Source organism: Protomyctophum parallelum, assembly GCF_964188405.1.
Source record: "Protomyctophum parallelum genome assembly, chromosome: 22".
NCBI lineage: Eukaryota > Metazoa > Chordata > Actinopteri > Myctophiformes > Myctophidae > Protomyctophum > Protomyctophum parallelum.
The window spans coordinates 17,687,230-17,759,318 of NC_139714.1; the positions used below are offsets into that span (position 1 = coordinate 17,687,230).

Here is a 72,089-nt window from a genome sequence, read left to right on the forward strand (position 1 = left end):
AAAGCAAACAAATGGAAGCGAATTAAATGGAGCGCGGCATAAAAACAAGGCCGGGTGGTTGAGGTGGCTGTTATGGGTCATTAACCATTCATGATGAGTTCATTTGGTTTTTGATTGATTGATTGAAATATTTATTAACAGTTTGTAGAATTTACAGTACATTTTAAGCACAAACTCAATACAAAGACTGTCAACTGTGAGTGGACGACCCAATTAAGCATTACACTTGTTTACAACAGGGTCCACATTGTTCAATTCATCAAAACATTTAAAGACATACAGACATTTAGAGACATACAAATAGACATTTCTATGTAGCTAAAGTACAGAACAGGAATTCATCATATGGGAAGCAAAAAAGGGAAAAGATACAATATACAGTGAGGGAAAATGGGGGGGGGGGGGGGTGGGGGGGGATTCAGATTTTACAGAGGCCAGTTTCGAATTGCAGCCATCCGTAGGTGCCCTTTGAGAGCGGTTTTGAAGGAGTCAAGGGATTCACATGTCTTAATGACTGTTGGTAGGGCGTTCCACATTTTGGTGGCATAGGAGCGAAAAGAATTTAGTCCCTTGTTTGTGCCGAATCTGGGTTGTACATGGTTTGTTGCACTCCCTCTGGTGTTGTGGGTGTGGACTTCGTTTACATTAAGGAAGTATTTAGACAGGTACATGGGTATCTTGGTGGTGTATCGAATCTTGTGGACCAGACCCATTGCAAGATGCTGTACTCTGTCGTCGACCCTAAGCCATCCCAGCCTGTCAAAGTGGGCAGGGGTGAGGTGGGTTCGGGGGGTGAGGCCAAGTAGGAGCCTGACCAGTTTGTTTTGGGAGGTCTGGAGCCTTGTTTTAAGGGCCTTTGAGGTGCTGTGGTACCAAGAGGTGGATGCATAGTCAAAGAAACCTTGTACGAGGGCTCCTGTTAAGGTCTTCAAGGTGTTTTTGCTGACCAGTGAGGAGATCCTGTAAAGGAATCTTGTTCTTTGATTGACTTTTTTGATTACGTTGGTGGCCATTTTATCACCGGAAAGATTGGCCTCCAGGATGGAACCTAGGTAGGTAATTTCATCTTTTCGTGTGATAATATTGTCACCCACTCTAACCAAGAAGCCATCTGCCTTGCTGAGTTTACTATTTGATCCGAAGAGGATGGATTCAGTTTTTCCCAGGTGTAAGGATAGTTTGTTATCAGCGAGCCAGGTGCAGATTCTACCGAGTTCAGAGCTGAGGGTCTTTTCAACCTGCAGTTTGTTCCTGTCCGAGACCAGCAGTGCTGAGTCATCTGCGAACAGGAACAAGTTGCAGTCACAAGCTGAAGTCATGTCGTTAACATAAATTAGGAACAGTAAAGGCCCTAGTATGCTTCCTTGTGGGACGCCACAGCTCACTGGGAGGGGAGGGGACAGTGTTCCGTTCACCTCCACCATCTGTTCTCTCCCCTCCAGGTAGGATTGCATCCAGCTCACTGATGTGCTATCAAAACCAATAGCTTTAAGCTTGTTAACCAGTATGGAGTGGTTCACGGTGTCAAAAGCCTTTTGGAGGTCCAGCATGACCATGCCGCAGTATTTTCCAGCATCCACCTCGTGTTTGATGTGATCGCTCAAATAGAGGAGGCATGTGTCAGTGGAGTGGGATGTTCTGAAACCAGATTGGAACTCGTACAGCAATTTATTAGAGGCAAGATACTTTTCAACCTGTTCATAGACTATTTTTTCCATCACTTTCGAGATGGAGCTTAGAATAGAAATAGGGCGGTAGTTGCCGGGTTCTAATTTACTCCCTTTTTTGTACAAGGGGGTTACTTTGGCCAGTTTAAAATCTTGGGGGACCTGTCCCTGTTTGATGGAGAGGTTAACTATGTGGGTGATGACTGGAGCTATGGAAAAGGCTGAGTCTCTGAGAAATTTGGAGGGAATATTGTCATGGCCAGTGGCCTTGTGGGGTTGGAGGGCACTCAGTTTTTTAAGTACCTCCTCGGTTGTTACCATTGTCATTTTAAAATCATCTTTACAAACACCAAGGTTTTTGTAGAAGGCTTTGATGTGCTCTACACCAAAACGCCCAGAGTGGGAGGGCAGTTTGCTAACCAGCTTTGTTGCAATGTTTGTAAAGAAGATGTTCAAGTGGTTGGCTACATCGAGTTTGTCAGTGATGAGGGTGTTATTCGATTTGATGTTTATGTTAGTAAACCTGGTTTTTAGTTTCCGACCACAGCCTAGTTGATTGTTTAGTAACTTCCATAGCTCCCGAGGATTGTTTTTGATTTCCTCGGCTTTATCATTGATAAAGTTACATTTGGCTGATTTGGTCATGGCAATTACATTGTTTCTTAGCTTGTTACACTGGGCTTTTAGGTTGCACAGTTTGGTTTGGAGATCACTGTCGAAGCGCTTGCACTTGGCTAGTTTGGACTTGCATTTAAGAAGTTCAGAGCATTTGTTGTCTCTGGCTTTCATTGCAGTCAGTATGTCCGAATTCATCCATGGCTCCGAGCGGGTTTTGACCCTGACGGTTCTCAAAGGAGCCATGATGTTTAGTACTGATGTAAATTTGGTTTTAAAGCCAAGCCATGCTTCTTCGACTAGTGAGCTCCTGAGCACATCGGACCAATCCAGATTCTCCAGTTCAAGGTTAAAGGCCTCACTAGAGTAGGTTTTGAGGTCCCTAGATATGACTGTTTTGTGACAGTCAAACTTGAGTTTTTGTATTTTGCGGGTACAGAAAATCATAAAATGATCACTGAGCCCACATACAATAACCCCTTTCTTTGAGATTCTGGATTTGTCCGAGGTCAGAATGAGATCAATGACAGTTTGAGAAGAATCACACACTCTTGTGGGTTGGGTAATTAGCTGACTGATACTATGCAGATCACAAAACCGACTAAATGACTTGAACACAGGAGCTTCCTTATGACGCATATCCGTATTGTAGTCGCCAATCAGGATCTTCTCTACACATTCCTCCCCAGCTAAGCACCCCTCAAGTATATCATAGAACTCATTCTGATCAGGGGGTCTATAGACGGTGCCCACTAATACCGATTTAGCATTTTTGAAAATTAATTCAACCCACACAGTTTCAATTTCATCATGCTGCAAGTCAGTACGAGTAATGTATTCAGTATCTTGGTGAATATACATGCACACGCCACCACCATGCCTGTTTCTGTCATTTCTAATGACTGAGTAATTTTCTATTTCAATCTCTGGGTCTTTAGTAGACTCATCAAGTTTAGTTTCAGAGAAACACAGTATGTTTGCCTTACCGTTCTGGAACAGATGTCTGATCTCAGCTAGTTTGGGACTCAAGCTATTCACATTCAAATGGAACAGGTGAAGGCCGTTGGATGCGACGATTGTGTTAATTTCGTCTGTGTTGAAGTAGTCAGAGGTGTGACCGAGGATGGGCGTGTCCGTGGCTGAGGTGTGAGTGGGGAGGGGCGGTGGAATGTGGGGGGTGGCGCCGTTGAACATGTCTGAACATGTCTGAACATGTCTGGACATGTCTGTAGGCCAGGTCAGATCCATCCTGGTGTCTGGGTCCGTGGCTGGGGTGGGAATGGGTGGTCTATTATCCTCTGTAGTCCTGGGTTGACTGTGGGTGTGGGGGAGGGGGTGGTGTTCCTCGTTCAGCTCCATGATCACTGCCGCTGGGGTGGCTTCGGCGAACAAGACGCCTGCGGTGGTATGTGGGGGTCCGCTGGCGTTGGTTGTCTGCAGTTCATGGGCTGATCTTGAAGTTGCGTCCGTGGTCCGTTCCGTGGGGGAGGCGCTTGAGGCGCTCGCGGCGCTCTGGAAGGCGTGGAAGCCGTGGTGCGTTGCGATGGGAACGGCCGTTGTTTGCGGAAGCAACAGTTGCTGCTGTGAGTGCAGTCTTGCTTGTGATCGGGTAACCGGTCCAGGATTGAAGTGAATATCTCCCGATAGTAACAAGAAAAGAATAATCACAGTTCTGCGATCCATCTTGCCAGTCGGGGGCTTGTACTTGCGATTCGGGTTTGCTGTTAACAGGCCATGAATCGCTGCTGATCCAAAAGAAATGTGTTTACATTCAACGCCAGTTAGAAGGTAAAAATCGCTGTGAAACTCCTCCGCTTCGATTCCGTGACGTTCCATCTCTTCTTGGTGGTGTAAGGTCCATGTTGGATTAGAGTATGCGTCCGTAATCCATAGCATGAAGAGGAGGAAAAAGGCGGAAAAGGTTGAAAACATAGCTAAAAATCGCTGTTGTCTGGGGAGCTCTCTGAAGTGCGACCGATCCGTTCGAGGGTCAGCTCTTGTAGGTGGTAGGTGTTTGGAAAATGAAAATGTCTTTTCAAAGTGAAATATTCTTCACAGAGTGAAATATCTTTACTGTATTTCATTACTGCTCTTGTCTTTTTAATGTTTATGCCTTGCTTTTCTTTTCTTTATTTTCTCTCCATTGCTCTGTAAAGCACTTTGAGGTGCAGTTCATCATGTCATGAAAGGTGCTATACAAATAAAGTTGTATTATTATTATTTATTATTTAATTTGCCAGTACAATAGGTATACGTTATTTAACGGACGGTATATTGTTGACATCGCAATGGCTTTGATGCTCGATTTAAAGTGTTGGGAAAAAAGCCATTTCCATGAACAGAGGCTGAAGTAACGGTGCATATTTAGTACTCACAAGTGCTTTCAATGTCTCCTGCTTTCCGGCAACATCAACAACAGCCCTGCTATTGTGTCGCCTGTTAATCCCTCAGATAGTTTTACAGCCCGAAGCCAAATGAATTTACTGCAATTTGATTGCTGCTGCAATGCTAAATCAATGCCAGCAGCTTATTATAATGTCATTTGATTAGCAGCATGATAATAATGCTATTATGCGATTCTTTGATGTTGGTCAAAAGTGCATGTGGGGGCATTGTTCCTCTCACATTTCCCCCTTTTTTCCCCTCACTGTATAAGTTTATTTTCCCTTTTTACCTCCTTTATGATGAAATCCTGTTCTGTTCTTTGACCATATAGAAGTGTCTATTTGTACGTCTCTAAATGTTTTGATGAATTGAACAAGGTGGACCCTCTTGTAAACTAGTGTAATGCTTAATTGGGTCGTCCACTCACAGTTAAAACAGTCTTTGTATTGTAGTTTGTGCTTGAAATGTACTGTAATTCTGCAAACTGTAGTTAAATATTTCAATCAATCAATCAATGCCAGCAAACACACCTTGCAAATTTCCCTTACAAAGCAATTTTTTAAATTGTCCCAGATCTAACTTTTGACCAGGAGGAGCAATTGTTTCACAACTAACCGTGTCGTAAGAAGATGGGGAAAACAAACTCATTTGGCATTAACGTGAGTGAGGGGAAATGCCCTGTTGTATAATTGCCACCCCGTTCACAAGACAAACAAAGAAGAAAATAAAACGTAGCCATTCTTTGTCAGCTCCAGTCAGTCAGTCAGTCAGTCAGTCAGTCAATGACCATAATAATGTCCATTTTGGCCCCTCTTCACCACCGTGCATGTCAGTCAGGTCTAGGAGGACGTCCTGTGTGTGTGTGTGTGTGTGTGTCCATAAGTTAATGGGCTGTAAATTAATGACAGGAGAGGAATGGACCCCCGCAAGACGAGTCCATTCCTTCCCCTCAAGACGCCCTCAAGACGTTTATAGCCTCCACTAGTTAGTTAGGGGCCAGACCATGACAGTCCTGTCCACAAGCAGGTGTTGAAGTGTCACACTGCCTAATTAACCCTTTCCTGTTTCCAATAAGACCCCCAGCAGTGGCCCTTTGTATCGCTACAATAGAGGGGGTGGGGGGGGGGGGGGGGGGCTCTAGCTGCCCCAGGAATAAAGCGTATATAGTGAGTTCCAGTAGGGAGGCTGTGTGTGGGATGGTCAGTGGTTTGGTGGTCATTGTCTCTTCGTTGAGGTCTAGTCTAGGTCCATATGAGACTATAGGAGGCTATACTTCACTGAAGTGAGCAGACACTGTTAGTCTTTTCTTCAAATGCGTATTACCAAATCCGGTGGGAACTTCTACTTCTGTTTGAACAATTGATGAATGAATGAATGAATGAATGAATGGGGCTCAATGCAGTCAGTGTATGCACACAGAATAACTATACTTCCGGGCCCCTCACATTATACTTCCTTCACAGGTGTTATCGATGATATACTAATTAACCCATTTTGACCTGACGGCAAAAAAAATAAAAAAGTCTTCTGAAAGAATATATATTCAAAGATTTGTGCCGCATTTTTATGATTTTTCAAAAATTGCAGACCTAAAGCTCGTAGCTCGCCACTCAGTGGCGCGCTATGAGCTTGTAGATCTGCTATTTTTCAATAGCTAAAGTATAACATAATGCTTAAAACACCAAAAGGGGTTCCCGCCCCGAGAATGGTTAAGGCTCTGTTCTATTTAGTGTACACAGTGGTTCTCAAAATGTTTTCATGTCAAGGACCCCCATAACCCATAACTCTGAGGTGTTCCAAAAATGGAAAGAATGTGGTTCCATTATTTGTTACAGACCCGTACAGGGCCATTTGAAACCCACTCAAGGACACTTTGAGACCCTAGTTTCTCAAACATGTTAATAAAGGATTGAATCAAACAAACGCTCCACGCGTCCCAAACTCTTCTCCCTTCTGGCTCCAAAACTATGGAATGCACTTCCCATCACAGTCAGAACTGCAGCCTCACTCCCAATCTTCCGCCGTAGTCTGAAAACCCACCTCTTCAGACTCCACCATGGCCCGTAGCACTTGCCCTAGCCTAGCCCCTTAGATAGCACTTCATGTAGACAGACTTATAGCTCGTTACGTAGACAGCACTATAATTGCATTTTATGTAGTCATAGCACTTTATAGTATACACATGTATATTGTATAATATATAATATAGTATAGTATGTATAGTTGACATAGATACTCCACTGTTACGTTCTTAGTTTATACATGATTCATGATAACTACTTTTTATATGTGATGTATGCCATGCTTTTGTTTTTGCTTAATGTAAGTCGCTCTGGATCAAGAGAGTCTGATAAATGCCTAAATTGTAAATTGCAAACAAACAAACATTATGTTAATATGTTTCAATACAGTTCAAAATGTCTTTAACGTCTACTAACTAACAATCCTGTGTATTCATCCGTTCACAGAAGAGGAAGTGGAGAGACAAAGACAACAGCGATGCAGTCAGCCTTCACAGCTTGGACCTCAAGGTGAGTGAAGAGCTGTCTGCCCCCAGTAAAGGATTTAGACTGGACGCACCTAATGTACTGTGTTCGGGGTCATCCCTATGTGTTCCCCAGGTTCTGTGTTCCCCAGGTTCTACAGTATGTTCCCCACTCACCAGGCCCCCCAAAAAAGGTTCTATGTTCCCCGCTCAACCAAAAAGAGGTTCTATGTTCCCCACTCACCAGGCCCCCCAAAAAAGGTTCTATGTTCCCCGCTCAACCAAAAAGAGGTTCTATGTTCCCCACTCACCAGGCCCCCCAAAAAAGGTTCTATGTTCCCCGCTCAACCAAAAAGAGGTTCTATGTTCCCCACTCAAAAAAGGTTCTATGTTCCCCACTGATGCGTTATTACTGTGAGGGGGTTATCTGATAGTCCAATAAACAGGCTGTACACATAAATCATAGAATCACAAGATCTGGCATTTTAATGATTGCCAGGGATACTTATCCCAAATTGAATGGTCATGTGATTATGCACATGAACAGCAAAGACATATATGAAAGCACATACGACCTGTTACATCACGAATCAGATTCTTGATGAAGCGCAGGCCAGAGACGTTGTCTGTCCTGAAGAATTCTGACGTGTCTCTCCTTTTTCAGACACTTTATAGGAATCTTTCTGTCTCTCTGTGACCTTGCTTAAGCACAGCTAGGGTGCACACTCTTAGGAGTAATGGTACCTGCTTAAAGGGTCTACTTTCCCCCATCACCGCTCAACCAAAAAGAGGTTGTTCCCCACTCAAAAAAGGTTCTATGTTCCCCACATAACTAAGAAAAGGTTCTATAAAAGGTTCTATGTTCCCCACATAAGAGGGCGAATCCCGGCTCCTCCTCTTGTCTACATGTCGAAGTGTCCTTGGTCAAGACACTGAACCCCAAATTGCTCCCGATGTGTTGGTTGGTGCCTTGCATGGCTTCCGCCGCAATCGGTGTATGAATGTGTGTGTGAATGGGTGAATGTAATGCACAATCTATGTAAAGTGCCTTGGATAAAGGCGCTATATAAAAATGCACCATTTATAACTAAGAAAAGGTTCTATAAACGGTTCTATGTTCCCCCGCTCAACCATGGAGGCTGCTGTGGACAGTTCAGAAGTTACCAAAACATAGAACCCGGGGAACATTGGGTACGCTAGTCCCCTATATGGTCATCACATAAGGACACACATGTCCCAGAGCTGCATGTCTCTCAATATTATCTGTCAATCTGTTATTATTATATCACGTTATCGTACGTTATGCAACGTCTGGAGGAGCACACACAATGATGTCGTGGCCGCTATCTGTCGCTAGCTAGCTTGTATCCACAACAACAAGGTCGGCGCTTGTCTTGTTTACGCAGCGCATAGCATCCAAATGACTCGGCCCTATATCGCTGAAACCCATCTGGGGGAGAGAGAGAGGGACATTGTTTGTTTGGAACAATTATCACAACAGGAGTTTCGTCAGAAAGTATTCTGTTTTAATTACACCGTAGTATACTGAAGAATGTGTTAGAAAGTAGTCCGTCCGGACTGTCTGGATTATAGGAGATGTCTTTGTGCTTTACTGTGGGTGTATTGCTGTGCTTTACTGTGGGTGTATTGTCTGGATATGTCTGGGTTTTATATCTGATGTATACAGTATATGTTACAGTGTTTGTCCCTATAGCAACTCACTGTTTTCACTGTCTCACAGTCACCACCAAAAACGACAGTATACACCCACAGTTTCCTAGTGTCTATGGGCGTTGAATAATGAGTCAGTGTGATAGGAATAGAGATAGATATAGAACTATTGTGACATACAGGTGTATGTCACAATATCTACAGCATTTGTCCATGATTGCCTAATATTGAACAACTCTGAGTTTCATTTTTGTGCGAATCGTTCCATTTCCAGTTTCAAAGACTTGACTGTCTCTCATTCATCATTCCATATCTTCTCTCTTTTTGTTGTTATAGGTGCCCCCCCACCCCCTCCCCCGTACAGCGTAGAGTTAACCCATTCTGGGCAGGAACCCCTTTTGGTGTTTTAACTAAGCATTATGTTATACTTTAGCTATTTAAAAACAGCAGATCTACAAGCTCATAGCGCAAGTTCATAGCGCGGCACTCGGTGCCGCGCTATGAACTTGTAGGTCTGCTATTTTTGAAGAAATCGCGAAAATGTTGCAGATGGGTGTCGGCGGGCCAATTTCATAACATTTTTGACATGACATATTGAGAACCACTGACATAGAAACATGAGGTTTTTCAGAAATTAATTTTATTTTTTTGAATAGCTTTTTATTGAATTTTTAAATATGAATCAAATGTATAGATAAAGTGAGACAAACTAGAAAGGTATACATTATAAGCACAATACAATAACAGACAAGAAAAACAAAAAGCACAGAAACAAAACAACCAAAGAAAAGAAAATGGCGAGCAGCACATACACAATACAGTCAGTTATTCATTAGGGAAACAAAAATACAACTATACACATATATACAGTATACACAACACAAATTGCAAGAGTACAGCTGGGGCTCTCCAATCCAATGAATCACTTCCTTCATAAATCACAGTAGATAGAGATCCCTGGGCAAGTAATCTATCAGCGGCTGCCATATCTTCATAAAGTTATATTTTCTCTCTCTTTTAATTTGGCACTGAGCCTTTCCATTGGAAGTACGTCACGCCTGAATGGGTTAATATAGTGGCAAGTTGTCAAATTGTCTAGTCTAGAGTTTATAAACAACTCCATTGGCTGCTGCATCCATCCATCCATCCGTCTATGTCTACGTTGTCTGTTTTTAAACTTTAACTATTGAGAAATAGCAGATCTACAAGTTCATAGCGCGGCACTCGGTGTAGGTCTGCTATTTTTGAAAAAATCGTGAAAATGTGCAGATGGGGTCGGCGGTCAATTTCATAAAATGTTTGGGGTCCTTGACATGAAATATTGAGAAACACTGACATAGAAACATGAGGTTTTTCCAGAAAAAAATACATTTTTAAATGTCACGCCTAAATGGGCAAGTTGTCAAATTGTCTAGTCAGAGTTTATAAACAACTCTATGTCTACGTTGGCTGTGTTTTTGTTGTATCTGTGCCCGCATGCGGTCGGTGGTTTACTGTAGATATCTCCAGGGATCTGACTTCACCTCCTCTGTAACGTAACCAGTCTGATCAGTGGCTCTGCCTTATAGCTAAACGTTACTGTAGATATCTCCAGGGATCAGACTTCACCTCCTCTGTAACGTAACCAGTCTGATCAGTGGCTCTGCCTTATAGCTAAACGTTACTGTAGATATCTCTAGGGATCAGACTTCACCTCCTCTGTAACATAACCAGTCTGATCAGTGGCTCTGCCTTATAGCTAAACGTTACTGTAGATATCTCTATAGGGATCAGACTTCACCTCCTCTGTAACATAACCAGTCTGATCAGTGGCTCTGCCTTAGCTAAACGTTACTGTAGATATCTCTAGGGATCAGACTTCACCTCCTCTGTAACGTAACCAGTCTGATCAGTGGCTCTGCCTTAGCTAAACGTTACTGTAGATATCTCTAGGGATCAGACTTCACCTCCTCTGTAATGTAACCAGTCTGATCAGTGGCTCTGCCTTAGCTAAACGTTACTGTAGATATCTCTAGGGATCAGACTTCACCTCCTCCGTACTGTAACCAGTTTGATCAGTGACTCTGCCTTAGCTAAACGAAGATAAAGGGGAACAAAGGGATTCTACCGACGCGCCTCGAGCCTGAAACGTCTTCACAGGTACAAGGACATAAGTTGCATAAGGTTCAAGGTTCTTTATTATTTGTCTCCCGAGGAAGAAATGTGTCATAGACAAAGGGCCCGCATGCAAGCGTAGCCCTTATGCCCATGTCGCCGCAGAGCAGCGTCGAGAAGAGACTGGAGCAACACAGACATTTAGAGCCTTTTATTAGGTGCTAAAGTATACAAAAGACTAACGTTTCGACCTTTGCATTCTTCATCAGAGTCATAGAGGGTGGCAGCATTTGGGCATGTCTTAAATACAGGCTGGGCTATCGATGAGCCAATGACAAGATGCCATGATACATGTGGAAGATAATGAGGACCTTGTGAACATTCTGTGAGCAACGCAGGCCCATCCTAAAAGCCTCTCCCTGGTTCGTATCAAGACGAGTCAAGGAGTCCATTTATTTTTGCAGATTGCAAGTGGCATAAAAGCCATAAATAACACAAACCACTCCACATACAGTATATGGTGTACGACGTGCAGTACGCAGATCCGTGTTATGTAATGCAGAGACTGAGGTTTTGTGTAGTGATATTAATGAACATGTACTACAGTACTACTAGAGCCTGGAGTAGAAGACAATCCCAGCTCTTCAAGTAGGTACATGTGTCTCCTGTCACAGGCCTAATGGTGTGTTTTATTTTATTTTATTTTATGGTATTTTATTTTATGTTGTATATCATGAAGCACTGAGAAAACTGTTTCTTCGTCCTTTTTTCAAACTTGACTATACGGTAGCGGTGGTCTCAAAAACATAAGGGAAACTTTGACAGGAAAAGACTCGCTCACCGTATAGAAACTAGAAGTAAAACTCTTAGACTGAGACTTAAGAAAACATTTTTATTTTATTTTATCATGCTCTTAAAGTGCTCTGTGCTCAAATTGCACGTTGAGCACAGAGCACTTTAACCCATTCTGACCTGAGATCAGATTCTAAAAATGTCTATTACATCCTGACAGTTTCATTATTAACCCATTCTGACCTGAGATCAGATTCTAAAAGTGTCTTCGATTTTTCAAAAATAGCAGACCTACAAGCTCGTATCGCGCCACTCGGTGGCGCGATATGAGCTTGTAGATCTGCTATTTTTCAATAGCTAAAGCATAACATGATGCCAACACCAAAATGGGTGCCCGTTCAGAATGGGTTAAGAGCATGATAAAAAAGAAATCTAGTTTAACTTTTCTATATTTTCTATATGGCGAGCGAGTCTTTTCCTGTCAAAGTTTCATTATGTTGTATATTATGTAATCTGCCTCGTAAGGATCTGGAGTGTCAGTTTGGTGTTCACTTGATCATTGTTTGCAAACCGTCATGTGGGTTTATTGTAATTGTTTATGTAAACTGTAAAAAGTGTCCTGTAAGTCCATATGGGCTGGGCTTCTTCGGAAGCATGACACTTAAATAAAGAATCAATCATGTACTTGCTAGTGTTAGTTTTGTTGACTAAAAGACTAAAGACTTAAGTCGACCATAGGGTTTTCAGAAGACTAAATAGGACTATTATAGGACTATACGACTAAATGGTGTGTTATTCAAAAGACTAAATCTAAATATTGTGAAAAAATGAACACTGATACTGGCATTTTACAGATGTCAGTGTATACATTTTACAGTAAATGTTAAACTGCTACACTGTATTTGACAAGCATACATTGTAAATGACCAACATTGGGTAATATTAGCAATGTCTTACAAGGGGGGGGGGGGGTACTTTACTACTTATATCCTTCATTATACCATCGGAGGTCATTTCTACAGGTGCCTTCAGGCCTGACTTCTACGCCCATTTCTACGGCGAACAAGAATGCTGCCACAATAAATACCTTCCTGGCTGGCTCGGCAGACAAGGCTTTGCCATAAAGATGACGCACACTGTGTTTATATTGTCACCACCTGAACTGTAACTGGAGTCAATTATCACTTGTTTTTCCCTCTTTATTTATTTTTTATTCCATTTGACTTTTTGGTCGAACCTTTTATTAAATTTTTACGGGCGAGAAAGAACAGGTATACAGGCACGGAAATTCACACTGATTGATAGTCAAAACTAATAATATACCTGTTAGCCACTCGCTATGGCACAAAAAAAGCAAAAGAATAAAACTCAATTGGACCAATCGAACACATAAACATGCATGTTGTATAGCCATCCATCCATCCATCTTCAACCGCTTATCCGTAGTCGGGTCGCGGGGGCAACAGACCAGTGAGTCGATGTGTTTCCTCCAACTGCGCCTTGGTTGTTGTATAGCCAGATAAGTCAATATTTATATCCATTCATTGTATACTATACTATACAATTCTGGATATAAATATTGACTACAACACAATACGCATAAATACATGTTTGCTATATCCCCCTGTCTCTGCCTGCCGCCCAGCTGTGTGGCTGAACCCCTCTGTGCCTCGTCTTAACCCCTTTTGGTGTTAGCATTATGTTATGCTTTAGCTATTGAAAAATAGCAGATCTACAAGCTCATAGCGCGCTACTGAGTGGCGCGCTACGAGCTTGTAGGTCTGCTATATTTGAAAAATCGAAGGACGACTGACATAGAAACATAGCTTTTTCAGAAAACTGTCAGGATGTAGAAGATCTCATTTTTAGAATCTGATCTCAGGTCAAAATGGGTTTTAAGTCCCCTAAGCCAGCAGCACCCCAGCACCCATTTTGACATGTTGATGACAGAGCACACATCGACGTGTAGGTGGGCACTGGGGGTTAGGATGTACCTGCTTTCCCCATGTGTGCCAGCTCTGTTGGGGGTTAGAATGGACCTGCTTTCCCCATGTGTGCCAGCTCTGTTGGGGGTTAGAATGGACCTGCTTTCCCCATGTGTGCCAGCTCTGTTGGGGGCATCGGGGGGTTAGAATGGACCTGCTTTCCCCATGTGTGCCAACCCTGTTGGTGGCATCGGGGGGTTAGAATGTATACCTATTACCTGCTCTCCCCATGTGTGCCAGCTCTGTTGGTGGCATCGGGGGGTTAGAATGTATACCTATTACCTGCTCTCCCCATGTGTGCCAGCTCTGTTGGTGGGCATCTGGGGTTAGAATGGACCTGCTTTCCCCATGTGTGCCAGCCCTGTTGGGGGCATCGGGGGGTTAGAATGGACCTGCTTTCCCCATGTGTGCCAGCCCTGTTGGTCTGTGTGTGTAAACCTGATCAGTTTCATTAGCCCTAGCTGTGGTTAGTTACCAGGGTGTGTTTGTTAGCAACCAGGTCTTTTAATAGGTGTGTGTGTGTGAGCGGAGCGCTGACTAAAACGATACGCTGTTAAGTAACGTGAGGACAAAAGGCCATGAGAGAGAGAGAGAGAGGGCTGTGTTGGTTTTTAACGAGGTGTTCTCCTCTGTGTTTTGCCACTGCTGGAACGGTCGACCGCCGTGCCTGCCTCTGCCCGCCGTGTCTCGAGAGTCGCTCACCGGCCTTTTCTAAGAGGACACGGACAAGGGTTGTGCTATCGAACGGCCCAAAAGCTCTCGAGTGCCCACGTTGTTTTTTCACCCTCTTCTTCTTCTTCTTACAAACCCCGGCCAGCAGGGGTCACCCCAGCCGGACGGGTTTGTTGTTGGACTCCAGAGTCCTGCAGCGCTGCTGCCTCGCCTAAATGTCTCGGCCAGAGTCGTACTTATAGCCACTGTGTGTGTGTGTGTGTGTGTGTGTGTGTGTGTGTGTGCAGGGCAGGCTGCTATGCTGCTACTGCTCATCATCATGATGATGATGATGATGAGGGTGTGAGTGCAGTGCAGTGCCTGGCCCCCGGAGGCCTCTGTCTGTCTGTCTGTCTGTCTGGGCGGCAGTGGGCTCAGGGGTATAGAGTGGCTGGATGGATGGTAACCGCAAGGTTGCCAGTTTGAACCCTGTGGGCTCCCCCAGAGTTAGTGTCGAAGTGTCCTTGAGCAAGACACTGAACCCCAAATTGCTCCTGATGTGCTGGTCGGTGCCTTGCATGGTTTCCGCTGCCATCGGTGTATGAATGTGTGTATGTAATGCACACATCTATGTAAAGCGCCTTGGATAAAGGCGCTTTTACCATTTTTACCATTTTTACCATTTTTACCATTTTTACCATTTGTCCATGGTAAATGGTGCATTTATATAGCGCCTTTATCCAAGGCGCTTTACATAGTGCATTACATTTACATTCACACACCGATTGCGGCGGAAGCCATGCAAGGCACCAACCAGCACATCAGGAGCTAATTTGGGGTTCAGTGTCTTGCCCAAGGACACTTCGACATGTGGACAGGAGGAGGAGGAGCCGGGATTTGAACCGCCGACCCACGGATCATTGGACGACCTGCTCTACCTCCTGAGCCACAGTCGCCCCGATGATGGTGTGAGGGTGTGAGGGCCCTGGCCCCCGGGCTGTGTCTGTCCGTGGCACGGGATGGGTTACGGAGCGGTGAAATGACACGGCTTGCTTGCATGACTCACTCCTCTCATTCTGCCTCTGTGTGTAAAAACCTAGACTAAGAATTATAGCCTATAGTGGTGTGTGGTGTGCACATGCACACACGCACAGACAGACACACACACACGCACGCGCGCACACGTAGGCTATCTATCGACTGTGTGTGTGCATGTGCGCGCGCGTGTGTGTGTGAGAGAGAGAGAGAGTGAGAAACGCTCATACACTGACTATATGTGTCAAATAATGTATATCTATGTTAAATTATAAGTGTACAGTTGCAGTATTCAAAAATGACGAGTAGAATACAAAACTGATAATCTGGCTACGTGTACACACCTCCTGTATATATCCATGCATGTGTGTGTATATTTGTGTGTGGGGGGGCGTGTGTGTCTGGGTGTGTGTATATGTGTGGGGGGCGTGTGTGTGCGTGTGTGTGCGATGATGACTGTACTCCAGCTGCAGTAGAGAGTGACTCGGGGCGTTGAAGCGAGGCAGGCCTAGCCACGTTGTTGAGTTGGTTTTAGCACGGCCAGCCCACCCAGCCACAACCTCAGCCTGGCCCAGAGTCCCAGACACACAGCTGATTCAGGATTCAGTGAGTAACGCGACTGGGGGAAGCCGTCGACACGCAACACCACTAATAAAAACTACATCCAGTTACTGTCCGTCTACTTTCTCCTAGTCTCGTCTCGTGTACAGTGTAGTTTTCGTCGACTAAAACTAAGACGAAAAATGTTCGTCGACTACCTTTTTCCACTGACGAAAACTAAATGGAAACTAAATGAAAACTATCTATGGTGACTAAAACTAAGACTAAATATACTGACAATTTCGTCAACAAATAAAAACTAGACTAAAATGTTAGGAAGGGACTAGTGGACAACAGATCCAGTATACGTCATTTTACACTTGGTTGCATGCTGAAAATAGCAGATCTACAAGCTCACAACGCGTCGCAGCGCGACGCGTTGTGAGCTTGTAGATCGGCTATTTTCAGCAAGTGTAAAAACACTCATTATGACGGCATCAAGGCCCGCCAAAATACATTTTAGTCGACTAAATCACCTGTAGATTTAGTCGACTACAATCTTACGACATTTAGTCGACTAAAACTAGACTAACAATAAAACATTCCGGGTGACTAAAATGTGACTAAAACTAAATGAAAACTATTCAAAAGACAAAGACTAAAACTAAAATAGAAATGTGATGCCAAAAACAACACTGCTCGTGTAGCCAGACTACTATTCCACAATCTCCGAATGCTAGAGTCTGGACCTACAGCTGAGTAACGGAAGCTGCCATTTCCGTTCACGAAAATATATGAAAAAATATATTTTAGAGCTTATTTGTTTTGTTTCCTTTTCTGTGGCAGCGGTGGCCGAACGGTTTGTGGAGCGGTCTTGATATCGGAAGGTCGCTATAGTTCGTATCCCCGGACCGGCACGTTAAAATTACCACCGCTGAAGTGCCCTTGAGCAAGGCATTGAACCCCTACCATGAAATGTTCTATGAGCAGGGCCTGGCTGTAAACAAGTTCTTGAGCTTAGTCCAGTTACCCTGGGTAAACATGGTAACTTTGCTAACTTTGCTTTGCGAGGTGGCTCCACTTCCGCTCTATAGTCTAATTCATGACAGCTCTTCCGTCGGCCCAGACTGTATGATGAAGGCAACAGTCTGGTAACGCCAGACTAAACTTTCTCCTTACAGTGAGCTGTCATATTAGCTACCGGTACTTTTACAACCATCTTAAATACCGAGACAATGAGGAACACTCGACTCAAACACCCGAACCTTTTGTGCTTGCAGACCACTGCGTGCTGGCGTCTGCACACTGACCCCACAAGGTCACAGTGACTCAACTACACGTTGCATATACACACAACACTTTGTGAGCATTATTTTCAGTGTTGCAATGCAACTATAAATATAAAACCCCCTGAACAACAAGGCCTTATTATAGCCAACCACCACAACGAGGCTACCTCAGCATCTGGCATGTGTCTCTCTCTCATAACACAAATGCTACGGAGGCCCATGTCCTGTTTCACACCTCCGTGTTGACACAGGAGAGGGGAGGAATTAGAGCCACAGCAGGTCTCGTCCATTTGCCTAAAAAACACAGACGCACGTACGCAGACACACACACACACACACACACACACACACACACACACACACACACCAACACACACAAACAGACACACACACGCATAGACACACCCACACACACACAGACACCTTCTCGCACCCCAGAGTAGCTCCCTTCAGTACTACCACTTTTGCACCATGTTTAAGCTGACCTAAAGCACACCTTTAACACCTTCACATTCTGGGGTCCATTTGTGGCGTGCAGCAGCTGTATGGGTGTGCAGAGCAGCATGGCGCACACACAGAGAGGAACACACTCGTACACACATCCTGCACACCTGTGTGTGTGTGTGTGTGTGTGTGTGTGTGTGTGTGTGTGTGTGTGTGTGTGTGTGTGTGTGTGTGTGCGTGTGCGTGTGTGTGCGTGTGTGTGTGTGTGTGTGTGTCTGGCGGAAGAACACTGTCTGGGTTGAATAGAGAACTCTGGCTGTGACTTCTGCTTCCAAATGGCCCTAGTTTAGTGTATTGGCACATTACAATTGAACCTGTTCTGTTTTAACTAAGCATTATGTTATACTTTAGCTATTGAAAAATAGCAGATCTACGAGCTTGTAGGTCTGCTATTTTTTTTTTATCGTAAAAATGCTGCACAAATCTTTCAATATATATTCTTTCAGAGCTAACTGTTTTTTTTTTAGGGCCCAAATGGGTTTTAAAATAGAAACAATGCGTATCAAAAGAAAGGTTGGTAACACTTTACAATAACGACATGTTATGAAGCATTTATAAACATTTCTAAGCAGTTTGTAGATCAGGAATAATCATGAACAATCATTGTTGACATCCATAAATGTTTATAACTATGTTTATACATCATTTATACGTTATTAGTAAGGTATTAGTAAGTATAGTGAACTATTCACATAGTTATAAATGTTTAGGTAAAACATTTACGGATGTCAACAGTCTGTTCATGATTATTACTCATCTACAAACGGCTTATAAATGTTTATAATTGCTTTATAACAGGTCGTTATTGTAATGTATTGTCAGCAGGCTTATTTGGAAACCTTTCCTTAATGGAAGAGGTCATTAAATACTAATAGCATACGTTAAAAGTTCAATAAGAACAATGCATAGGCATACAGGTTTGCAACGGGACCAGCAGTGCAATAAAGAAATAAAAATCACACCCGTGTGAAGTAAGTGGTGCAACTCCGTGTGGGGGTCCCCGGGGGGGTTGGGGGGGGGGTTCCAGACCCACAGGAACGCACCCAGGGTGCCGGCCCGATTCCGGCGAGCCGCCCCTCGTCTGAAAGGGTTGAGAAATGACAGAGTTACAACCATGCTGTTTTCGTGCTCACACACACCCAGCCAGCCAGGCAGGCAGCCAGGCACACACTTGCCCACATAAGGAAGTGGTTTGCACCACTTAAAAACACAAAACCTGCACAGAAGAAGGAAAACATTAATACAAATTACACACATCGGAACTAAATTGTATGGATGGCGAGGAAGAAATTATATATTATATATTACTTTTTTAAATTGTTTCTTAAATATTGGCAAGGATAGTGGTGACTTGTGTCTAGAGAGTTCCACAACTGAAGGCCTCTAAACTGTATGTTTTTAAGTAGGCTACAACAAAAGTGTCAAATAAAATAATGCCTTTGCCTTGTTGGGTAGGAGTGTGGGACAAATCCTCAGTGATGTATCCTAAGGTCATCTGCAACTGGGACGTATCCTCAGTGATGTATCCCAAGGTCATCTGGGTTTCGGGTCATTCAGGTGACCCAGCTGGGGGTGATCAATACGTACAGTACCAGTAGCTACCCTCGATCAGTCCCGTTAGGGAAAGACCATAGGGCCACACAATCCGTTGTTCCGGAACTATACTCTGTCGGGACTGGGAGCCGATATAGAACAATCTGGCGTGTGGAGGCCGGGACTATAGGCTCTGTGGGTTGACTCCTGTCTGGGGGCCTCCTCCCAGCGGTCAGACACTTCATTTGGGAGTGGTGGATTGAATGTATCTTGTATATTAGCCTATTTCTTACACTGAAACTGAAAACTATTATTATGCAGCAATCAACAAGTGAAGTGGGGGAACAGATCTGAATATACAGGTTTCAGTGTAGACTCCTTTGTGTGTGTGTGACAATGAGACCCGTCCATTGATATTGTAATCGAACCAATCAAACTAGCAAGGCTAATTACGACCCCCGTCGTTAGTTAAGCCACAGAACAAACAGAATGGACTTTGCACCTTCAATGCCACACAATGTCATCCACTCTCTGTTTCACCCAGCAAGGCAGAGCCAAATTCCTATTACCTACTATAGTGGTCATTTTATGTTTTAAGGTCTGCTGCAAGTTCTGAGTGTCCATTGGACTCTAGGATTCTCTGGATTTTGCAGTGTGCTTAACCCATTCTGACCTGAGATCAGATTCTGAAAATGTCTTCTACATCCTGACAGTTTTCTGAAAAAGCTATGTTTCTATGTCAGTCGTTCGATTTTTCTAAAATAGCAGACCTACAAGCTCGTAGCGCGCCACTCGGTGGCGCACTATGAGCTTGTAGATCTGCTATTTTTCAATAGCTAAAGCATAACGTATAATGCTAACACCAAAAGGGGTTCCCGCCCAAAATGGTTAACTGATCTAATGGGAGAGTCAAATCGTTTTAAACTTTTTTTTTTAGTTTTAATACTGTTTTTATCAGGCATTTTGTATATGACATAACTGCAGAATATCATTGACATAGTAATGAGTGTTCCAAATACAATACATAATAAAAAAGGGTATATAAATGTAATAAACAAGAAAAAACTAAAAACAGTTAAACGGTGACAAATGTGAACAGACAAACAAAACAAAGACAACAGGACAGACACTCTTACTCTCAAACTTTCCCAACAAGTTGTTGACCTTTGTTTTTTTCTTTCCATCGGTTTTGGTAACACTTTACTTAAAGGTCGGGTCTATAATGCATTATAATGCACTTATAAGACATTATAACACTTGTTATAAATGTTTATAAGTATGTATGACAACTGATAACAACATTTATAATTATTATGCTGGTCATATAATGCATTATAAGCTCAGTGGAACAGCACTTTATAGCCAACTAACCTAACTTAGCTGGCTATAAAGTGTCTTTGTTATAAGTTAGTTGTCATGCATAACAAGTGTTGTACCCTGAAAGAATATATATTAAAAGATTTGTGCCGCATTTTCACGATTTTTCAAAAATAGCAGACCTACAAGCTCTTAGCGCGCTACTCGGTGGCGTGCTATGAGCTTGTAGATCTGCTATTTTTCAATAGCTAAAGTACAACATAATGCTTAGTTAAAACACCAAAAGGGGTTCCCATCCAGAATGGGTTAATGCATTATAAATGTGGTTATAACGCAAAGTCTTACCCGTCTTGCCCAGTTGTTTAATTTTATAAAAATAAAAAAAAGCCTGATAAAGTTTTTTTAAAAGCCACCTTTAAAATCTGCTGCTTCTCCAGCTAATTTCCTTAATTGTCTCCATGAATGAAACATTAACTTTGAGTTTCTGTAAAACAATATTTACTGGAGACATACAGTAACATTCTGTTTAACCTTAAAACCTCCAGGTGAGGTATACCATTATTATAACCCTCCCATTATCATGTGACATTATACATGAAGCTACCCGCAGTCCTGCATCGAGTTGTTATTGTTATTATTATTATTGTTACTATTGTAATAGACTCTCTTCATGGTAAAAAAGCCTTGTATATATGTTTGTACGATCCTTACAATTCTCACTACTGTTTTCAGTGGCAACAGCGAGTGGCGCGCTACGAGCTTGTAGGTCTGCTATTTTCAGTGGAAACAGAGAACCATGCAGGGCTGTATCCTGGAGTCACCAGACAGACTTCATGCAGGCTGTAGTCTGTCTGTTCATTACACTTCTAGTAAAGCGATACCCCCCCCCCCACCTCCCCTCCCCTCCCCTCCTCCCCTCCCCTAACTTCTCAGCAATGGGAGTGCTGCTGTGTGGAGTTATAGCCCCTCCCCTTTCCCCTGTCTGGGTATAAAAGCCCTCCCTCCCCCTCGTCCACCTCAGAACAGCCAGAACAAAGTTTAGTGTGTGTGAGAGAGAGAGAGAGACGTCTCTTCAGAGAGACCCCCCACCCCCCCACCCCGTCCTGCAATTACAGGACAAAATGGAATAAAAAGAAGGGGGAACGCATCTACATTTTTTTGTTGTTTTTTACAGTAATATTTATCTATTTTTTTCCTCTCACGTGGATTATACGTCTCAGAGCCGACTACAGAACCATCAGGATTAAAAGAAGGATATTGTGTTTCTCTACTGAGTATGGTGGCTTACGATGAGCTGGGTAGCTTGGTGCCTATCAAACGGACCCTTCAAGTCATAGACTACCAGAACCAGGCCAATAAGGAGTCAGAGGTGAGGAGAGACATTAATGTTTTATATTATTAATTAATTAATTACTTTATTTACTGTAATGCGTTTAATTCAGTTTGCTGGGCAACAGTTGTGTGTTCTTCGTATAGTGATATGTGGGCACTACTTGGGACAGCTCGGCACCGCAATGTACATTGAGGTTATCTGAGAGTGTACAAATTTGGTTCCATTTGTACACTCTCAGAGTTAAAAAAAAAAGGTCTTAAGTAAACATGATGTGAACATGCATGGGTACATCTTTATCAGACTTTAATTTTACCCTTCAATGTCTTGCTTTGTAGCAATTTGTAGCAAGTTGTATATATAAATATTAGACCTTAATTATTGTCAACTGCTTAAGCGTGTTCTAATCATGTATACTAGTACTTAGTTTAGACAGTTTTTGGTTTAGACTAGTCATTGGTTAGACCAGTCATTAGTCCTACAACTACAACCTATCTCAAACCCTCACCCTAAACCTAACCTCCCACGGGGCAGCACACCTAAACCTAACCTTAACCCATGTCTAACCAATGACTAGTCTAATCTAAGTATGCACCCCGTTTACTTTACTTAAGACCATTTTTTTCAAATATTCTATTTTTTAAAAACATTTTGGACAAAATAAACAGTTTGACATCACGGTGCCCAGATGTCCCTAATACACACATATCCTGTTTAACCCTTTAGTATCGGGTTAGACCGGGGCTGGATTATTAGGTCACCTTATCAGATGTGAGTGAATCAGTGACTTAGCCCTAGTTCTTATCTCTACCTGGACACACAGGGTGTGTGTGTGTGGGTATGTGTGTGTTTATTTGCCTGCACTTTGTGCTAGAAGTCAACCTTTTATGGATGTTATGTCTGATCTAGGTTACTAGATTAGATCATCTTTATTGACCATCTCTATTGGACATTTAGTTAAGTTAATTATCGGGAGATAACTGCATGGGACTTGTTGTATAACCCGAGAAACGGGAGATTGTTTGCCTTGTTGTCCCCGTTATGCTGCATTTTGGTGAGAATGTGACCCGGCAGGTATCTCTCTCAGCCTCAGGTGGGGGATATTGACTGATTAAAGGAGGGCAGTAAAGATAAAAATCAAACAAACAAATCAAACAAAGGCTCCATCCTTTAATTTTAAAGAGGATCAGCTGTCCTCGCTGGGAGTCACAGCTGGGAGTGCTTGATGTAAAGCACAAGGACTCCCATTAACAATAGGTTGATGCTAATAACAAAAGAAGTGCAGGTTGGACTTCCCCAGGAGCCTGGGGGCAGATTGGGGCTCTTGTCTTGTCAGGTGCAAAGTGCTGCCTTTTGCACAGCAAGCCTAAGAGCATTCCTTTTAGCCTGACAATGAAAGGGACCGACCAGTCAGGGCTGCCAGAACCCAGGCCAGGTGTGCTAGTGTTTCTAGTTTAGTTTAGTTTATTCGCACAATAAAAACATTACAAAAAAGGTAACAAAAAGTGTGTGCAGGTGAGAAAATAAACCCAGGGAGGGCTTATATGTGGTTCTCACCAAAGATCAAAGATAATATACAAATAGTAATATACAAATAGTAAGACAAAGTAATCAAAACTTCCCCATCCATGATCTCAGCTGATTTTTTAAAGAACAGATATCGTTGAGTCAATTCTTTGAGCTCGGGGGGGGGGGGGGGGGGGGGGGGGGGGGAGGGCTAGCTTCGCTTCCTTCCCCTTTCAAATAATCGTGTGGTTTTCATTTCATATTTCATGAAGCAGAAGTTCTGATGTGTCAGGACAGCAGGAAAAGAGAAGTGAGAGCCGTGCCACATTTTGTGCTAAACTATAGTCCTCTCCTTTCCCCACATGAATGAAGTGAGGCCATGGTTGGTTGGTTGGTTGGTTTGCTCCACGCCTGGCCTGTATATCAGCTCAACGTTGCAGTGGTGTGATCCGTTGCGTGCGTGCAGAGCAGAGCATGGGACAGACACTGGGTATTAGCAGACAGCCAGACAGACGGACGTGCATGGTTTACATCAAAGGCTAAAACAGGGGAACAAGGGAACTTCTCTCTGGGGCCTCCCTCCCTTGACTGGAGTGGAGGGAGAGTTTATGAGAATGTAATCTTGGGGGTTTAGACTCGGGGGGTGTTTTATTGCTGCGGAGCACACATGTACAGTAACATGTGTTGTTAAAATAAAACGTGAGTATAGGTGCTTTGGTACTGTGTGTGTGGGACGGGGGGGGGGGGGGCGGGGTCGGTTGTTCCACTGTTGACGGCTAGCCCATTTTTGACCTGAGATCAGATTCTAAAAATGTCTGTTTGAAAATTGACAGTTTTCTGAAAAAGCTATGTTTCTATGTCGGCCGTTCTTCTTCGATTTTTCCAAAAATAGCAGACCTACAAGCTCATAGCGCGCCACTCGGTGGCGCGCTATGAGCTTGTCGGTCTGTTATTTTTCAATAGCTATAAAGCATGACATGATGCTAATAAACACCAAAAGGGCTTCTTCTCTCGCCCAAAATGGGCTAGACAGACAAGCAGCACACACAAATCCAGGATCTGTCTGTGGTTTCCTGAAGTGAGTTGGACTGAACAGAAACAGAAACAGAACAGCCCTTGAGGGAGGGAGGGAGGGAGTTCCCTGGACCGACCCGACACACACACACACACACACACACACACACACACACACACACACACACACACACACACACACACACACACACGGGCCTGGAATAGAACCTATTCTCTCTATCAGTCTGCCTGCAGTGTTGACACTTTCCAGGCCCGATGGGGAGTTGGTAAACGGACGGGGGAAGCCTATATACAAAGAGTGGGACTAGTGGCCCTTTTGTTGTCCCAGGGCCGGTCCCCAAATGGGACAGGAAAAAGGCTACAATGGGGGCGACACACGTTCCCAATATTGACTTTAGAAGCTTTATAACCCTCCTCTACTCACTTGAAACCAAAATTCAGGCTCCCCCACCCCCCCTCCCCCTTTTGTCCAGGGGAGTATAGTTTAGGCTCCGAAGCGGCTAAACTCACATTGATATGAGCTGCCCTCCCGTTCACTAGTCATGAGAATGTTTTTCACATGAGGGCCCTTTTTTCTCTTTTTTTTCTCCTAATGTAGATTCCTTCACTGACCACGATGGGGTCGGGGTCTGGCGGTTTGGGAAGTGGCCCCCTCTCTGTTTATTGGTCCGTCTCAGTTTAGAGAGAGGGGGGGGGGGGGGGAGGGTTGATATGATGGCTGGCTGTCTGGCTGTCTTTGACCGTAATATTCTGGTCCAGTTGTGTGGAGATACGTGGACCACAACCACACTGGTTTCTAATGCCACACCACCAGACTTAACCCATTTGGGGCGGGAACCCCTTTTTTGCATTATGTTATATACTTTAGCTATTGGAAAAATAGCAGATCTACAAGCTGCCGCGCTACGAGCTTGTAGGTCTGCTATTTTAGAAAAATCGTGAAAATGTGGCGCAAATCTTTGAATATATATTATTTCAGAGAGAACATTTTTAACTAAAGTCTTTGCTTCTGGCTGGAACAACATATTTTTCAAATTGAGGTCGGAGGCCAATTACATATAATTGTTTGGGGTCCTTGACATGAAATAGTTTGAGAACCACTGACTGATTATAGAAACATGAGAGGTTTTCAGAAAACTGTCAGGATTTAGAAGAACATTTTGTAAGAATGGTTCTCCGGTCTAAACGACTTAATGCAGATCTGTTTCACAGCTGTGTCTGCGCCAGGGCCCTGAAGAATGGACACTCTTGTTTCTCCCTTTTTTTTGCTGAGCTGAGGCAAAAGAAAAAGACAGAGAGAAAGACAGACAGACAGAAAGAAAGAAAGAAAAATCCCCATTCTCCCTGAGTCAGTAGAAAACACTAGCAACGGGGTCTGCAAAGTGCTCAAAACCCCCTAACAAGAAACACATGCACTGTCTTTTAGTCTTAGTCTTAGTCTTTTAGTCTTTAGTCTTAGTTTTAGTCTTTTAGCACGGGGTCTGCAGTGCTCAAAACCCCCCAACAAGAAACACATGCACTGTCCGTCCGTCCGTCTGTCTGTCTGTCCCACGCCACCCCCAGACGAAGATAATTACGACTCTGTGGCTGTTCGTTCTTCTACTGTCATGTTTCTTCAAGAGGGCTTTTTTCTGTGGCTTCTTGAAATCATTACCTCACATTCTGCAGCGCTTTGATTCCTCCTACGGTCTTGTTGCTGTTGGCAAAGTGCCCAAGCGTCTCTCTCTCTCTCTCTCTCTCTCTCTCTCTCTCTCTCTCTCTCTCTCTCTCTCTCCGCTCGCAGCCTGGGGGCTCGGTGAAGGGAGGAGGAGGGGTCGGGGGGGGTGGGGGGAGGGGGGTCACCTGTTCCAGGTGTGGTGTTGCTCTCACGCGAGGGCTGCTACGGAGGGCCTGCCTTGACTCGCATGTAGAAAAACACCACTGTTGTTCACCCCCCTCCACGCACACACACACACACACACACACACACGCACGCGCACACACACACACACACACACACACACACACACACACACACACACACACACACACACACACACACACACACACACACACACTCACACTCTCTCTCTCTCCCCGAATATCAACAGTCAGCAGAGCAAAGGGGGGACAGAGTCTGTTTATGGCGCAGTTTGGTTTACTTCCTGCTGCTGGTTGTGTTTGTTTAAGCTGTCCCGGGATGACACAGTGCCACACTGTCCCGTACCACACACACACACTGTCCTCATACCACACACACACACACACACACACACTGTCCCCATACCACACACACACTCACTGTCCCATACCAGAATCAGAATCAAACTTTATTGTCACATCACATTACAAGTAACATGGGTGAAATTCTTGTTTGTGCAGCAGCTCATCATTGCAGTTAAAAGAAAGAAAGTGCATAGTACATGACTAAACTACATGGTACAATATGTATGCATATACAACAATTAAATAAAGTGATGTAGCCATACAGTATGTATATATAAAGTAGTCTCTACTAACAGGAGACCAGTTCAGTCTATGCGGCGTCACCACACACACACACTGACTGTCTCATACCACACACACTCTCACACACTGTCCCATACCACACACACACTGTACCACACACACACTGGCGGTCCCATAGGTCTACTCCACACCTCTGGGGGTTAAAGGGGCCTGTTCGTTAAAGAGCGGTGCCACTCGGGAGACATTTGAGAGATAGAACTAAATCTCTCTCTTGAGTTTTGAGCTGTTGTCAGGCCTATAAAGCTGAGAGCCTGAGTACTGTGTGTGTGGGGTGTGTGTGTGTGTGTGTGTGTGTGTTGGGGGGGGGGGGGGGGGGGGGGCACACGACACTCACGACACTCTCGGACAGCTGAGAGCAGAGGGTCCCGTGCATTCCTGGCATGCCTCCTCCCCTTCCCCAGTAAGTCATATGTCAGAGAGGGGGTTCTTTGTGCTCCGTTGGGCTCAACGCCTGGCCTGGCCGGGCCTAGCCAGGACTCTCACCATGATGGAGCTGACAGCTGCTGTGGGGGGGGTGTTTAACTCCTCCTCCTCTTCATCCTCCTATAACCTCACTGAAACTCTGTCAGCTGATCCGCCTGTCTGTCTGTATGTCTGTCCGACGGTCTGTCTGTCTGTAGGGTGCAGTACTTAGTTTAGACAGTTTTGGGTTAGACCAGTCATTAGTCCTACAACTACAACCTATCTCAAACCCTCACCCTAAACCTATAACCTCCCACGGGGCAGCACACCTAAACCTAACCTTAACCCACGTCTAACCAATGATTAGTCTAAACTAAGTATGCACCCCCTGTCTGTCTGTCTGTCTGTCTGTCGGACTCAGCTCAAGAGCAGGCGGGTGGACAGGAGGCTCCGAATGCAGATTTATGACTTTGAGATGGCGATGCTTCATCACAAGGGAAGTCACAAGGGAACGCAGGCCTGCACTCTCTGCAGAGTCCTCCTCCTTGGTGGAAATTCCCCCCATGGTGGCCCGATCGAATCCTTTTAGTTCCAAGTTCACGACACGGGGACGTTTTAGTGTTAACTGTTTGTGTTAAGTGTAATGATGTGTGTGTGTGTGTGTGTGTGTCTCCTGACTGACCCCTGCTGTGTCTCTCCTCCTCTCTAAAGGAACCCAGCAACAAGCGCGTCCGTCCTCTCGGCAGAGTGACCACGCTAGCCAGCCTCATCTCTCCGGTGAAGGGTGGGGCCGTCCGGCGCTTCGGCCAGACCATCCAGGCCTCGTTCCGGGGTGGTGGTGCCGGTGGCGATGGAGGCAAGGCCTCGGCGCCGGGCGGCGGCGGCGGCGGCGGCGGCGGCGTGCCCGCCCAGAAGGCCCCGCCCTGCGCCCACATGAAGGCCACGGCGCCCACGCCGCCCAAGAGGAGGAACAGCACGCTGTGGTCCGAGACGCACGACGCCCACCAGAAGGGAACCTTCTCCACCAAGGAGATCAAGAGGCAGGAGGTGAGGAACAACTTCAGACTACACAGGTCGCCTCCCCCTGGCCAGCCGGGGCGCCTGATGGAGGGGAAAGGAACTGGTTGGAATAACGTGTTCCTTCCACGCGCTACGTCCAACCAGGGAAACTCCCCCCTGTCAGGTGTAAAGGAGCAACTTGGACACTCAGGCATGAAGGAAGCATGAGTTCAAGTCCGTTGCTCTCCCCTTGTCCCCCATATATGGGGACTAGGTTGGTGGAGGGTGTGTAGAGCCCAGGATCACATTAGATGATTGACACAGGGGTGAAAAATGGGTTACAAAATCTATTAAAAGATATATATAAAAAAAGACTACACTGGACAGATGTTGCGTGCGAGTCTGCAGCTAAAACTGCAGCCCGGGAGGAGACCAAAAAAAAAAGAACTATAACCAAATAGCATTCCAGGTCAAATTATTCCAGGCAATAATAACACAATATTCTGGCTGTCTGGGTCAGTTTTATATTAAGCCCAGAGGGCCAACAGTACAAAGGATTTAATGCACTCCATGGCTCTGACGACGCACTCAAAACATTTTCTCTCTCCCTCTTTTTCTGCTTCTCCACTCTGTGCGCCAGTAAAAGCCTTTCAGACAGTGTTAACATTCACATGTCCTCATAGTATTTGTGCTAAATGAGCTAAGTGGAGGTCAAAAACTCCTATTTTCCCCCCGTCTGTCTGTGAGCGAGCCAATGTAGACCTTATTACCAGGTCTTACGTAGTGTAGACTCTACCTCCGTACTCGACTCCTACATGGCAGACTTCTCAGCCAACTGTCAGGACCCATAAAACACTGTAGCACGCAAATGTAAGCACAGGGAGGGAGGGAGGGGAGACAGTAGAGTCAGGCCATCGCACACATTCAGTGGTTGACCTCAGTAATGTGGCATCAGCGGTGGTGACTATTTAGCCCATTTTGACCTGAGAGCAGATTCTAAAATTGTCTTCTAAATCCTGACAGTTTTCTGAAAAAGCCATTTCTTTTGTGATTTTTCAAAAAATAGCAGACCCACAAGCTCATAGCGCGCCACTCGGTGGCGCGCTATGAGCTTGTAGATCTGCTATTTTTCAATAGCTAAAGCATAACATAATGCTGACACCAAAAAAGTGTAATGGGTACTGCATGTAATAATATAACGACATCCAGCATCCAATTCTTTTTTACTTTAGTTTTCTTCGCCTAAAATGTCTTTTTTTTATCTCCTTCCTCTTCCTCCTCAGGCCATTTTCGAGTTGTCTCGCGGAGAACAGGACCTGATTGAAGACCTGCAGCTCGCACGCAAGGTTTGTATTTATTTTTGTTTTTTAAATCTTCCCCCCCTTTTTTAAACCTCCTCGTCCTCGTCGAACTCGAGGACGGAGTGAATGTTAAAGAAAACAAAGATTTAATCAGAGGCTGGCAGGCCCTCCGCACCACACACTGGAGCCAAGAGGTTATAAAAAGGAAGGAATGGTACCTCTCTTCTGTTTTTCCTCTCTCTTCTTACCATTAATGCTATTCTTAGCCTCCATGACGCTCACCACCCCTCCCCTCCTCCCCTCTGTTATCGAACCAAAGAATGTCGGTTGGAATGGATGGTTATCTGACCGATTCTCCCTCCCTCTCCTCATCCACCAGGCGTACCACGACCCGATGCTGAAGCTGTCCATCATGTCCGAGGAGGAGCTGACCGTCATCTTCGGCAACCTGGACACCTACATCCCGCTGCACGAGGACCTGCTGGCCCAGCTGGCCAAGGCCACCGGGCCCGACGGTACCGTGGGCCAGATCGGACAGATCGTCGTCAGCTGGGTGAGTTAGTTGTGAACTCTCGTAGATCCATCCATCCATCCATCTTCAACCGCTTATCCGTAGTCGGGTCGCGGGGGCAACAGCTCCACCAGAGAGCTCCAGACTTCCCTCTCCAGAGCAACATAGATCGATCTGCTATATATTCCAGAGCGCAAACCAAACAAACAAAAAATGACTTTGTCTTTTTTAGCTCCACTGGATCTCTTCTCCAGTATAGTCCCTCCCTAACATTATATAGTCTAGTTTGTATTTGTTGGGCTAAATTGTCAATATATTTTAGTCTTAGGGCCGATTCATACATACATTTTACCGCTGTTTCGGCGCTGTAGTGCCGAAATGATTTTGGCTCGTCAGAAATCTTAAGTAGCACCGAAGAGGACGGTACCCCCCCCCCCCCCCCCCCGAACCTCAAATGACGTCACTTTGTAGGCTCTACAGAGCCGAACCCATTTCTATTCGGCTCTAAAATAGGAGTCGGCCCTAAGCTTTAGCCACCATAGCTTAGTTTTTACTTAGTCTTCGTCTGTGAAAACCACTGTGCTTTCCATGCATTTCAAACAGACGGGCGTCACGTCGTGGTCTGAAGCATAACGGAGTGTTAATTCTTAACGTGTTCCTCATCATCTCTCCCCCAATCAGCTGCCCCGGCTGAACGCGTACCGCGACTACTGCAGCAACCAGCTGGCGGCCAAGGCCCTGCTGGACCAGAAGAAGCAGGACCGGCGGGTCCAGGACTTCCTGCAGCGCTGCCTGGACTCGCCCTTCAGCCGGAAGCTGGACCTGTGGAGCTTCCTGGACATCCCGCGCTCGCGCCTCTTCAAGTACCCGCTGCTGCTCAAGGAGGTCCTCAGGCACACGCCGGAGGGGCACGCCGACACCGCCAGCCTGGAGCAAGCGGTGAGTGTTGTGGGGCACGCACGCACGCGCACGTACGAGGTTCCCACTGGACACACGCTGGTCTGACAAACCCATTCTAACCTGAGATCAGATTCTAGAAATGTCAGTCGCTCTTCGATTTTTCAAAAATAGCAGACCTACAAGCTCGTATCGCGCCACTCGGTGGCGCGATATGAGCTTGTAGATCTGCTATTTTTCAATAGCTAAAGCACGACATGATGCCAACACCAAAATGGGTGCCCGGTCAGAATGGGTTAAGGATCCCCATTAGCTGGTGCCGTAGCAACCAGCTAGTCTTCCTGGGGTCGACAATACAATTACAAATACACATTTGTTAAAAAGTCAGTATTCAACTTACATTAGTTCTGATAAAATAAAAATAAAAATTGCTAAGATTACAAGTGAGAGGGTGAAAAAAAAAACACAAAAAAACACAACACAACACTTCACTGTATCAAATGGAATTTTAGATGCTTTTTAAACGTTTACTGTAAATGCAACACAGGTTCCGAGGCTGGTTATTCCAAAGTGTCAATGACCTATACATAACTGATCTCTTTAGAAAGTTATATTTTGGGGCGATGGTAACACAAGCTGTCCATTACTGGAACCTCTAGTACCATGATCATGCACAGTATTACTAAAAACAATCTGTGAATCCAAAACACTCTGTGAATGCTATTCACAGAGTCCTCTCCATGTCCTGTGGTAGCTCGTGTGGGACAAGTTAACCCATTTTGGTGTTATAGCATTATGCTATGCTTTAGCTATTGAAAAATAGCAGATCTACAAGCTCATACGAGCTTGTAGGTCTGCTATTTTTTGAAAAATCAAAGAACCACTGACATAGAAACATAGCTTTTGTCAGAAAACTGTCAGGTTGTATAGAAGACATTTTTAGAATCTGATCTCAGGTCAGAACGGGTCCCTCACCATGTCCTCCCTGTGGTGGTGTATGCGTGTCTAATATGAATGTTCCTGTCTTGTCTTCAGATCTCCATCGTGCAGGGCGTGCTGTCCGACATCAACATGAAGAAGGGAGAGTCCGAGTGCCAGTACTACATCGAGAAGCTGGAGTACCTGGACGACAGGCAGCGGGACCCGCACATCGACCACTGCAAGAGCCTGTCGTGTCACGGGGAGCTCCGCAACAAGAGTGGCACGGTAAGAGACATGCACATCATATATACGCGCACACGCAGACACACACACACACACACACACACACACACACACACACACACACACACACTGCTGCCGTCTACCATCATCTTCTACATCCTGACAGTTTTTCTGAAAAAGCCATGTTTCTATGTCAGTGGTTCTTCGATTTTTCAAAAGATAGCAGACCTACAAGCTCGTAGCGCGCCACTCGGTGGCGCGCTATGAGCTTGTAGATCTCACACACACTGCTTCTACCATCATATGCACCAAATGCAAGCTCCATATTAACATTGTGTCTCCTATACAACAACAATCTATATGTGACCAGATTTGACTGAGAGACTGCCATCGCGTAAATTCCAGCTTTTCAAAATGAGTTAATAGCACAGGCAGACTCTTCACATACTAACTTACTAGAGCATGTCTGAAATAAGTGTCAGAGCTGAAATCGACATGTAAATATGAAATAAATGCTTAAACATGTAGCTATAGGTGTAATGTTAGAGACCACAGAAGTGAACCTTTTCAAGCCCGTTTCCTCAACTCGCTGTTTCTCTGTAAGACATTTACTCTATAAGCCACATCTCCAAAACTGGTGGGTCAAACTGAACAACCAATATGTCAATTTGAAGCTATGATTCCCTGCTTTCATATGACATGAAAAAACAAAAATTAAAAAAAATCCAATGGCTTTCTCTCAGACAAATTTGGTCACATTGTTATCGCAGGAGAGTAAAGTCAGCGATGTGTAATGAATTAATAATGACTCTATACTGACTTGTCGTCCTCCTCCTCCTCTAGAAGCTGCACGTGTTCCTGTTCAACGAGCTGCTGGTCCTCACGCGGCCTGTGACCCGTAACGAGCGGCAGTGCTTCCAGGTGTACCGCCAGCCCATCCCCGTGCACCACCTGGTGCTGGAGGACCTGCAGGACGGGGACGTCCGCATGGGCGGCTCCTTCAGGGGCGCGTTCAGCAACTCAGACAAAGGTATGAGCAAAGACGACGGCCATACCCGCCGTACCGCCACCCACAGTATGGTGTTGTTTGGTGTTAGCATTATGCTATGCTTTAGCTATTGGAAAATAGCAGATCTACAAGCTCGTAGCGCGCCACTCGGTGGCGCGCTATGAGCTTGTAGATCTGCTATTTTTGAAAAATCGAAGAACGACTGACATAGAAACATAGCTTTTTCAGAAAACTGTCATGATGTAGAAGACGTTTTTTTAATCTGATCTCAGGTCAGAATGGGTTAATGCCACATTAACATCACGTTAACCCATTTTGGACTGCCGGTCAATTTAAAAAAAAGGCTTCAAAATCATTTTTTTTTCTCTTAAAAACCCATGTTTCTATGTGTCAGTGGTGCTCAACCTTTTTCATGTCAAGGACCCCCAGAATTATCTCTATTGGGCCACGGACGGACCCCCATCTCAAAATATGTAGTTCCAGGGACGCCCCCCAGAAGCCAATATTTGAGTTAAAAATGTTCGCTCTGAAATATATATTCAATGATTTGTGCCACATTATAACGATTAAAAGAAAATAGCAGATCTACAAGCTCATAGCGCGCCACCGAGTGGCGCGCTATGAGCAATGTCTATATGTTTCGTTTATTAGTTGACTATTCTTAGTTCATCAGTTTATTTTTCTTAATCTGGGAATAAAAGGTATAGAGTGAAGCCTAGGCTTATTACATCTACCCTTTTGTCCGTTAACTTAAAATAATAAAAATGAAAATATATATGTATTCTACTGAATAATGTAATATTCAAGTAGCAGAATAAAATAAAAAGTCCTTACATGCTCTCCCTTTTTTTTCTTTCTAAAAAACAAGCAAAACAATATGCTAATAATAGTCACAGTAGTAACATTTTCACACAAAAAACAAAATAAACAAATGGCACTTCATAGCACTATGGCCACTTGATTTCATGCAACAATGTCAACAATGTCTAACGAACTCTAACCCGTGTCCTTTCCTTCCTCCTCCTCCAAACAGCCAAGAACATCTTCCGCGTCCGCTTCCAGGACCCGACGCACGGCCAGTCTCACACGCTGCAGGTCAACGACGTCTTCCACAAGCAGCAGTGGCTCAACTGCCTCCGCAGCGCCATCTCCGTCCACCGGGGGCCGCTCCCCGCCCCCCTCGAGGCGCCCGCCTCGTCGCCCGCCACGCCGTCGCTCGCCGACGCCCGCTCCAAGGGGCGCCGCCCCTCCTCCATCTCCGCCATCGTCCACATGGAGGAGACGATCGACGAGAACTCGGTTCTCCTCCCGGAGGAGAAGAAGAAGTCCCAGTCGGCGCCCTGCTCGCCCGCACAGCGCCTGGACGACGAGACCTCCAACCTCCCCAGCCTCCCCCTGTCCTCCCAGTGCTCCTCGTCGTCCCTGTCCTCGTCCTCTTCGTCCCCCTCGTCCTCGCCCTCGTCCCCGCTGGCGTCGCCCGTCTTACACAAAGCCAAGAAGGAGAAGCGGAGGTTTGGGTCCTTGGGGAAGAGGAAAGAGACGATGGTATGAAGTTCTGAACCGCAGCAGAGACAGTGAGAGAAAATGGACTCTCCCACACAGAACTGACTTTTCTTTTTTGTAGATAAGAAACACACAAAAGGGACGATGATGCGCAGAAGAGAAGATAAGCAGCAGAGCGGCGGGGGGCAGTTATAAGTCTGCCTCGCTCTGCTCAACTGGGACTTGTATTTAATTTTATGTGTGTGTGTGTGTCTGTGTGTGTGTGTGTGTGTTATTTCAACAGTGTTCCGTGTTACTGTCCTCATCGGCAGCTATTTACCTTACCCCTCCACCCGTCCCCTGTCCCAGTGTGCAGGGGTACGAGCTCATATACCGCAGAAGGCCTATTCATATAGTCTTGATTTTCGGTGGTGAGCTGACCACCGCTGACCACCGCAAAATAACGTTGAGCGGTGGTGAGTAAAAACGGAGAGAAGGGCTGGAGCGGTGGCGGTGGTTTGCTCTTCACCGCGGCTCAGTGACGTCATGTTGTAGTTCGGTGGTCACCTCAGTGACGTCATGTTGTAGTTCGGTGGTCACCTCAGTGACGTCATGTTGTAGTTCGGTGGTCACCTCAGTGACGTCATGTTGTAGTTCGGTGGTCACCTCAGTGACGTCATGTTGTAGTTCGGTGGTCACCTCACCACCGAAAATCCAGACTATGTATGAGCCTAGAGTAGAGAGCAGTATTCCACAGAGACCGGCATGGCTTCTTCCCTCGGCTGTAATATTATTATAGGGAAGCAGTTCTATACGATTAAGACAACATATTATTATTATTATAGTCCTCACATTAATCTGTGCGGTCGTTTTGTTGTTGGAGAAGACAAGAGGGTCATTGTGTTTACTGTTGATTTGATATTTAAGCATTCATGTGTCATTGTTTTTGGGGGGTAATTCAAGTGTTACATTTTTAATTTTATATTATTCTAAATTTTATTGTAGCTCTTTTTTTATTCTATTTTCAAACAGCACTGGGGTTTTTTTTAAGCTTTTTTTAGCTGATTTTGGGCATTTAGAGGTGAACAGTCAAAGAGAACCCACCAAAACAAACGCAAAACAAAAAATGTCTTATTTTTCTACATTCCTATAATCCCGGCTACAGAACGGAGGCATTGATTTAAATGCAATCACTTCTTCTGGTAGAACAAAAACACATTGCTACAAGTAGCAATTTTGAAATCATTTGATGTTACAAATGGGAAATACTTTTGTTTTATTTTCATTTATAAAACAAAAACAACAACTTCTATCTGAGCCATGTTGGTTTAAAAAGAAAGCTGACTATCACAATGAAAAATGGATCACTTTTTCAATGTAGCATCTTGCATGGAAGCTTTATTAATTATAGTTGGTGACACTGCTTTGTGCCAGTATAGAATGTATACGTCTGTGAGGGGTTTGGAACTAATTGAGGATAAGAACGTTTGTTAAGATATTTAAAGGATGGTCATTGAATGGAGAAAAAAAAAGAATATTGTCAGAGAGAAAGTAGCAAAAAAAAGGTTGATAAAGCTTGTTTAATGGAACAGAGTTGGATTGTTGATGCACGGTGTTGTATTATTAGCCACGGTATTGATATTATAGCGCTGTTGGAACGTGGTACCGCAACGTGCTCAAACAAAATGGATGGTTTGAGGCACTGGTGAAAAGCCAGTGAGCTAAAAATGGATCAAGTATGTAGGGGTTAGGGAGGCAATGGAGGGTTTACCGTATGTGATGGAAGTGAAGTTAAAAAGAGTTGTGTTGTTAAAAGAAAAGAACGGAAAGAGGCCAAAGAAATGGACTGCCACGGCCTGTATGTAAAGTGGTGTAATTTGAATATTTAAAGAACAATAAAGATCTGTGTAAGATTTGCATCTGACCTTTTACGCCTTTCCTTGTGTTTTGTTGTTAATGATGTAATCATTTACTTACTGTCCTGATCGATCTGGTTCACAGGATGCAGGAAATGGGTTAACAGGTTGTCCTGCTATCTACTGTAGACCATGTGGGTTATTATGACTCATTATACAACAGGTCGTTTCGAGGAAGCAATCTGATTGGTTGAAACAGCCTTCTAGCCGTGGGTTAAACCAGCATCATTCACCACCTAATCAAAATAAAGAATTCAGCTGCTCTGTTCTCCCAGAGCGCTAACAAACTCGATAGCTAGTTTCTTGGGACATTTGTGGTCGTAGTGACTACATCTGTCATTAAAAATATATATTCTTTCAGCGATTTTCTTAGTTTTAAGGGTAACTGTTGTATAATTGCAATATTACACTTCAGTGATGCTTGCGGAACTCTACTTCGTCTCGTTCCTGACCGCATCACTGTCGTGGCAATAATCACGTTAAACCACACCCTCGTATAATATTGCTTAATTCTACCATGAAACGGAAAGAGATTGTCGTTACCCTACGACGACTACAATAACTCAATTCACAAGTCATAATAACTCATTCACAAGAAATCACATTCACAGCTAATAACACTAAAGTCAGTATTGATATGATGAGATACCTCTCTCTATCCTTTTCTTAGTTTAAAACCATCAACCTTTTCATTAGGAAGACCCAATAAAGTGGTTGATTAGAGACTTATTAACGCTAAAGACTGGAGCTTAATACTGTAACGACAGCCATAGACTCCTATAATGCAGGCTAGCGCATCGCGGGTTCAAGTCCCGTTTCTTACAACTTTGCTGTACAGGTACAGTATGTCACTCCTCGTCTCTCTCTCCATATGTTTCCTGTCTGTCTCCACTTAATCTATCAACAAAGGGCAAAAAAAGCACAAACATGTAAAACAAATTACAAAACGATACGGTAATGCTATGTAGGGTTGCATTGTTCTTCTAAAGGAGATCAAAGGTCTTTTTTAGATCAACTGTCTATTAGTATTAAAGCAATCACAGCCTTCGTAGTGATGATAATTCAACATGAGTGGACACTGCAGAGAGAGCGAACGGTTTTCATTTCAGACATTACTATAAACACATTGAAGTCAAACATAGAAGTTTATTGGACCGGCCTAGATTCTGTCTACGCAATAAGGTTTGCTTGGCAGGACGACGCTCAGTTTAAGGTTTTATTATGCAATGGCCTCATGTCTGCTTTTGAGAAGTGAAAGCATTCTCCAAACATTTGCTCATAGATTAGTGTTGCCTTATTTACTGTAATGAAAGAATGTCCGTAACCAAATACCGGCATGCCAGTAATATGTTTGGGTTTAAAAAAAGGCATGGAAAGATTACGTTATTTCTGTAGCATATTTCTTACACAAAGGCAAAGTCAAATGCTTAGTTTACATAATAAGGCATGCAAAGGCCAAAGAAGGCATTTCAAAAGGTTCTGATCAAGGATTGAACTATCGCAAACTATTATGTTTCATTGTGGTGTGGAAGAAATATCGTCGGTATCATGGCCAGTAGTATGTAAGTGGGCGGCTGTGGCTCAGGAGGTAGAGCAGGTCGTCCAATATGATCCATGGGTCGGCGGTTTGAATCCTGGCTCCTCCTGTCTACATGTCAAAGTGTCCTTGGGCAAGACACTGAACACCAAATAGCTCCCATTGTGCTGGTTGGTACCTTGCAGGACTTCTGTCGCAATCAGTGTATGAATGTGTATGTGAATGTAATGATCTATGTAAAGCGCCTTGGATAAAGGTGCTATATAAATGCACCATTTACCATTTAAGTAACTTGGTAAGTATCTTTTCACCTATTTGATTCTGATTGGAGGTTCGAAGCCAGGTCGTGGGGACCTCTAGGAGGCCGGCATCACTGGACCTGACGCGGCTTGAGTCAGAGACGAGTAATAGAGGATTAATGCCTTCATTCATACATATATAGTATTACATACAATACAATGCAATACATGTTGGTAACGGTAACGGGGAATAAAACTCATCATAGCATCATAGACAGTCCGGGTGGTGGATTGTATGTCTATGTATTGAGACTGAGACTAAACATTAAACAGTGACCGAGGTCAGTGGTTAACGTTTTGTTGAGATAAAAAAGTGAGAGATCCTCCTTTTAGTTTTGTCTGCCTCTTTCAGGGTGTTCTACAAGAATGCGCGGTGTGATCTTTAAGAGCGTTTAAGAGTTGTGTCTGTCGGCTTGAAGTGTTCCTGAGCAAGCAAGGAAACACACTACACACTACTACATACACTACATTCTAGTGCCACGCGCTCAATTAATTTGAGCAGCTGCTGTTGCGTAACGCATTTCCTTTTTTTGTACTTTCATACAAAAATGTCTGAGTTTATGCAATACCGTACGCGTGGTACATATGCAGTTATTCATCACTTAGTAGTTTGCGTATTATACAGAATTTCTCTGTCTGGACAATCTCGCATAACATAATATGCAAGGAAGTTTTTAAACAAGACAATGTATCTGAGAGGAATATCAATGCACCAGGAACCTCTTTTTCGGACCACGCAAGAAGCGGACCATTTTTTGTTTAGTTTAGTTTTTTTGCACAAAGCGGCCTCCTGGTGGCGCTATAACAGGCCGTTCTGGAAAGTTTGGGGCAGAGGTTCATCGTTGGCATCCAGGGAGTGTGTGTGCAAAATTTGGCATCGACCGGGTTAACGGTGGCCGAGATTAGCTGCTCACGGACACACGGACGGACACACACACACGGACGGACGGACGGAGTGCAAAACATACTCTCCCCCCATGCCTTCGGCCTGGTGGAGACAATAATAATAGAGCTGACAAAGCTGTCAGACAGTAAACTAAGAAAATAACATAATAATAATAAAAATGAAATAAGTAAAATGACATAGTACGGAGATACTCGACGGAAAGTGACAGCTACTGTATATGTAGCTCTCCTTTAAGTAATCTAAAACTGTGTCTGCTATGTTGGAAGTGCTGTAGACCTAGAATGCCTGTGATCATTTAATTATACTTCGTAAATTTTCATGTATCAGAGGCATAGAACGGTCCCACTTACTTTATGGTCGGGTTCCATATTGGCGGCCTAAATGTGATAAATGCTCCGTTTGTACTCACCCATTAAATAATTCCAAAGACGCGGAGTGAAATATGGTCCTCTAGTTTTATATCCATGTGAAAGTTCTGGCACAAAACGTGTATTTAGTGAATTATCTCCACTTTTTCAAGAGATGCACACGGACATCTTTCTCTCAATCGATGAACAATCGATGAACTGATTTTACAAATACGTCCTGTTTACCGCAGACGTCATCACCAATTGACCAGGGAAACACAAAGGTTTGCAGTCACACAATTGGCAGGTGCTTTGCGATAGGTGCTGGGTAATTTTTTCACGTCTTTGGAATTATTTAATGGGTGAGTACAAACGGAGCATTTATCACATTTAGGCCGCACATGTTAAAGTTCTACCACAAATCAAGGAGGGTGTACTATGGCTCTTGTATGTGAAATACTGTACATACTGTATGTAACAACAAGAGCCGTTCTAGGGCTAGAAGTGCTTGTAATGGGAAATATGAAATTGTGCATTCACACCACTAATTGTAAAAACTGCATATCCTGATTGTCTAGCCTAACTGGGTGTGGTCTACACTGAGTACTAGGCCTCTCTCGACTTAATCAACCATTTACGCACATCAATAGGCTTTTGTTATGACCAAAGTATCGGTGAGACGGTTCCTGGATCTCCAGCTGTCTAGCAACACCAGCCCAGCCTCTGTTTTTGTTTGGTCATGTTTATTCATCACAGTTTATTCATACCCATCCAAGGTTACTAGATTTAGACCACTTGTCATTCTAATTAGATTTGTCCCATTGTCTGATGTGGAGGCTACCTGTCTGGTCATGTGACCAACAGTTACTCCTCCTCCTTTGAGTAAGACTGTATAAAATTGACACACATGTATTGTTCTGGAGTTCAGTCATCCGACATGCTGGAAGATGGTTGTGCTCTAGAGAATCTCGAGATCTCTATTAAATTGAACTGAATGCCTCATATCATCTTGTCCTCACCTTATCTTTTAGTTTAAGTGATCTTGTGTTAGTATAATTTCCACAACATATCTGGAGGTTCTGCCGAGACTGATTCATCTGCCGTTCCCGGGCTCTGGTTTCCTGGGATAATCCATCGATGGTGGCTTTCTAGCCAAGGCAAATCCTTTGTGCACAAAGCAACATTTGGGCCGGCCTACGGATGCCAGAGCTGGCGGACGGCGGGCGACATCAGCTGTTACTCAAATGAGGTGAGAGGATGTTATGATTCATTCTATAGAATTAGTGTATATTTAAACTGTATGGTAGGGGAGCGACCCTGTACAGTAAACTGTATGTTCGGGGAGAGTCCCAGTACAGGATGTATATTTAAACTGTATGTTTGGGGAGAGTCCCAGTACAGAGTGTATAGGGGAGGGTCCCGGTACAGAGTGCGTTTTTGAACTGTATCTGGGGAGGATCCCATAACTATAGCCTATGTTCGGGGAGAGTCCCAGTAGCCTATAGAGTGTACAGGGAAGGGTCCCAATACAGAGTGCGTTTTTGAACTGTATTTGGGGAGGATTCCATAACTGTAGCCTATGTTTGGGGAGAGTCCCAGTAGCCTACAAAGTGTATAGCCTATGTTCGGGGAGGGTCCCAGTAGCATACAGTGTATAGGGGAGGGTCCCGGTACAGAGTGCGCTTTAAACTGTATCTGGGGAGGATCCCACAGGGTGTATTTCTTTTTTTCTCCAGCTGTCTAGCAACACCAGCCCAGCCTCTGTTTTTGTTTGGTCATGTTTATTCATCACAGTTTATTCATACCCATCCAAGGTTACTAGATTTAGACCACTTGTCATTCTAATTAGATTTGTCCCATTGTCTGATGTGGAGGCTACCTGTCTGGTCATGTGACCAACAGTTACTCCTCCTCCTTTGAGTAAGACTGTATAAAATTGACACACATGTATTGTTCTGGAGTTCAGTCATCCGACATGCTGGAAGATGGTTGTGCTCTAGAGAATCTCGAGATCTCTATTAAATTGAACTGAATGCCTCATATCATCTTGTCCTCACCTTATCTTTTAGTTTAAGTGATCTTGTGTTAGTATAATTTCCACAACATGCTGCTGTGTTAAAATGCCTCACTGTGACCCTTTAGCTGTGCTGTGATTCCCAGCCGTGAATTAGGCCAGCCTTTACAGTCACATTACACCCCCCTAAAAGCTATACCCCCTTTAGCTATGACTTCTTTCTCTAACCTGGCCTTGAGCCAGATTAGATCCGTGCAACAAGGAGACAAGATAATGTGAATCAGGCAAACTAGGGAAGTTACTCAGAGTCATAATTATCGGACGGGTCTGACTCAGTTACACGTGCACCCTAGTCTTACTTATTAGCGTAACCAGGACGTGGAAGTGACACGCTTACTTAATAATGGAAGCGCGGTAACACTACCAGACTGAGCAAGCAACTTCACTTCTCCTTTAGGCTCACACTCCCATGTATCAGCGCACGAGCCCCAGGCTCTATGGAGCACAATATGTCATGAGTTTAAATCGCTGACCAATGACTTAAAATGTATTTATTATTGCACATAGCTAAATGGTATACACACATCTTGTGCATTGAATGTTTACTTATTCTGGTTATATTTGGCATTATGTATGGTAATTGGTTACCTGCCTCAAAATGGCTTCCCAATCACCTGATTCCTGATGACGACCACACCCCCTAATGGAGTCCACCTGTTGCTGCTCCCCTATCAGTGTGTGTTGGTTCTCTGGCTGCTTTATTCCCTGAAGAAGACCTTTTTTTGTGAGAGAATCGAACCCAGGACCAGATAGTTGAGTAATATTTCACCAGGAGCATTTACTGTATATATACACTATACTCAACTAGGCTACTGGGGTTGAGTATAGGCTACTTTGTCCACCACTGTATTTGGAGCAAACATGTCATCATCCGCCCCTTGGCTATACAAAACACATGTTAATATATATTCCCATGGTGGTGGTGGTCGTAGATTGTTGTGGGTGAGGGTGAATTCTAGCTCATGCATGGTTAAAAAGGCCAAGCGACCCACACAGAGATATGACATAGAAGAAGGATTGTCTGTGAGAGTAACATGCAGACATACAGGCTGTACAGTACAGAGACTCCCTGTGTCTCTCAACACGTGTCCCCTAAGTTTAACTCAGTGATTCTCATTTCAAGAACCCTTTTTTTGCGCTCCTGTGGAATTAAGGCACGCTGGCCACGCTGCCACTCAAAGTGACTATACTAGCCAATCGCAGCGCGTATTTTCCGGGACTTGTCAATTCAATTCAAATAAAAGGAGCTTTATTGGCATGAGAAAACGAACGCTTACATTGCCTCTGATTGGCCTACCATCTGTTTTTTTTTTTGGTTTGTTTATTTTCACATACAAAAATATTTCGGAAATGATACAAGGTCAATAGAAATGTGAAGGAGAAAGCCTAAAAACCCTCCAGGGGCTTGCAAGTGGCTTCTCCAGGCATGTTTATACATTCATAGTTGTTTTTGTTATTGAACATGCAGATCTTAAACATTAGAATACAGATCAAATACAGGGACAGTGAGAGGACGGAAATGTACTGTATAACAAGAAAAAAAAGCACAATAAAACCGCTATAGGAGAACATTGGGTACACCAGGTTAATTTAGCAGACCGTATGGGAAGTACTTGGTGGTTAGGAGAAGTGATTTTAGAACCTTCTTGAATTGAGGAAAAGACAATTGCCATAGATGTAAAGGTAGGGAGTTCCATATTTTAGAGTAGACCCTCTGAAGCCTATATTAAATTGAGATTGAGACGGTCACGTACGGGCATTTGGAGGTCTGAGGTGAGTTGAGCTACGTGTTGGATAATCATGAACCTGAGAATTATAACAAAATAGATTATGGAAAAAGGTGGGAAGGTCTGTGACGCGCATGGAAGCTAAAAACATGAGGTGTGTATTATTTTTGTTGACATAACCCCTATACCACCCCTGTGGTAACTTAAGTAATATTGTTTCTGTCTGATGACTATGAGGTGCAGAGGAAACTCCCAATGCACAAAACTATGGAGATTGGTCTGCTAAGTAAGTCCACACACCAACAAACTAAATCTGCAGCAGCCATCCAGTGCTGGGGGGCGACAGGAGGTGACAGGTGACATGCGGATGCATAGCTAGAACCCCTCCATTAAAAGCTAAAGTTAATGTTTATGCCAAAACAGACTCTGGTGAGGTCGACCTGCCCTGACAGACAGAGCATCCGAGGAAAGACAGGGTGTGTTTGTGTTCACTAACTTCACTCATCACTCACGCCCTGTCAAAAGGACCTGTCAACTCAATGTACTATAGCACTCTGAGACAGATATCGCTTTAGTCTCTGGGATTTCCTTTCGCCTCAGGAGATGACACATGAGAGAAAAGACAAGAGAGACAACTTGAGAGACAACTTATGATCGGCATGCAAAGAAAATATATTCACCTTACAGGCCTTTGGCCATCACGGCTCAAAAGGACTGCACTTTAACACTGCTTTCATAATGTTTAATGGGATTCCAACCCCGATCTATTGCAAGGCCAAAGGGAGATATTGCACTTATGGGCTTCAGGCAGTAGTACCATCCATCAATCAACCAGGCAGTGTTGTTTTCGTCGACTAAAACCAAGACGAAAAATGTTCGTCGACTACCTTTTTCCACTGACGACAACGAATGGAAACTAAATGAAAACTAAGCTATGATGACTAAAACATGGGGGAAAGAAGACCCTTTAAGCAGTTACCATTACTTTTAAGAGTGTGCAGCCGGGCTGTGCCAAAGCAAGGTCACGGAGTGACAGAGCGATTCCTATATAGCGTCTGAGAGCAGAGGGACACGTCAGAATTCTCCAGGACAGACTAACCCTCTGGCCTGCGCTTCGCGGGGCCCCCAAATCTGTGGACTGATATGATCGAATCTGAATTTGTGATGTAACAGGTCGTATTTGCTTTCATATATGTCTTTGCTGTTCATATGTATATCACATGACCATTCAATTTGGGATAATTGTGGGCAATCAATAAATGCCAGATCTTGTGAATCTATAATTTTAAGTGTACAGCCTGTTTATTGGACTATTAGATAACCCTCTCACAGGATGGCGCATCACTAAGACTAATATATTGACAATTTCGTCAACAAATAAAAACTAGACTAAAATGTTAGGAAGGGACTAGTGGACAAGAGATCCAGTATAAGTCATTCTATACAATTAGTTGCATGCTGAAAATAGCCGATCTACAAGTTGTAGATCTGCTATTTTCAGTTTATGGTAGCTAACAACAAACCCTAAGTCAATAGGGAAAGCCATTAATTAAGACTTGTGCTCTTGTCTTAAACATGCTAATACAGAAACCCTGAGCTTCTGTATTTAATATTTTGGTATATTTCGTGTACCTTATTTTGCCATTTGTATAATTGTATTGTACAGAAAGATTCTTTCCTAAAATGTAAAAAAAAAAAAGAAAAAAAAGCCAGGCCTGACAGTCAGGTTTTAACAAGTATTTACAACCTTGTTTCTACAACATAGCCTACTGTAATTTGCAAAATTGGTCTGTTAGCTAATATCTGTCCAAAAGCTCTAACATAACATGGTCTTAAAATAGGGCATGCGAGCTATCTCAGCCAAAATGTCAAACAAAAACTTCAATTGGTTTTGGATATTCAGAGAAAAAAACATGTCATCCAAAAACATTTTCATCCTCCTCCAAAAATGTGTTTCCAGCTAGACGAGACGATCAGGTCATGTCGTAGCCTCTCTCTCTCTCTCTCTCTCTCTCTCTCTGAGCTATTCGGTTTTTCATTTCCTCTTGAAGAGAGCCTGTGGCTTGAGGGATGAAAACACTCAGCCGTGGAGCCAAACGGCTCTGCTCAGAGGCTGAACCGTGAGTTTTTCTTGGGAGGCTGCATGCGATGCCAAAGCCTTTCTCTTCCCTTTCATGTTGTTATTAGTCTGACGATGTAAGCGATCAATCCTTATGCCCCGGGATTGATGAGAGACAATGGAAGTACTTTGAGGACACTGCAGGGACCACCAGTGCAGTGTTGTTTTCGTCGACTAAAACTAAGACGAAAAATGTTCGTCGACTACCTATTTTCACTGACAAAAACTAAATGGAAACTAAATGAAAACTAAGCTACGATGACTAAAACTATAAGACTAAATATACTGACAATTTCGTCGACAAATAAAAAGTAAAAACTAGACTAAAATGTTAGGAAGGGACTAGTGGACAAGAGATCCAGTGTAAGTCATTTTTCACTTGGTTGAAAAGTTGTGAGCTTGTAGATTGGCTATTTTCAGCAAGTGTAAAAACACTCATTAAGACGGCATGAAGACCCGCCAAAATACATTTTAGTCGACTAAATCTTATGACATTTAGTCGACTAAAACTAGACTAACACTAAGACATTCCAGGTGACTAAAATGTGACTAAAACTAAAGGAAGTTTCAGTCCAAAGACTATGACTAAAACTAAAATAGAAATTTGCTGCCAAAAGCAACACTGAACCAGTGTTGATTTCATCGACTAAAACCACGACGAAATATTAAATAATGTTCGTCCGACTACACCTTTTTCACAGACAAAAACTAAATAAAAACTAAGCTATGATGACTAAAACTATGACTAAATATATAGACAATTTGGTCAACATAAAAACCAGACTAATGTTAGACTGACTGACTGACTATAGCGGAGAAGAGATCCAGTTGAACTAAAAGACAAGCCGTTTTATGTTTGTGTGCGGGTGTTGTGCTCTAAAAAATAGCAGATCTACAAGTGCCGCGACGCATTGTGAGCTTGTAGATCGGCTATATTCAGCATGCAACCAAGTGTAAAATCAGCCATTTTACGACAAGGCCTGCAAAACACTGTACATTTAGTCGACTAAAACTAGACTAAATCTACAACTTTTTTACAGTATTACCAGTAGTTTAGTTTAGTCAAACAGACTATATGATGACTAAACTAAATCCAAATTTTGCTGTCAAAATCAACACTGTGGGTCACATCACGCATGTTTCTTTTCTTAATTTATTTTTTACTAAAGTCATTTTTAGCTGCAGGCTCAGAGTCAGCGCAAAGCTAAATTGAGAATGTGTGTCTTGGTTGTTTACTCAGCTTTTCTCCTTCCGTCCGCCAAAAGGAACGTGCATGTCTAGAGTAAATTGATCTTGGCTATCTGGCAACGTTTTTGCTCTCTCTCGGATATGAGTTCTGTCTGGGTGGTGGTGGACATTCTGTTTCTAGTCTGTCTGCTATTTACTGTTCTCTTCCCTGTCCAAGCCTCCAAATATCTTACCGCTGAAAACACTGTTTCTCATATCATTGACCTGTTACATTGTGTGACCAAGAAGAACAACATATTTTCACTTCACGCTCAGCAGATTTTTGAAATGAGCTCTTCTAATGAGTGAATGCAATATGCCATGATAAATTATCCCAGGCAAAAAAGAAAAACGAATGAATCTTAAATTAAGCTAATCTCCCCGGATGCTGTTTTGGAACTGGAAGTGCATCATGTACTTATCAAAACCCTGCTTGTGTTTATTTGCAGCTTGTACTGAAAATACTGATAACCTATAATTCGCAGCATGTTAGCAGCACAGGACGCAAGCAGACAAGGAAGGAGGACATCATTTTTGTTTTATTGCCGAAACATCTCGACGATCTTCTCAGCAATCTCAGATCTGCTATTTTCAAATGGTCGAAATGTAGGTGTGACTAAGAGCCATTTGACCAGATGAAGAGCCTTGGCTCCAAAGGTTGTCAATAAGTAACCTTTTGGAGCATATGAGTGTCCGCGGGTTCCCTTCTCTTTTCCTGAGAGCCATTTGAGCCTCCTTATAATCCAGGCCAATAGAGCATCGCAGTCCCTCCCCCTTTCAGAACGACGAGTGGCCCAGGAAATGAGCCAACTCGGATCGTGACAAATCATGACAATGAACACAATGTTTTGGGCCGATCAAATCATTTATAAGAAGAAAAACAAAACAAATAGTGTTGTCTCCTGCCTTTATTTTCTTCTTTCTAATGATTTGATCGGCCCAAAATATTGTGTTCATTGTCATGTTTTTTCACGATCCGAGTTGGCATTGTCCGCGGCGTAACCGTCTTTAAATAAATCCTATGGGAGAAATGCATTGCATTTCATTTCCTGGGCCACTCGTCGTTCTGAAAGGGGGAGGGACTGCGACGCTCTATAGCCCAAACCGTACGTCATACTATAGCACGCCGTTTTTCATCATTTTTGAGGATTTGAAAAAAATGAAAAAAACGATGTTATAGCTCATCGTTTTTTGATTTTTTTTAATCGTCGTTTTTCATCATTTTGGACCATGGGCTATAGCCCATATCGTACGGCATACTATAGAACGCCGTTTTTCATCATTTTTGAGGATTGGAAAAAAATGGAAAAATGAAAAAAACGATGGGTTATAGCCTATCGTTTTTTGAATTTTTGAAGAAAAAAACATATCCTCGTTTTTCATCATTTTGGACCATGGGCTATAGCCCATATCGTACGTCATACTATAACACGCCGTTTTTCATCATTTTTGAGGATTTGAAAAAAATTATAGCCCATCGTTTTTTGAATTTTTTATTTTTTTTTATCCTCGTTTTTCATCATTTTGTATGTAGGACTAGTAGCATGCCAAAGTTTGTGCTATTGCCATAGAGATTGCATTGGGCGTTTAAGTTAAATAACTCAGAAACTATAAAACATTTCAAAGTAAAAAGTTCCAGCATGTGTCTCCACAGTAAGTTGAATAATAAAAAGTGTGAATGGAGTTTCTAGGTGAAAGTGATTTTTGACGTGCCAATGTCTGCCATTGAGCCCCATTGTGAATTTGAAAGCACTATATTTAAAAAACTATGAAACATTTCAAAGATTCCTTTTGAGGCAAACATATCCACCGTAAGATGAACCTAAGTAGGCTAGAATGGCATTGCTAGGTGTAAGTATGTAGGACTAGTAGCATGCCATAGTTTGTGCTATTGCCATAGAGAATGCATTGGGCGTTTAAGTTAAGCTATTTTTTAGAGCACAACACCCGCACACAAACATTTAAGTTAAGTAACTCAGAAACTATAAAACATTTCAAAGTAAAATGTTCCAGCATGTGTCTCCACAGTAAGCTGAATAATAAAAAGTGTGAATGGATCAAAAAACGATGGGCTATAACCCATCGTGTTTTTCATTTTTTTCAAATCCTCAAAAATAGTATATAGTATGCCGTACGATATGGGCTATAGCCCATGGTCCAAAATGATGAAAAACGAGGATATGTTTTTTTTTCAAAAATTCAAATATAACCCATGGTTTTTTTTTCTCCATTCTTTTCTAATCCTCAAAAATGATGAAAAACGTCGTGCTACAGTATGCCGTACGATATGGGCTATTAGACGAGCATAAAAAAATGGGATAAAACATTTCTAAAACTATTTTTAGACGTCTATTTTTAGACGTTTTTTATCCCATTTTTAGACGCACGTCTAATAGCCGGCTATTGCTCAGTGGGATGGTCAAAAATGATGAAAAACGAGGATTCAAAAAAAAAATCTAAAAATCAAAAAATCATGGGCTATAACCCATCGTTTTTTTTTTATTATTCTTTTCAAATCCTCAAAAATGATGAAAAACGGCATGCTACAGTATGCCGTACGATATGGGCTATTAGACGAGCGTCTAAAAATGGGATAAAAAACGTCTAAAAATAGACGTGTTTTAGACGTCTATTTTTAGACGTTTTTTATCCCATTTTTAGACGCACATCTAATAGCCGGCTATTGCTCAGTGGGATGGTCAAAAATGATGAAAAACGTGGATTAAAAGAAAAATCTAAAAATCTAAAAACGATGGGCTATAACCCATCGTTTTTTTCCCCCATTTTTTTCAAATCCTCAAAAATTATGAAAAACGGCGTGCTATAGTATGCCGTACGATATGGGCTATTAGACGAGGGTCTAAAAATGGGATAAAAAACGTCTAAAAATAGACGTCTAAAACACGTCTAAAAATAGACGTGTTTTAGACGTCTATTTTTAGACGTTTATTTGACGTCCATTTTTAGACGTTTTTAGACGTCTATTTTTAGACGTTTTTTTATCCCATTTTTAAACGCACGTCTAATAGCCGGCTATTGCTCAGTGGGATGGTCAAAAATGATGAAAAACGTGGATTAAAGAAAAATAAAAAAAGATGGGTTATAACCCATCGTTTTTTTTGTTTTTGTTTTTTTCTTTCAAATCCTCAAAAATGATGAAAAACGGCGTGCTATAGTATGCCGTACGGTATGGGCCATGGTCAAAAATGATGGAAAACGAGGATATTCTTTTTTTCAAAAATTAAAAAAACGATGGGCTATAACCCATCGTTTTTTGTTTTTTTTTCATTCTTTTCAAATCCTCAAAAATGATGAAAAACGGCGTGCTACAGTATTTTTAGACGTTTTTTATCCCATTTTAAAACGCACGTCTAATAGCCGGCTGTTGCTCAGTGGGATGGTCAAAAATGATGAAAAAACGTGGATTAAAAAAAAAATCAAAAAATCAAAAAACGATGGGCTATAACCCATCAGGTTTATTTTTTTTCCCCATTTTTTTCAAATCCTCAAAAATGATGAAAAACGGCGTGCTATAGTATGCCGTATACGGTATGGGCTATAGCCCATGGTCAAAAATGATGGAAAACGAGGTTAAAAAAAAAACGATGGGCTATAACCCATCGTTTATTTATTTATTATTCTTTTCAAATCCTCAAAAATGATGAAAAACGGCGTGCTACAGTATGCCGTACGATATGGGCTATTAGACGAGCGTCTAAAAATGGGATAAAAAACGTCTAAAAATAGACGTGTTTTAGACGTCTATTTTTAGATGTGTTTTAGACGTCAATTTTTTGACGTTTTTTATCCCGTTTTTAGACGCACGTCTAATAGCCGGCTATTGCTCAGTGGGATGGTCAAAAATGATGAAAAACGTGGATTCAATTTTTTTTCAAAAAATCAAAAAACTATGGGCTATAACCCATCTTTTTTCCTTTTTTTTTTTTTTGCAACAGAGGAACCAACACTAGACTGTTATGTTGATATTCCTGAAGATCTGAACCTAAAAGTTTTATCTGTTTGTCAATACATTGTGCATCTAAAGGTCGGAAACATACGTCACTGTGTCTTGATCTAACTGTTCGCCATTTAACAGGTTCATCCATGAATGAAATGCAAGCAGCACAGACTACTTACACAGCCAACAGAAGGTTTTATTGTGATGCATTTGTATGCTATTTTGTATTTTCATATATTCCCAAAGGGGGGGGGGGGGGGGGGGGTTGGATGTACATAGATAGAGTTTTTATTTAAGTGTCCTACATCATAAGATGCCCAGCCCGCACGGGCTTACAAGACACTCACAAAATTGTACATATATAATAATACATATACACAAATAGGCAGTTACTCATGGATACATCGTTCTCCAACGTAACTGCCATGCCTTCTCTATGAATACAAATGATAGATGCTGTGACACTTTGCGGAACTTGTAAATAAATAAATGTTTCATACCATATGTTATAATAATTCTGACCTCTAGTACTTGAATTTTTAGTCTTGTCCATTTCTTTGCATTATTCCAATTTAGGGGGCGTGGTAACATTTGGATAGATTTTCTGCCATTTTGGTCCAAGGTGCCCTGATTTTCTTTTCTACCTTTCATTACACAGTAGGTTTCTATGTATGAAACATAAGCTTTTGGCACAATTGACTGTGTAGGATTCATTGTACTGTGTGGCAAACACTTAAGTTGAAGCATATTCTTTAACAAATATGCTACATTTCATGATCTAAATTCACATATGAGTAAACTAAAGGCACCAATACTTGTTTCAGATGTTAAGTAACTATATGCATTTGACATTTGAGAAAGACTTTGTGTTGCCAAAAACACATTTTACAAGCAAAAACAGCAGCCCAAGATTTTCGTTTTTTGGTTATACATTGTTTATACATTTATGGCTTGTGACAAAATACTGCAGGATATTATGAGAAGAACTTTTAACCCAAAGTCTAGAAGGGTATTATCTATGAAAAAATGCATTGAATGACTAGTTCCCATGACATGGGAACGAAACTCATTTTCTAAGCACTTTTTCCATGGGTCCCAACACTATAGCTATAGAAGCAAATGGGTGGGCGAAGCTGGTGTGATTCTTTTGACTTGTTGTGCGTCTCTACTTCACAGTGTGACATGATAACCATCGGTCGATCGTTATCATGCATTTAATATGTGGCCCCCTATAATTATAATTATAATTATAATTTAATAATAATGATATATGATCAACGTTTGAGCCCTTATTGTGCACACCTTTCCGCATAATTCAACCCACTGAGCAATAACCGGCTATTAACGTGCGTCTAAAAATGGGATAAAGAACGGCTAGCGGTTTTGCAGGAGTCTTAATGACTGTTGGTAGGGCGTTCCACATTTTGGTGGCATAGGAGCGAAAATAATTTAGTCCCTTGCCTAATCTGGGTTGCACGTGGTTCCATGTTACACTCTCAGAGTTAAATCAAGGACCCCCAAATGAATGTCAGGGACCCCCATCTGAACATTATGTTGTACCAGGGACCCCCATCTGAACATTATGTTGTACCAGGAACCCCCATCTGAACATTATGTTGTACCAGGGACCCCCATCTGAAATAATTGTGTGGTTGTGGTTGTGTGTGTGTGTGTGTGTGTGTGTGTGCTACAGCTGCACCCTCTGGTGGCGGGCGGGTGGTGTCACAGTGGGACAGACACAGACACACACACACAAATGGTAAATGGTGCATTTATATAGCGCCTTTATCCAAGGCGCTTTACAGAGATTGTGCATTACATTCACCCATTCATACACCGATGGCAGCGGAAACCATGCAAGGCACCAACTAGTACATCGGGAGCAATTAGGGGTTCAGTGTCTTGCTCAAGGACACTTCGACAGTAACTCTGGGGGAGCCCGGGTTCGAACTGGCAACCTTACGGTTACCATCCAGGCACTCTACCCCTGAGCCACCGCACACACAGACATGATCTGCAGGGTCTCATAGTCATAGTTAGTGCTCACTGGTTCGCAACTACTAACTATGTACCAGGGACCCCCATCTGGTCTATCTGTCTGTCTGTCTGTCTGTCTGTCTGTCTGTCTGTCTGTCTGTCTGTCTGTCTGTCTGTCTGTCTGTCTGTTTATATATCTCTTCTTTCAGGGTTTATTTGAATCAATAAAACGTTTATCATTTAGCCATGATCATTTAATTTAACATAAAAACGTTTTTGAGTGCATGCAGACTATTCCAAGATCCACCACTCGCTTCCCTGCGTGTGTGTATGCGTGCGTGCGCATGCGTGTGTGTGCGCGCATGCATGCGTGCGCGCGGTTTGTAAATCCACAAAGCTGTCATCCATTCACTCTGACGGACCAATGACCGACGGTCTAGACCCGGATAAGGTAGGCGGGGCTTATCATTTAAAATGGAGCCGCACGCGGTGCATAGCAGAGTGTTTGGAGCTGCAATAAGGTAAGGTTTGTTTGAGAACCGCATGGTTGTTGTTAGCCAACATTAACTCTGTTATTGTTACAACATTAGTGTTGTTAGGACTGATGGTTGTTTATTGTGACTCTAAAAGGACAACAATATGAGGAATGTGTTGGTACTTTTTGAGACACAAACAAATAAACAAAAACAGGTGGAAAGTAAATAAATACATCTACTGAAGTACTGTGGACAATTTGTACTTTTATATTCTATCATTTGGACACTTTACTAGTTTTGTAGATTTGGATTACCGGTATTAAAAAAAAAAATCCTTTGGCTACAAACACATTTTGGCCATTTGGAAGTAGCTGATTTGCTTTTTTTTCAGATTTTCTTTCTTTCAAACATTTGAAATTTCTGCGTAATGAGCTACATTTGGTCATTTTGTAAGTGCATTTTGATGCCATACCCTTTTATTTTATTTTAGTACATAATGGTAACACAAGTTGTAACTGTGGCTCAGACACATTCATAAGATTAAGCTAAACTAAATGTCTCTCTGCTGGATGGAAAACTCAAATGTACAAACGTACACATACATACAAAAGTAGCAGATCTACATGCCAATTTCTACCATACAGAGCAACTTTATTTCAACTTTAAAGGGCCACTTCACCCCTTTTGCAGCCTGATCTTATTTGAATGAGTTTTGAGACAAACACTTTCCTGGGGTTTTTATGTGTTTTTAGATATTTTAGTATTTCAAAGTGTCCATGTGTAGCAGGTATATAAGATATACAAGTGGATGCATTCCACCAAAGATCCCTCACATGCCATATTATTTATTGACACTTTATTTTGTAATGTTTTGTGCAATTTATCATTTTGGGAGCTATGTAATGTTTTATTTTGAAGTCCTCACTCCTTCCTGCTGTGACGTCATTCACCTGCGTTTGCTTCCCCCTCTCTCTCTTGCTAGTAGCCAGCTCTGAGAGAGATGGGTTGGTTTTCTGCTCTTAGTAGATTTTTGCATTAAAGTTGTTTTAAGTGCATTTAACCAGTGCAAACGGTAAAACTATGTTGTAATTCAGTTCTGTATGTTACTATATGTTTGTTTTGCAAAGGTTAAAGTGTTTTAATGTACTGTTTAGTGAAGTTCTGTTTAACAGCTCTTGTGAGGACTCTGCACTCTAACACACACACACACACACACACACACACACACACACACACCAGTGACTGCAGCATGGCAGCTGATTGCCAATTTGTCAATTGTCCTTCATTGCAGTTGGTGTGGTGTTGCAGAGGTATGCTGTGCTAATACCTGCTGCATCTGTGTGTCTCTTTCTGTTTCTGTGCAGGTATGTTTTGGTTGTTCCCATTATGTATTGTATGTTGTATTAAGTGTGTTTTATTGTTTTATTTACTTTTATAGAAAATACTGTTTAGCCAATGGTGTATTTTATTTCAAGTGTACTTAACTCTGTAAGTCATTGTTAGCTGATGCTCTCTTGCTAGTAGCCAGCTCTGAGAGAGTTGGTGTGGTGTTGCAGAGGTATGCTGTGCTAATACCTGCTGCATCTGTGTGTCTCTTTCTGTTTCTGTGCAGAAATAAATATGCCAAAGGCTAAAGAGCGATCCCGAGTCCTCTTGTCCGTCTAAACACAACGCAGAGCTCAATCCGGTTACATTGGTGCCGTGACCCGGATGCATCAAGATCGACGCCAGCTTGGTCGCCAGGGGTCATCCGAAAACAACAAACTAAAGGTTCCCTTAAGAAGGTTACTTTGAAGTGACTTTGTCACAGTTATAAGGACATTGTGGGATTTGGTTATTCTTTTTTATTTATTTTTCCTGGAAACGGAAATGTGAAGTGTGAAGTGAAAGGAAGTAACTTTCATTGTTTATTGTGAATCAGTATTTTCATTTTATTTATTTATTTTTTCTTACATTGACCAAGTTATTTGAAAGAAAAAAATATGGATTCCAATGTTGTAAATGGGAAATCTGTTCATACTGTTAGTTCTGGTTCAGGGAGAGGGGATCAGTTATTTGACACTCCAGTTTCTGGTTTGGGGAGGGGCGCCCGGCTGTTTAACTCTTTCGGGAGGGGGTCACAGCTATTTAACTCTTCGGTTGCTGGTCTTGGGAGAGGGGCACAGCTGTTTAATTCCCCAGATGCAAAACCAGGTGATGTGAGGTCACGAGCGCCCAGATCTGCCCATCCAGTTAGTGTTCCAGACAATGTAGGTTCCCCGGGTTTAACCTCCACCCGTCTATCTAGCCACCCACCCATTACAACCACATCTACTGATTCATTGTCAGCCATTCCAGACATGAGTAGTACAGCTTTGAGTGATCTCATCAAACACATCGCCCTAGAAGTAGGACATTCTATATCAGCTCAGTTAAAGGTAGAGAGTCAGAAAAATGAAGGCAGTCAAGTACGGGTTCAGAACCCAGGTGCAGGCCAGTCACTTGTTGATTCTACACTTAACCTGACTGGTGTGAAGTTAGTCATGCAGTCCGATGTGAGAGAGCCCCCTGTGTACAGAGGAGATGGGTCTGACAAGCTTTCAGTGCATGAGTGGGAAGAGCTCATGGACACCTACTTGAGGAAGAGGAGCGTACAGCTGGGAGAGCAATATCAGGAAATGTTGTCTAGACTAATGGGCAAAGCCAAAGACATTGTGAGGATTACGCTTCGTAGTAACCCATCACTGAAGCCTCATGAGAACCCAAAAGTTATTACTGACATACTGAAACAACATTTCAGCGGTGTGTTATGTTCCAGTATGCCTCTTGCAGACTTCTATAGCACTGTGCCTGTAGCAGGAGAGAACCCAGTTGAGTACTGGATCCGCCTTAACAAGGCTGTTGATGCAGCTGAAGAGGGCCTGAGCAGACAGGGGCGGCATATTGATGATCCCTGTCGAGAGGTGACCATGATGTTTGTCAAATATTGTCCTGATCCTTCCCTTGCTGCAGTGCTGCGGTTCAAAGCGCCAGAGAAATGGACGGCTGGTGAAATACAGGAGCATGTTGACCGTTATCAGATCGAGACGAGAGAACAGCTGAACACAAGACAAAACCGTCCTGGTCCAGTGAGGCATGTCACCGCTCATACTCAAGCATCCGTTTCTGAGGAGGCATCTATGCCCAGCCAGCCTGCAATGCCCCCTGTCCAGGCTGAAGCCAGTGTCACATCTGCTCCTCAGTTTGATGATAATTGTCTAAGGACTCTGATTGGTCTCCTTGACCGCACACTCATTCAGAACAGCCAGGCGATGGCTCAGAATAATCAGCCAATGTATAGACAGCATTCGTCTGACCAGTCACAGAGGAAACAATGCAAGGTTTGCAAGTCTATGGAACACTCCACTCTAGCACACTGCAGGCGGGACCGCCTATGTTTGTCTTGCTACAGGCCAGGACATATCAAGAGACTCTGTCCTAGTTACACTCCCGGGCGGGAGGACCAGGCCACACATCCACCTCGAGAGCAGCAGCCTTTAAACTGACTGGCCCGCATTGGGAGAGGGAATGTGCGGGTGAGGACAAACAAACCCTCAGAAGTGACAGTGAAATTGAACAGTGTTATGTGAAAATGTGCAGTGCAGCACCGGCTGGTGTGAAAGTGATAGCACAGAACACACAGAGAATTGAGCCATACGATGAGTTATTCTATGCTCCAGTCAATGTGTATAACGCATTCCAGATGCAGGGGATGCTTGATTCAGGGTCCATGGCCTGTACTTTCAGTGAAGAAGCAGAGGAAAAGATGCTGAGTGAGAAAGTACTGTCAGAACGAAGACCGATGACTCAGGAAGTGGTTTTGGTGGGCTGTGGAGGAAAACTCACTAAACCAAAGTGCATGTACGAGGTTGAACTGAAGGTGTATGGGGAGAGCTGCATCGTTCCAGTCCTTGTGGTGCCAGGCCAGCGAGATGATCTAATTATTGGCACAAATGTCATCAAGTTTCTCATGCACAAGTTGAAGAACAGTGATGATTACTGGCGCCTTATCTCGGTTTGCAGCCTGTCTTCATCCCCAGAATGTGAACAGTTCTTGGACCTCATGGCAAACACATCCCGTTGGAGGGGTGAGGAGCTACCGGACAAAATCGGCACAGTCAAGCTCAAGCAGTCGGTCACTCTTCTAGCTATGCAAGAGTACCTCGTTTGGGGTAAGCTACCTAACGATACTCCCATGTCACCAGGAAGCACCGTGATAGTGGAACCGACCTCATCCAAGTCCAAGCCACGTAACATCATGGTTGGCCGTATCGTGACACCTCTGTGGGGTGATAGGTGGATCCCCATGAAGGTCACCAATCTGTCTGATAGACCAGTTACGCTGAAGAGGAACTGTAAGCTGGCAGATGTGTCCCCCTGTTTGGCCGTGGAAGATTTTGAGCTGCTTCAAGGCTCTAGTCAGATCGACAAGGCTGTTCCAGCCAAGCACCAAGCGTCTACCAGTCCTTCAGATCTCGAACAGAGACTGCTAGATGTCGGCCTTGACAAGCTTGACATACGACCTTGTCTTACTAGCCAAACAGGGAAGGAGAAGTTAGTTCAGCTGCTCGAGCGTTACAACGATGTATTCTCCAAGCATGAAATGGACTGTGGTGAGGCAAAGGGCTTTGTCCATCGCATTCGACTGACCGATGAACGCCCGTTCCGCCTTCCGTACCGAAGAGTACCCCCTGCTCACTACCAGAAACTACGCCAAGTCCTGACAGACATGGAAGAGCAAGGGATAATTCGGAAGTCTGTGAGTGACTATGCCTCACCGCTGGTGATGGTATGGAAAAAGGACGGAAACCTGAGGATTTCCGTTGGTTGAATGCGAGAACACTCAAGGATGCCCATCCTCTTCCACACCAGTCAGACTGCTTGGCTGCTTTGGGAGGGAACACCTACTTCAGCACGATGGACTTAACGTCTGGTTTCTATAACATCCCCATGGCTGAAGATGACAAAAAATACACAGCCTTCACCACACCACTGGGCCTGCATGAGTATAACAGGATGCCGCAGGGGCTGTGCAATAGTCCTGCTTCATTTATGCGCATGATGCTGAGTATATTTGGAGATTTGAACTTCAGCAGTCTGTTATGTTACTTGGACGATTTACTTGTTCTTGCATCATCTGAAGAGGAGGCCCTACAGAGGCTAGAGGTCGTCTTCCAGCGTCTGCGAGACCACAACTTGAAGTTGAGTCCCAAAAAGTGTCACCTGATGCGATCGTCCGTCAAGTTTCTGGGACACATCATAGATGGCAGCGGTGTGGCTGTGGATCCTGCGAAGGTGGAAGTAATATCCAATATGTCGAAGTCTGATCTCATGGAAGATGACGGGTGTACACCCTCAGTGCGGAGGATCAGATCGTATTTGGGCATGGTGTTTTTCTACCAGCACTTCATCCCTAACTGCTCTGCCATCGCCAAGCCACTCTTTGCTCTAACTGCTGGTCAAAAGAGAAGAGGAAAGAAGAAAGTGAATGTCAAGGCAGGAACATTCAGGAAACTCATACCTGATGATTGGACTCCGGAGTGTGACACCGCCTTCGTCAGTCTTAAAGAGAGTCTGCTGAACTGCGTGGTCCTTGCACATCCCGACTTCTCACGTCCCCTGATTCTGTCAACTGATGCTTCCTTGGACGGGCTCGGTGCAGTGTTGTCACAGATACCAGCTGGTGAAAGTAAAGCACGGCCCATAGCATTCGCAAGTAAGACCCTGAGCAGCTCTCAGAAGAATTATCCAGCTCATCGGCTCGAATTTTTGGCGCTGAAATGGAGTGTGTGTGACAAGTTCAGCCATTGGCTGAAAGGCACTTCTTTCACAGTATGGACGGACAACAATCCACTCACATACATAATGACTAAGCCCAAACTCGACGCCTGCGAACAACGATGGGTCGCAAAGCTCGCTCCTTACACTTTCAGCCTGAAGCACATAGCAGGAACCAAGAACGTCGTGGCTGATGCTCTCAGTAGGGACCCGTTTGCCAAGACAGTTGGGCATAGACTCGTCTCAGAGTCGTACAACAATCTGCTTGCAGAGTCTGATGGAGTTGGCGTGAATGGAGTTCAGGATGCCTTTCGTTTGAAAGTCCAGTGTCACCGGACAAAGAAGACAAAACAGGGTGCTATGTCTCATTGTCCCCAGCCCTTGTGTAAAGACATTGTGAAAGCTGTCCTTGATTCTCATGACCACTGGAATGCAGCTGCAGAATCCAGGGCAACAGAACTGATTCAGTCCATTCAACACCTTGTTCCACCTGGGCAAGATCTGCTTCCTGCCTTCTCCCTGGAAGAGCTCCGGCAAAGCCAAGAGCTTGACCCTGGCATCTCTAAAGTCATGCCTTTTCTGAGTCGACAGAGGAGACCCTCAAGGCGAGAGAAAGACGGTCTAGACAGATGTGCTCTGGCGCTTATCAAGCAGTGGGAGAGACTTAAGGTCATCGATGGAGTGCTGTATAGAGTCGCCAAGGACCCTTTGAGCAAACAGAAGAGACACCAGTTTGTCTTGCCCCTGAATCTGATCGGAAAGGCCTTACGTGGTGTGCATGATTTGGCCGGACATCAAGGACAGGCAAGAACGATTCACCTGGCAAGACAGCGGTTCTTTTGGCCCAGGATGGAGCATCAGATCAAAGACTATGTGAAGTGCTGTCAAAGGTGCATTCTGGCCAAGACACCGGACCCTTCTGCCAGAGCTCCGCTTGAAAGTATCAGGACTTCCGCTCCTATGGAACTAGTGTGTTTGGATTTCTGGAGTGCGGAGGATAACAAGCAACGTTCAGTAGATGTTCTTGTCCTAACAGATCACTTCACAAAGTTGGCTCACGCCTTTCCCTGCAACAATCAACAGGCGAAGCAAGTTGCTAAGAAGTTGTGGGATAACGTCTTCTGTGTGTATGGATTTCCAGGACGAATTCACACAGATCAGGGAGCCAATTTTGAGAGTGAGCTCATTGCAGAACTGCTCAAACTATCAGGAGTCTCCAAGTCACACACTACAGCGTACCACCCTATGGGGAACGGAGGAACTGAGAGATTTAACAGAACTTTGGGGAGCATGCTCCGTTCACTGCCGCTGAGAGAGAAGGCCAAGTGGCCCCAGCAAATCCAGACCCTGACATTTGCATACAATGCAACGGTGCATGAGACAACTGGATACGCACCTTTCCACCTAATGTTTGGTCGGGTTCCAAGACTTCCCATTGATGTGATGTTCAAACAGGTTCTACATGACCCAGTGGTTGTTGACTATGGCAGCTATGTGACGACGCTTATGTCCTACCTCCATGAGGCAGCGGATGTCGCTCAGAGGCATGCCATCAAAGAGCAAGACAAGCAAGCCAGGGGTTACAATCGGAAGGTCAAGGGCACATGTTTGAATTTGGGAGACAGAGTACTCCTCACCAACAAAGGCGAGAGGGGGAAGAAGAAACTTGCAGACAAGTGGGAACCGACGGTCTATACTGTCGTGGACAGCAATCCGCAGACTCATATCTACAAGTTGGAGGATAACAACGGGAAAAGAAAGGTGGTACATCGCAACCTTATACTGGATATCAGCTTCCTGCCTGTAGAGTCTGCTGATGGAGGCATGTCGGATACTGAGATCAGTTTTGATGATTCAGAGGACGAGTCTCAAGTGGAGGATTCCATCAACTCTTTGGAGGAGGAGGATTCAAAGGATAGGACGAGCGCATGGGTACTCAGTGGGGCAGAAGACAATGCCAGTCACCGATCCTGTGATGAAGCTGACACGGACGAAGATGAGTCTGATGCGGACGCAGAGTCAGACCAGTCAGTTGCCCCTGATGCAGCATCAGTGGTTGAAGCAAGTAGTGTCCAGTCATTTAGACCAGTCACAGTGCCAGCAGTTGACATATCAGACACAGCGTCGAGTGTTCACACAGCCCACCCTCCACCAGTTATTCCTGACACACTACCAAGAGTTGAGAAAAAGCAGGGTCGAGTCAGGCAGGCACCCACACGAGGAGACACTCAGGGTGTGGTTAGGACACGTGCTGGCAGGGTTGTTAAGAAAGTCAACCGGTTGGTAGAAACAATGGTTCAGAAACCACTTAGCATGGGGGGGTTCGCCTACTGATTCAGTTAGGGTTCCCAGTCACTTGCCCTGTTCTAGAGGGGTTTTATTTTGTTCTTTTTGTTTCATTGAGATGAGATGTTGCTTGTCTTTTTCTCGGTTTTTTTTCTTTTTCTTTCCTTCTGCATTGTGTCATTGTAGTATGGTGTACTTACTGAATGTGCTCACCGGTATGGTTTGGGACTCAAGTAGGCCGGGTAGCTTGGTGTACACGGCACCGAGCATTTCTAGGAGGGTCTGGTTGGCCAACCCTTCTCCGAACCTGTTCATCAGGTAGCTTTTAGCTGAGTGAAGATATGATCTTTGTGTGTACCCGTGCCAGTTTTGTCAGAGTGTTGTCCCTAACAGTGTAATGTCCTGTCAGTCGCTCAGGATTTTAGTGGAATTCAGGAGGGGTGAATGTAGCAGGTATATAAGATATACAAGTGGATGCATTCCACCAAAGATCCCTCACATGCCATATTATTTATTGACACTTTATTTTGTAATGTTTTGTGCAATTTATCATTTTGGGAGCTATGTAATGTTTTATTTTGAAGTCCTCACTCCTTCCTGCTGTGACGTCATTCACCTGCGTTTGCTTCCCCCTCTCTCTCTTGCTAGTAGCCAGCTCTGAGAGAGGTGGGTTGGTTTTCTGCTCTTAGTAGATTTTTGCATTAAAGTTGTTTTAAGTGCATTTAACCAGTGCAAACGGTAAAACTATGTTGTAATTCAGTTCTGTATGTTACTATATGTTTGTTTTGCAAAGGTTAAAGTGTTTTAATGTACTGTTTAGTGAAGTTCTGTTTAACAGCTCTTGTGAGGACTCTGCACTCTAACACACACACACACACACACACACACACCAGTGACTGCAGCATGGCAGCTGATTGCCAATTTGTCAATTGTCCTTCATTGCAGTTGGTGTGGTGTTGCAGAGGTATGCTGTGCTAATACCTGCTGCATCTGTGTGTCTCTTTCTGTTTCTGTGCAGGTATGTTTTGGTTGTTCCCATTATGTATTGTATGTTGTATTAAGTGTGTTTTATTGTTTTATTTACTTTTATAGAAAATACTGTTTAGCCAATGGTGTATTTTATTTCAAGTGTACTTAACTCTGTAAGTCATTGTTAGCTGATGCTCTCTTGCTAGTAGCCAGCTCTGAGAGAGTTGGTGTGGTGTTGCAGAGGTATGCTGTGCTAATACCTGCTGCATCTGTGTGTCTCTTTCTGTTTCTGTGCAGAAATAAATATGCCAAAGGCTAAAGAGCGATCCCGAGTCGTCTTGTCCGTCTAAACACAACGCAGAGCTCAATCCGGTTACACATGGTCTCCATGATGTCATGGACACTGGGCTCACTTCCTTCCTGAACTACAATGCCCACAATGCTTTGGTCCACTGCTCCTCCTTGTGGATAGGGGGAGGGCTGTCTTACCCTGTGAGCACATCTAGCGCGTCAGAAGCGTGAACTTGAAGCTCAAGTTTTCTTCTTCGTGGGTTTTTTAGACAGCTGGTGGATGGAAAATAAGCTCCACCTCCGCGCCCGACGGACGCGACGGACAGTCTCAAATGGACGCGACGGACAGACTCAAATGGAAGCCGCGCACAAGCGTGAAAATGAAGCGCGTCACCCGGCAGTGATAGGCACTAGCCAATGGAACAGATGCAGCCTGCAGCCCGTCCACTGGGAGGAGTTATACTTGTAGTTGTCTTCTTTCACGCTGTCAAACGCCCCCTGGGAGGGAATTGTGAAGCCATGTCAAGGGATACAGGAAGACATCTGGGCAGTGGGCAGCTCGAACTGCTCGAAGTAACATTATGTCCAAATTGTTAACAAAACATTGAAAAATCGTCTGAAGAAATAAAGTAAAGCATTGGTTCTCATGTTTGCTTCAGATCACCCCTGTAATCTTTTCATCCATGGCACCCCTGGCTGAATTAAATTGTCATTTACTGTAACCCTGATCCATGACATTGAAAATAACTTTTTTTTATACTTTATAAAATAGCCCGTTCTCTTCATCATGTGCTGCCCTTCTCATCACCATTATCCATCTCCGTGGTGGTCTAGTGGTTAGGGTGCGGCGCTCTCACCGCCGCGGCCCGGGTTCGATTCCTGGTCAGGGAACACTGTTTTATGATGAATTCCTGTTCTGTTCTTTAACTATATAGAAGTGTCTATTTGTACGTCTTTAATGTTTTGATGAATTGAACAATGTGGACCCTGTTGTAAACAAGTGTAATGCTTAATTGGTTCGTCCACTCCCAGTTAACAGTCTTTGTATTGAGTTTGTGCTTGAAATGTATTTCAAGCATTTCAAGTAATTCTGCAAACTGTTAATAAATATTCAAATCAATCAATCAAAAATCTCCTTCTCCTTCTCACCGCCGGGTGACACACGCTTGTCGGCAGGTTACATCTGACGCCGCGCGGAGGAGAGCGTCAGATGTAAGTTGTCCGTCGCGCAAGTCGTCGGCGAAAACAAAACTAGTTTTAAAACTCCTCGGCCGGGAGGCGTACCCGGGTCCCCCGTTCCAAAGGCACGTACGTTAACCAGTAGACTAAACAGCCATGACTCGATAGCGAAGTAGCAACAGAGCAACTTATAGCCTACATTAGAATGCGCCTTTGTCTGTGTCAACATCTTGTCACTCAAACGTCCCTCTCACGCCCACTTCGCTAACGAAGAAATAGAGGACTACAGGCGTTTAAATAGGCTTCCGTGTGCGTCTCCTCTAGGAACCGCCCAAAGCCCCGGAAGGATTTAAAGTGAGACCTGACGCGACGGACAACTGACGCTTTCACGCCTGACAGTGTATTCACAGCCTTACTGAGACAACATTTAGTCCAGGAAGGAAGTGAGCCCAGTGTCCATGACATCATGGACTCTTTGAAATACTGAAATATCTAAATGCATAAAAACTCCAGGAAAGTGTTTTTTGTCTCCCAAACATCATTAAAATAAGATCTGGTTGCAAAAGAAAAATGCAAGAATTTCCTAAAGATGTATTTTCTACAATGTATAAAATCTGGATAAAGAGTAATGTTGGCGTATGTTTGTGTCCTACAGGTTGATCATGTGACCTTGGTGTCATGCGGTGACCTTGGCTGCAGTCATCAGGAGATGGCTGGTATTGGTAATAGAGTAGCCGCAATTTGCAACTCTAGATTTCTTTATAATGGGATGAATCCAGAGTTGCGACAAGCTCCATCCACTTCCTATTCATTTTTGGTTTGTGATCTGCTTGTCTTAAATGACGTTAAACTCACAAACATTGCAGCTGTAGTCCAAGCTTGAATTATCCTCTTTCAATCTGCTGAGCTTGTTTTTCATAAAAATCCACCGTAGAGATGTTATGAGCTACTTTCTGTCAAGACATCCTCTGCAAGTGATTATTTTTCTAAGTGCTGGAGTTTGGAAGCACTCGTCGTACGTCACTGAACGGCCCTGCGTTCCACCTGTTTCGTATTTGCACATAATGTAGGAGGCAGCAGCGCGACCCGTTAACAAAAACGAGTGCTTCCAAACTGCAACACTTAGAAAAAGAATCACTTGCAGAGGATGTCTTGACAGAAAGTATATCATAACGTCTCTACGGTTGATTTTTATGAAAAACAAGCTCGGCAGATTGAAAGAGGATAATTCAAGCTTGGACTACAGCTGCAATGTTGGTGAGTTTAACGTCATTTAAGACAAGCAGATCACAAACCAAAAATGATGAATAGGAAGTGGATGGAGCTTGTTGCAACTCTAGATTCAACCCATTGTAAAAAAAATCTAGAGTTGCAAATTGCGGCTAGTAATAGTGTCTACTCGGCTGGGCTGAAACTTATAACGGTGTCAACGAACGCTCCCTGAGATTACGAGGCGTACGGTGCTCGGGACGTATTGTGCCATACAACCTACGCGGCTCTATTAATACAGGACATCTTCAACCGAGCGACGGAAGGCCCCCCACGGTATGTACCTGGATTACATGTGGCTGTAGTAGAAACTAGGGCTGTGTCACCATTACAACATGTTAAGTTGACCATTCATTGTCATACAAAGGATTGTGATTAACAATTGTTTGCTGTTGAACATATGAATACGAAGTTTCCTTTTTAGCTTTTAGGCTTCATAAAAGAAATGGTTGCACGAGGCAGATTATAGCCCTAGAATGTGTGTAATAATGGTGACACAGCCCTGTCAGTGACTGTTATGACTTCCAAAATGTCATCCTGTAGGCCGACAACTAATTTTCTTTTCCCCTGCCATTTCAGAAAGTGAAGCTGACTGGAGGTGTGAACTCTATGCTGTTGCCACTGCTGGGTGAACTCTATGCTGTTGCCACTGCTGGCTGCTGTTAGCAGTGAAGGTTAGTTAACCGTCTGATTCCTGCTGCTTGTTTAAGTGGGGTACATGCTACCATACGCGGCGGCGGCGGCGGCGGCGGCTCAGGGGTAGAGTGCCTTGATGGTAACCGTAAGGTTGCCAGTTCGAACCCGGGCTCCCCCAGAGTTACTGTCGAAGTGTCCTTGAGCAAGACACTAAACCCCTAATTGCTCCCGATGTGCTAGTTGGTGCCTTGCATGGTTTCCGCTGCCATCGGTGTATGAATGGGTGAATGTAATGCACAATCTCTGTAAAGCGCCTTGGATAAAGGCGCTATATAAATGCACCATTTACCCTTTTACCATTTACCATACCATAGGTTGTCTTTCGCACCATGTATAGTTTCACTTAATTTGTGTGTATCATGCCAGTCCACATCACCGTGATGTTTGTGGAGGAATGTGATTTATTTATCGTTTAACATAATTTACGGGTAAAGTCTGTCCACATCCACATCACATATGTATGTTCTCTTGTGTCTCCTTTCTCTTTCTCTCTCTAATCTTTGGATTTAATAAAGTTATTTATTTTTTGTTGTCATAGTTTTTAATCGCTATTGCCCTAGTTCTTCACTAGTGTTTTATGTGTGTACAAATGTGATGTGGAGGAGGTATGTGATTTATGTCTTGTCATTATGGTAGCATGTAGCCCCTTAACACTGTGTTTACAGCTTACTATGCTGTAGGTCTGTGCAAACTAACAAGAGGAAGCAAATGATGGCCGCTGTTTCATTTGCTTCGTTGGTTGGTGTGTGTGTTTTGTTTAGTGCTGATATTGAAGGTAAGTGAGTAGTTTATTATCCTTGACGGTTGGGCAGAAACCTTGTATCGCCATAGTTCAACCTTTTGTAAATTAATTTCCTTACTTGGTCATGCTACAGTGTCACACAAAAGTAGCAAATGGCCAATCTCATGAGGCAAAGATAATCCATTATTGAATATTTAACATGTAGTATTCTGTTTTTTTAATGTATCAAACCAGTGAAGTATCAGCAAGAGCTTGTGACTAAATAATAACATTGGAACACAGATTATTATATTAATAATATTGGATCACAGTTGTTTTGGTCCATAAAAGTAACTGTTTTGGACGTACAAGGTTTCTACCCAACCTTCATCTTTTCTCTCTTCTTCTTTGCTTTAATAAAGTTATTTGTTTTTGTGGTCTCAGAGTTTTTAATCGCTTTTTGCTTTATTGTAATTTCTTATTTCTTTCTTACCTATCTATGACACTAGTTCTTCACTAGTGTATGTGTGACTCGGGTCGTGTCTCGCGTACAGTTTCTCATTTGGAGCTTTTTCATGTAATTTACCAGTAAAGCGTCATCACGTTAGTTCACATCAGATATGAACACAGGCCGATATGTGATGTGCATTTATGTGTTTTTTTTTTTTTTTAAAGGTTATTTCACAGCAATTGCGGATAGCTCGTCATTCACGTCTGTTGGCATTGTGCCATACGAATTGTGTTTATTGCTGTTCATGTTGTGTACTAATGTGCATAGTATTGCTGACATACTGGGGCGCAAAGAATGCTGCTACCTCGTATAATTTATGTCAATCTGGCATAAATTGTACAGTCTTGCCCCATGTTTCCTACATGGGACAACTAGATAGAAAAATACTTGCGCCACGAAAACCTAAAGGCCAACTGCTTGGGCAGAGGCCAAGAAAATCTATTTTCATAAAGTGCAGCAGCAAACATCTAGGTCATAAGACCGTTGTTCGTGCTATATTATCAGATCTAATTTGTGAGTGAAGCTTCATTACGTAAGGCCTATGAACACAGGCCTGTTATGTGATGTGTGTTTATGTCTCGTATAATTTCACATTTGTGAATGAGTCTTCATCACGTCATCCCCCACATCACATAATGAACTTAGGGTTAGGTTAGGGCTAGGTATGTGATGTGGATTGATGTGATGAATGTCTTTTATAATGTGCGAGTGAAGTTTCATTGCATCAGTTCACATCACATTATGTGGTGTGATTTATTTATGCTGCCATTTGCAGCTAACACTTCATCATTCAAGCCTGTCAGTAGGCGAGGCAGTGACGATGGGCCTATGACCCAAATGTTTTCTGCTGCACATTTCACTTTTTGCACTTTACAGCACTTTGAGCATGAAAAAATATATTTTCTTAGTTTATGTCTGAGGAGTTTTCCTTGAGGTATTTGTGGAGTGAGTAAAGTCATAATCATGGCTATCATTCATAATCTGTTATGATTTGACTTTCTAAGTAGTAGGCTATTAAGGACTTCTTTTTTTAAATAAATCAAATGATCTTGCCCTGGGAGGCATATTTAGCAAATTTGAAATGTTAGCTGTAATCTCTTATACATTGCCTACAATGTAAATTGTGAAATTACTATAATGTGTGATTTTGGACCTGTAAATTACAAAACAAAAAATAAGGCACTGGTGTGGTACTCCTGGTTTACCAGAACGGGGTTCAACTCCCTGCGGTGCCCTCAATTTGTATTTACAACATGGTTCATTTTCTGCTCATTGTTTCCTTTTCATAGATGATAACCCCCAGGTTCTTTACTGTGTTTGTACTATAGGTTTACAAGTCTATTTAGGGACTCTTGGTCTCTTATTATATATTTATGTCGTTTCACCAAAAATGGCAGTTATGGCTGAACTGTGCTGTCAGGTTGGCAATATGTTATCCCTCTACCATAGTTTGGTTTTTGGGCTCCCGATCTGATTCATGGGGAACACATTATAAAACACAAGCCTATACTATGTGTACACAATATGCAATCAGGATTGTAGGGATCGATGAGTTCTTTGAGATATTGTGCTGCCTGACCATTAAGAGCTCTATTCTGTATTTAACCGGGAGCCAGTGATGGCTCTGATCACATGGTTCTGTATTTAACCGGGAGCCAGTGATGGTTCTGTATTTAACCAGGAGCCAGTGATGGCTCTGAATACATGGTTCTCCTTCCGCCGTAGTCTGACTCCATCATGGCCCATAGCACTTACCCTACCCCCTTAGATAGCATCTGATACAGACTTATAGCATGTTATGTAGACGGCACTATAATTGCATTGTATATAGTCATAGCACGCCATAGTACATATGTATAGCATAGTAGTGTGTATATATATATATAGTTTATATGTATAGTCTCATAATATAGACTTTCTTAGCTTACGCATGTTTTATGATAAATGCTTTTTTGTGATGTATTCCCATGCTTTTGTTCTTGCTTATTGTAAGTCGCTCTGGATTAAGAGCATCTGCTAAATGCCTAAATTGTTCTGTATTTAACCAGGAGCCAGTGATGGCTCTGATCACATGGTTCTGTATTTAACCGGGAGCCAGTGATGGTTCTGTATTTAACCAGGAGCCAGTGATGGCTCTGATCACATGGTTCTGTATTTAACCGGGAGCCAGTGATGGTTCTGTATTTAACCAGGAGCCAGTGATGGCTCTGAATACATGGTTCTGTATTTAACCAGGAGCCAGTGATGGCTCTGATCACATGGTTCTGTATTTAACCGGGAGCCAGTGATGGCTCTGATCACATGGTTCTGTATTTAACCAGGAGCCAGTGATGGCTCTGAATACATGGTTCTGTATTTAACCAGGAGCCAGTGATGGCTCTGATCACATGGTTCTGTATTTAACCAGGAGCCAGTGATGGCTCTGAATACATGGTTCTGTATTTAACCAGGAGCCAGTGATGGCTCTGAATACATGGTTCTGTATTTAACCAGGAGCCAGTGATGGCTCTGATCACATGGTACCTGGACCCCTAGTATAGGGCTTCCTGCAAAGTTCCAAATCTTTGATTGCAACTTTTTTCATTTAGTATTCATTCGTTCATATCGTTTATGTAATACATACATCCATCCATTTTCATTTATGTATTTATTACATTAGCGACATGAACCCTAGAATCACTATTCCGAGGGGAACATTAGCAAAGAAATCAGATCTACAAGCTCATGATTTGAGGATTTGAAAAAAGATAAATCATGAAAATATAGGCCTACTGTAGTCTATAGTCTCGGACTGCTTAATGTAGTATGCCGTTTCTCATGATTTTGGAGGATTTGAGAAAAAGATAAATAACGAAAAAAGGGCATAGCCTACTGTAGTTCATGGTTTCGGACCGCATGCCGTTTTTCAGGATTTGAGAAAAAGATGAAAATAATGGACCTGTAAATTACAACACTGTTCACTCAGACCGTGGACTATAGCATTTCGCTTTTACGAGATTTTCACGGTTAGAGTCCATGTCGGTTTCGAGAGAAAGATGAAATTCGAAAAAACGACAGACTATAGGTCATGGTTTCGGACGGAAGGCTATAGCATGTCGCTTATCTCAATTTTTGAGGTTTCGAGAGATGAAAAACGAGAAGACGACATACTATAGTTCATGGTTTTGCTTTAACCTGTTTTTTGCCGGGATATTTGAGCAATTCGCGTGAAATGTTCTACACACAATATATGAACCATTATCTGAAATCCCAGTTGAACATTTGTACAAAAATATAACTCTTGTATGCTGTTTTCGGGGAAAGAAAGTCACACAAAAATGACATACTGTAATATTTGTGGGTCTACTATATTTACTACAAACTGTAGTTATGTCAAACTGGAACGACCACAGACAAGGGTTTTAAATATTTAACGTGGCAATCTTTATTAAAGTAAATACTCAGTGGGTTATAGAATGAGGCAAAACGGTGATAAACTAAATTACCTTGACCAGTATAAATGACGTTCAATAGTAAAAATGACCTTGACCAGTATAAATGACCGTAACCAGTATGAATGACCTTGACCAGTATGCCCTCCGAAAGTTTTAAAAATCCTCAAAAATGATGAAAAATGGCGTGCTATCCCACTGAGCATTTTTTGGTCTAATATTCGTCTAAAGGGCCGTCTAAAAATGTGATAAAAGAACGTCTAAAAATGAAAGTTTTAGACGTCTATTCTTAGATTAGACGTTGATTAGACGTCTATATGTAGACCTTTCAACAACATTTTCATTTTTAGACGTTTTGTATCCCATTTTTAGACGCACGTCTAATAGCGGCTATGGGTGCTCAGTGGGATAGTATGCCGTACGATATGGGCTAGAGCCCATGGTCAAAAATTATGAAAAACGAGGATAAAAAAAAAATCAAAAATCAAAAAAACGATAGGCTATAACCCATCGTTTTTTGAATTTTTTCAAATCCTCAAAAATGATGAAAAACGGCGTGCTAGTATGCCGTACGATATAGGCTATTAGACGAGCGTCTAAAAATGGGATAAAAAACGTCTAAAATTAGACGTCTATTTTTAGACGTTTTTTAGACGTCTATTTTTAGACGTTTTTTATGCCCTTTTTAGACGCACGTCTAATAGCCGGCTATTGCTCAGTGGGATGGTCAAAAATGATGAAAAACAAGGATTATCAAAAAACGATGGGCTATAACCCATGTTTCTTTTTCATTCTTTTCAAATCCTCAAAATGACGAAAAACGGCGTGCTACAGTATGCCGTACGATATGGGCTATAGACGAGCCATCTAAAAATGGGGTAAAAAACGTCTGAAAATAGACGTCTAAAACACGTCAAAAAATAGACGTGTTTTAGACGTCTATTTTTAGACGTTTTTTATAAAAAAAAAACAAAAAAAAAAACGATGGGCTATAACCCATGTTTTTTGAATTTTTGATTTTTTTTCAAATCCTCAAAAATTATGAAAAACGGCGTGCTATAGTATGCCGTACGGTAGGGGTGATAGCCCATGTTCAAAAATGATGAAAAACGAGGTTACATTTTTTTCTTCAAAAATTCAAAAAACGATGGGCTATAACCCATGTTTTTTAATTTTTTATTTTTTTTCAAATCCTCAAAAATGATGAAAAACGGCGTGCTATAGTATGCCGTACGGTAGGGGCTATAGCCCATGTTCAAAAATGATGAAAAACGAGGTTAATTATTTTTTCAAAAATTCTAAAAGCGATGGGTTATAACCCATGTTTTTTTTTTAAGTTTTTGAATTTTTTTCAAATCCTCAAAAATTATGAAAAACGGCGTGCTGTATGCTGTACGGTAGGGGCTATAGCCCATGGTCAAAAATGATGAAAAACGAGGTTAAAAAAAAGAATCAAAAATTCAAAAAACGATAATGATAAAAAACCCATGTTTTTTGAATTTTTGATTATTTTTCAAATCCTCAAAAATGATGAAAGACGGCGTGCTATAGTATGCCGTACGGTATGGGCTATAGCCCATGGTCAAAAATGATGAAAAACGAGGATAACAAAAAAAATCAAAAATTAAAAAAACGATGGGCTATAACCCATGTTTTCTTTTCTCATTTT

General features: G+C 43.1%; 1 protein-coding gene across 1 annotated transcript; it reads left to right on the plus strand.

Annotated features, from left to right (window-relative positions):
- Positions 1-21,694: 21,694 nt before the first annotated feature.
- On the plus strand, positions 21,695-36,631 carry net1 (neuroepithelial cell transforming 1). Its single transcript, XM_083757718.1, has 8 exons — positions 21,695-21,932; positions 28,056-28,391; positions 29,627-29,689; positions 30,024-30,197; positions 30,837-31,094; positions 32,088-32,258; positions 33,060-33,246; positions 34,259-36,631. The coding sequence occupies exons 1-8, from the start codon at positions 21,840-21,842 to the stop codon at positions 34,774-34,776; spliced, it is 1,800 nt and encodes a 599-aa protein (XP_083613844.1). The 5' UTR covers positions 21,695-21,839; the 3' UTR covers positions 34,777-36,631.
- Positions 36,632-72,089: the final 35,458 nt, after the last annotated feature.

Coding starts and splice junctions, on each gene's coding strand:
- net1 (XM_083757718.1), top strand. CDS start 21,840: ATGGTGGCTTACGATGAGCTGGGTAGCTTGGTGCCTATCAAACGGACC. Junction 32,259..33,059: donor TCCGCAACAAGAGTGGCACG/GTAAGAGACATG, acceptor CTCCTCCTCTAG/AAGCTGCACGTGTTCCTGTT. Junction 33,247..34,258: donor GTTCAGCAACTCAGACAAAG/GTATGAGCAAAG, acceptor TCCTCCAAACAG/CCAAGAACATCTTCCGCGTC.